Source organism: Corvus moneduloides, chromosome 1 (genome assembly GCF_009650955.1).
Source record: "Corvus moneduloides isolate bCorMon1 chromosome 1, bCorMon1.pri, whole genome shotgun sequence".
NCBI classification, from domain to species: Eukaryota; Metazoa; Chordata; class Aves; order Passeriformes; family Corvidae; genus Corvus; species Corvus moneduloides.
The window spans coordinates 102828423-102900511 of NC_045476.1; the positions used below are offsets into that span (position 1 = coordinate 102828423).

A 72089-nucleotide genomic window follows, 5' to 3' on the forward strand; every position below is an offset into this window, starting at 1 on the left:
AGCCTACACTGCAGCAAGGAAGACTGAGACTTGTGTCCACCTTTCTCCTGCTGCCAGATGTTGGCAGAGGTTGCCGCCTGACCCTGTTCTCAAGGACAGTGGAAGATTCCTGCCTTTTTCTTATAGGTGAAACTGGCCCTTGTTAAGTCTCTCTAATAACCTCAGGATTTGTTCATTTCACATTTTGATGAAAAACAAAAGCTTTTTCCTTCATGGGAAATCCATATTAAATTAATATGCATTACAAGACATTTTTTCCAATGCAAAAGACTTAATTCTTCATTGACCTGCACCTTGCAACCAGTCTGCAGCTACAGGGGTTGATGTTTTTATTAGGCACAGAGAAGGTAAGATCTTGGTCCAACAAAATTACTAAGTGGGATCCCTTCCACACCTATCTCTTTCATACAGGAACCTACATGGAAATACTAGGAGACTCCTGATTTGGGTTTTTACAAGTGAAATGACCCCCCAAAAGGGTGATAAAATGTTCCAATACAAAACAGTGACTCCAGCTCTTTAAAAGGAGAATTTTACCCTTTATACTCCAACCAGGTCTTCCTACCACTGTAATGGGGGCTGAAGGTTCCTCTCTTTGTCATGCCGACAGTGTCTCCAAGCATGGTGTTCCAAGCAGAATTGCCTCATCTTAACTCATTCAGGTGTCCTTCCTGTGAGTCAGAAGCATGAACACACTGGCTGATGTCTTCAGTCCTCCTGCCTCTTCCCCAGCCACTAAGCAGGGATACACAGCCTCTGGCAGAGGACAGTGCTGATTGTGCATATGGAGCAGGGAGACCAGAGTGGGAGGGCAAAGCGTGATATGCTTTGTCACCTTGCAACAGTCACTGGGTTCTTTCCCTTCTGCTTTTGCAAGGTCTTGCTCATCTCCCACAGTCTAGACCCAAACAGCATTTTATTTCCTCAACTGGCTATAACCTGCAGGTAACAGGTAAAAATTCAGGGAGCTGCTCACTCGCAGTCATTCACTTGCATTGGGTTTTCAGTGCCTTCTCATGGGAACGCTTTTGAGAAGTCTTTCTCACACTCTCACATCTAAAAGTGCTATGCTTGTCAGAGAGGTTCAGGCAGGGCAGGTCTTAGCAGTAGTATTTTCGTGTGGAGGAAGAACTGCACCACAGCTAACAATAAGCACTTCTTCAAGAGCTAATTGAAGATAGAATGTATAACACCATCTGTAACCAGCCATCTGGTGATTCCCAATAACACTGCCTTCCACACCACAAGGAGGGGAGGAATTTATAGAATAGCAATCTACTTTGAACAATCTGATTTGGATAAAACGTGAGCCCCTCTTTGCCACCTCCTCAGCCATTATCCATATTCAAACTGTGTGAAACCACAGCTCTTGTGAGACTTTAAAAAAAATTGCTGTAGGACTGTGAATAATAATGATGATGATAATCAGAAATGTATTTATTAGTTACCTTTGAACTTTCAGATTCCAGCCGGACAAGATGCAGGAAACCAGGACCTCAGGAGAGTCTTTTTTCACAGAAATGACAGACCAGGTTTGCATTCCCAGGGGATAGTGCTAGCAGAGATAAGTATCTGAAGTTAGGAATGATTATCTGAGTTGAACTTGCAAACCTTCTGCAGTTCACCATCATTCCCTATGCTTTCTCTTACTAATACATGAAGGGACTGTAAATTAATGACCACCAACCTGTCAGCTGTGAATCAACAATATATTTTACTCACAGGAATGCAAAATCAAAACAAACCCCCCTCAAACACCAGTGGTTTCTGATGTACTCTTGGAACACAAAAACATCTGACACTATTTTTGCCACATATCATTAGTGAAATTCGAACCTGTGCTGAATCCTCAAGCGGCCTTTTCTTTAAACTGTGAGAGAATTTTAGCAACTGCATTTGGTACCCTTGAAAACACAGGCAGAGACTGGTAATATGGACAGACCTCCACTTTGTGCAACACAAATGGCACCAACTATAATAAATATGAGGAGTGATTCCCAAATCGAAGACTGGCAAATAGTTACCCAGCTGCTACAGAAATAGCAAGATAGATTTTTTTTTTTTTAAAGAAAAGAAATTAAATGAAATGGATATTAGCTGGAAACATCTGTGTTCACCACAGAGCAAAATGCATATTCAGCAGCCAGTTTATTGGCTCTTTAGAGGATGTGAATGGTGCATTGTAAATAATGACACGCCTGTAATAAATTCCCAGTAAAAAAGAGAGGGGGACTGAGCCTGTTCCTCCCACAATTCACATTTCTGGGTCCCTGCTGTGAGTGATGATTCACAGCAGTCACAAATTCCTGTTTTCAAAATGCTATTGTATACTCCAGGGCTTTCATTAAGTTTTACACTAGCAAGGGAAATTTAAAACTTGAGAGAGAGAGAGAGAGGCTCTGTGGTGACATTCATTTAACACTCACTGTACTGCACTGATAGATGTGATAGGAGGGTGCATGTCAGACATCAGTCTGTGTTGCTTTCTTTAAATGTAAAGAATGGTGCATGAAACCCTGACAATGTGTAAGAAACAATTCAAAAAACCACCAAAATTGTGACTTGACAGCTTTTGTGTTTTGGAGGTGTATAAAACATTGCATAAATGTATTGGGCTTCAGCATTTAATTTGTGCTCCTATGGGACAGGCAGCTGTCTTAATTTCCTTCTTGATGCAAGTATATCAGGTCTGTGAGTGTTATGTATAAAAGATGTACTGTTCCAGCCTCACAGCTCCAGGACTGAGCTAGCTGCAAAGAAAGATCTCGTTGAAGAGAATATACATTTTCCTGTCAAAGCTGGGTATCAAGATGTGCAGACGAATTTTTGCACCCTGACCAGGGAATTCCTAGAACATCATTCTGGTGCATGGAGTTCCAGCATACTCCCTCCACCGGGCCTTTCACCTCCAGGACATGGTTTTATATTCAGTCTACATAATTTCAGCCAAACGGTTGTTCTACAGCTGCAAAGCACACTAATGAGATGAGTTTTTGGCAGACTCACAAAGTTCTCTGTGCCCAGAGTTACACATGTTGTACACTGTCTGCTGGCTACCTCTGTTTGCACTTAAGGAGGCACTGTAAGATTTTTTTTAGCAGAGAATGTATTGCCCAGTAGCTAAAATGTTATACAAGCTTCTTCTCACACTAGTGAATTTACCATACCCCATTCATTTAGAAAGGAGGCATCCTTATTCTTGGCTAAATTAAGGGCAGATTTTCCATGAATGAGGGCCAAATTCTGCTCCTACTTTTTTTTTTACCCAAGTGCAATTTCATCTTTTCATTGGGATTTCTCAAGCAAAGACAAAATGACTGTGTCTCTCATATGGCTGTGGTATATTTCTCTGCTTCTTTTTTGCTCTGAAATTTAAAACCTTCTGTCACAATTTTTAGCTATAATTACTGAGTTCAGAGTTTCACATTGAGAGCTGCACCCAACACAGGTATGAAGACATAGGAGCATGAAATAAAAGCTGTTCAGATTCTGCCTAATAAAAATCTGTAACACTTCATCAACATCACAGGCTTATTAATTTCAGGGTCATTTTAAGAGAGAATTTGTGAAATTTGCACCATTTTCCACTTTGAAACAGAGATCGGCGTAAATCTTGGAAACAGACCCATTACATTTAATTAAAATACAAACAGAACTGAAAATGTTGTTGCTTTTCTCTCCCTCACCCTTTGCACTTTTCATTTTCTCGAAGAGTGGGTAAAAGTTTCATATGCTTTTTGGTTGTGTCTGAGTTTTGCTTTAAAAAAAATATGTGTAAGATGGGAAAATGCTTGAAACATTAAGTAGTCAACTAATGTCACTTCATTAATTTGCTTTGTTCAGGACCTGGAGCAGGGAAAATGTACTGCTCTAAAAGCATCAGGCTGCAAGACTTCAGAGCAGAACCTACACGATCCTATCCCACCTCCACATCTCCTTCCTTTCCCGTGCAAATGTCCCTGAGGCTATCCAGCCCTGCATGACAACACTCCCTCCACACCTCACCCTACCCCGAGCCAACATTTTGGGAGCCAGCACCGCAGGATTTGCAGCTCCATACCAGTTATTTAATTTTCCAGGGAGTACCACCTCATCTTTCTTGGAGGCTGCTGCCTGCCAGCCAGCTGCCATTTTGTGGAGCAGGGTTGATAGAGCGTGTTGTGGAAGAATCAAGCCCTGCACGCTCTCAGAGAAGGTGCTATTTTTGGTTCTTCTCTTCCTTTTTTCTCACCTACGCTGAGGAACTACAGCTATTCAAACTGACTGCCTCTGCCTGCTTGAGGTATGGAAAACAATTTTTTTCTGTCCGGGGTAGGAGGAATGGCACGGTGTCACGGAGCTGCTGCCAGCAGGAAAATAGTCCGTGGGTAACTGCCCAAGCTCTTCGGATGGGATTCAATCTGCAGTGGGGCAGGAGAGATTCTAGATGCTTTCTAGTGCTACAGCCAAAGGAAGCAATAAGGACAGGGAGAAGCAGAAAGGCTTCATTTCTACAAAATAGTGGTTTTCTTGGGATCTTTTAGCTTATTTTGTTTGTGAGGTGGATAACTGGAATTTCCAAAACGAGTTGGTGTTAAATGTCAGGTTCACTGACAGAAGATCCATTCAGCTAGGTAGGGTAGGTGTGCTGATAGTATTTGTTTTCCAAAATAATATTCAAACTGAGACATGTTTTTAAGAAAGAAAGCTTTTTCTTTGCAAGATCCCTGAGGCAGAATAATGGAAACTGCTTGTTGCCCTTTATATCATGGAAAAAATGGATAGGCACATTTTTAGTGGTACTCAGATATTTACACCATGAATCACCAGAATTGACTTTTCCTTAAACTTCATCATTTGTCAAAGATATTTTTTTTATCTCTAAGTTTTGATAGAGGTCCCACCTCTTCTGTATGACACCATAACAATTAGGTATATCTGAAGCTCTCAAAGGCATAGAGCCCTGATTTTAATCTGTGCTGGTCAGTGGGAAAAGACTTTCACTTGGGAGTTTTATTGGTCTGAGAAAGCCAAAGCCTTTTGAATGCCATGGTATAGTCCAAAACATATTTTCTTGATGTCTGTGATAATAGGAGATGATGCGGGTCCAATTGGGAAAGACCGTCACTGGAAATAAAGATGAGAAAACTGGCTTTGACAGAGCAAGTATTGTTCACTAATTTAGCAGATAATTTCCTTGCATAGACAATGCAATGCAAATACATGTGTGCAGTAAGAACCTGAAAAAAATGATGTTCCTTTCTTCAGAACCTAAGCACTGTTTATATGCCCATTTTAAGCTAAATCATTTTAAATCGTCCATTTTTTTAAAAGCTGCTAAATGTAATAAAGATGTTTTCCAATATTACTTTTAATATATTATTGGATTATATTTCATATAAATAATGCACATATTTTCTCCTAATTCTAGGAATCTTTTTTTCCCTGTCTCAAGGTGACTTTGAGCCTCGTCACTTTATTGCAGACTTCAGAGGTTTTCATCACCCTGTTTGCAAGTACCATTTCAGTGGTTAATCACATCAGGGACAGCTGTCTCTGGGGTGCTCTTTTTGATACTGGGATGGAAAAAGCCTTTAAAGACCATTCCTTTGGTGCTCCAAGCACAAAATCAACCACTGACATATGCCCTGCAGACAGGGGAAGCCAGTAAAATGATATCACAGCTATTAAATGGGTTCAACTATTTTTGTCTTTTTTTTTTTTCCCTATTCCAATAAATTTTTTGGAACCTACCCCACCATCATTGATTCTACCCCTAGAGAAGGAAGCAGAAAATCAGTCACTGTGAGAGTCTGAAGCATTTCACAGCAAACTGCTTTCACCTCCCAGGAGAAACTGAAATATGTTCCCAAATAGAGGACTTGGAAACTTTTCTCTAAATTGCAAGAATGTGAATTATTCCTGTTGGAGACAGAGCATGAGAGAGAAGTGAGAAGAGTAGCTGCAGTTTCTCATCACAGCCTTATTCTTCCCTTCACCACTTATCAACATGTAAACTTTGTTTTCTCGGGAGTAATGATTTTACAACCACTAGGGACAATAGGAAATGTCAGATAAGAGACTCATTACACATGAAGTCAGCCCAGTCTGACAAGACTGGAACAAAATTCAGGAAGAATGAGTAGAATTTTCTATGGTTATGTTTTGTTTAAAAGTGGCCACTAAAGAATAATATAATGTGTTGGGTTTTTATTTAAACTCTATGCTCATGGTACTTTTTTTTTAATCTCTTTGTATCACCACAGAAGGCTGACTGAAAAGCAAACTCTGCATTCAGTGCTGCTGTCTCATTTTCAACTTTTCGGGTGAAATGCAGATGCAAAGGAAAGTTCAGATCTAAACTTTGTCTCCTGCTTATGTCTCACTGCATTCCACCACACATTGCATGAGGTAGCTGGCAGCACGTATGTATAGCTTTCAGCTATTGTATAATGGATTTTGACACAGGCCACAGTGGTGATGACCTGTGCAAAGTGGACACCTGTTATGAAATCTCATATGATTTTGCAAAGAGCTTATGATAAATGTTGTCAGTTGAACAGTGAAGCTCTACAGGCCATGAATTTGTAACGGGTTTCTTGGTTGTGACTATCCGTGCTGGCATATATAGATTGTGAAATGAAGTCCAGATGATAGCCAAATTCTTGTTTCTGTTCTGCAGTGTCACAAGTCACAGAAAGAGAATGCAAAAGGTCCTTGAACTTTGAGCTTTAAAGGACTTTACATCAATGGTACCGACTGAGGGCACTTTTTGGAGGTCACCAGTTCATGTAAATCACAACTTGCTTGGGACTGTTAACACTAGCTGGGTTTTCTTACTGATAATTGCCCTGCATATACTAACCAGTATATGCAGCAAGGTACTCATCATCAAAATAAACTTTCTTCCTACCCTGAGATGAAAAGGAGCAACGTGTAGTTTGCACAGAAAAAACCCAGGTGAACAAAATGGAATAAGAACTATCTTTTTCTCTTTGCTTCTGTGCTTTTTCCTTCCTGAATATCTCAGATTCAGCAGACCCACTTTGAACATTCAGCTGGTTGATCACTCGAGAACTCATTTTGTATGTAAGTCAGCTCTACTTTCATGACAATTTTAACTGTGCTGGTGTCAATGAACATGGAAACCACAGGATCTTAAATGACTGCTGGCAAGGCCTAGCAGATTCACCACTTCCCTACTTCACATCTGAGAAAATGAGAAAATCTTATAAAAAAGAGGAGTAGTATAGGGCCCTACTCAACATATGAGCTAAGGAAGTGGGGAAAAAATGGTGCTATGATTCCACAAATTTAAGGACCACAAATGCAAAACTACAAGTAGATCAATATAACAGTAAGAGAACTAAAGTAAATATAGGGAATGTTTACCACCTCAGGTACTGATTAGCTGTGGTTCAGATAACCTATTAATCAGCCTTCTACAGTCAGTTTCACTAGGACTGACACCCACTTTATTTCAGTGATACCCACTGTAAATATTGTGTGTATAAACCAAATTAAATACCCCAAGCCCCGTGTTGTGTGCAGAGGCGCACAAGCCACAGTGATTTCTGTCTCGTATAAGGACGTGGTTGTGTGGAGAGTATTTTCAGAGCTTTGTCTAGTCCCCACATTGCATCTCAACCAGTACTTCTTGTCCTGAGACCAGGACACAAAGATAGACAAGGAACCCGATGCAGAGAAATAAAAGAATGTTTACATTTTGTTACGTAAAATTACATTTTCCTTGTCATATTGTCACAAGCTTAGTTCCAGGGACACCCCATAAGTTCAGAGGAATGGCTTAGCCAGGAAGAGCACCCTGTTGAGGGCTGTTACATACACTGGGCAGCGTGAACACGATCAGAGGTAAGTCCTCTTGGGTGATACAATCTTTTTATAGGCAGCCCTTTTGCAGTCATTTAATCCAACAGGCAAAACAGTGCTCTCTGTGCCATATTCAGGCCTAGAGACAGAAGAAGGGCTCAGTGAGAAAACAGATACATAACAGACAGTGGGCAAATTGTTTACTGTGGCCAAAAAAAGTTCAGAGGGTCAGCTTCCACTCTAGACTTCTAGAGCTTAATGTTTACTTCTTTCAAAGCATAAAGTCAATAATAATAACAAATACAGTAGCTCAAGAGATAACAGTACCTTAGCTAATAATAAATCATACAGCGCCTGTCCATTCTCAACCAAATTGGCTCCAGCCTTTGGTATTTCTTTAATTATTTTCTGAAGTAAGCTTGGGCTCTTGACTGGATGAAAAAGGTTAGAAGGTTTCTTTCAGTTCTAAAGCATCTCCTACTCCAATGAGGTAACTTATTGTCAAGTCAAAGATTATTTGCTTTCAGTTATGAGTAAAATAATAAATCATTCACTGTTTTCTGGACATGTAACTGCAAACTCCTTTGTTAAAGCTATCTGCTTGCCAGTTGCACTATTACAGATTAATTACTCAATAGCAGTTTTGAAGGTGACGCCTGGTTGAAGATTCACACTCTCACACTGCTGAGTAAAGTCAAACACACGTGGTTACTTTCAGTCTGGCATTAGCATATGAGCCACTCTACAAAGGGATCGTAAAACAAAGTACAAAGTGACAACCATGGATACCACTGATGTTCCTTGTGAAAAAGAGACAAGATGAAGGAATGTGTACTGTGGAAAACCAGATGGAGAGGTCCTTATAGATGCTTGGTCTCCTGATTCAGACACATCTGCTCGGGTGGATTTATTACTCTCCAGCAATGACAGGCTGAACCACAGCTCACTGGCATCAACAGGGGTCTTTCTACTAACTTCAGAACATTAGGATTGGATACAAGTCTTTCTACTAACATCACTACATGGTAGAGAATATATTTGAAGAGCTGAGCCTAGTCGATTTCTCAAGATTTAACTTACAAAAAGTATTAACTACTTTTTGATATATTACTTGGTGGGGTGTTTTTACGACCTTTATTAATATAAAATCTGAAACTTATAAGCATGTAAATGCAGTACAATAAAAGATAACATAAAAGATTCATAAGATTGGTAAGATATTTCAAACAAAAGGAGAATTGTGGTTCATGGGTATTATAAACACATAAATTATGATACAAATTACTTTGTTTTGACCATTCAGGAGTGCAAGAACTTTTAGGAAGAGAGTTTAGAAGGTTGTATCGGAAAGCCTGGTCAGAGATAGGTCTCCTTAGAATTTAGCCTGGTAAAATTAATTGATAGGAGGGGGAAGGCTGTATAAACATTAATAAAGCAGAAGTTTACAATTGCTATAAAATTTCTCAGTGGGTAAGGTCATCATATCAGCTCAAATTCCAAAAATCACAGTGTTTTCCTGGTGGTAATAATTGCATATTTGTTTAATATTGTTATGATGTAGGTTGTAGGGGATTGCACTAGGTGGTGTCCAGAGGTCCCCTTCAACCCAAACTATTCTGTGATCCTGTGAACTCCAGTGACAACACTCACACACTCTTGGAAATTATGTAAAAATAGTTATCACTGTCCTTTTGGAAACTGGAAAACTATCAAAATAAGAGCTCTTCAGTGTTAGGTTCATCCCACAATACTAAAACCAATCAGAAGATAAAAAAATTAAGCAGCTATGATGTTCTGCATTTTTAGTTTATTTTATATTGTATGTTAATGATGAATATTATTTACTCACTCCTGTACAGGGAAGGAGAATGAACTGTGTCTTCTGTGTCATTAATCTTTAGAAATACTGCACATGAGCTCTTGAAATATTTAAAAACATATCTTTTCTAAGTGACATTATTTTGGTGACTGGGATGGAGTTGCAGAGATTTCACTGAAAGCATGATGACAATGTCTCTGAAAGATGCTGAAGTGCATCTCAATGTATTTATGAACACTTGGGATGACACTGCTGAGTTCTAGCCTTGTCTTAGTTTCTCCTCATATCACCCATATCCAGTCATTAGGAGCAAGCAAGTTCAAGCTATCTGCTTTTTCCTAGAATTAATCTGTACAAGCTGAAGGAGAACTGTCTGAGATTTCATTTTCAAGAGCGCTCCAGTCATTTGGACAACACCCACTCCAGCATGCTCCTGCGTGCAGCAGCAGCCGCAGCTCTAAAGAGAAACCTGTCCACTCTCTAGTGCATGTAACATTTCTGAGCTTGCTGAACTTGCCTCCACACCATACAGTTTATGCATTAAGTCCATTTTATACAAGAGATGCTTTTCTACTGCTATTGACAGTTTGGCAATACAGTATACTAAAATAACTTTGCAGAGGTTTATGCTAAACCTCACCAATCCCTGTTGTCTCTGCTAAGGAATAAGAATAAAGTCTCCATAGCTATCATTCTCTGGCAGCTTTTTCTAACCCTTTCAAGCAACTAGACCTTCTCTGATGAAAGGGGCACAGCCTTCATTCCCCACTTAGCCATGTACACACACTCTTCACTATGTGTTAGTCTGATGGTTGCTGGCCCATACAGATACCATAGAGCACCTGATGCTTTCAGCATATGGACAGCAAACTTCCCACCTTCCACATCACCCTCAGAGAATTGCAAGAACAGTGAATCACTATTTGTCATCAGAGACCTTGTGGGTGCATTTTGTAAAGAAAGGCTTTAGAAGCAGGTAGTCTTTTCACTTCCAGATTCAGATCCAAATAACTGGCAGAGGAGGAAACAGCTGTCAGCAGCTATGAAATGAGGAGAAAAGAGACTGAGAAACATCAGGACAATTTTGCCTGAATTCCAAGAAGTGGGATGTATAAGCCCTACGTGAGGCTGGACAAGGTAAAGGGGTTTTGCTACACACTGTCTGAAAGCTGGTTTTCAAGTCTGATGTTCACAGGAACATAGAATGATTAAAAAGCATTTGTGCTTATGATTGAAGTCCTAGCTGCTTTTTGCATTCAGCAGTGCAGAATGGCAGGACTCTGACTGTTGGTAACATCCCAGTATTTCTAACAGGAACAGACGTTTTAAGTAGTCTGGAGAAGACCATCTATGAATGCAAGACAGAGTAAATCATATATTCTGTTTCCAGAAACATACATCAGGTAGATAATAATCAACTTTGGCCAAAGTTCACACCTAAACTTTACTATTGTACATGTGTTGGTTTGTCCTAACACATTAAAAATATAATACACATATGAAAAAAACCCCACAAAATAGGCACTTCTTGCTGTTGGGTTTTAGCTCCAGTATTCAGCTAGTGCATATCTTATATTGCAAAATTCAGTGTTCCTTGTTTTGGAAAGAAGGTCTTAATATGTCTTGCTCTCTTCACAGGTCTCAGCTCTCACCTTGTAAATATATGCGCTACACCTACCTTTATGTTCCCATGTATATCCACAGAGTGCAGAAAAGCTGCAGTAAAGCACATTTGCAAGAGAAGGTAGAGTTAGATTCCAGGGGCACTCTCTATGACAAAGAACAAATGCAACAAACAGATTATGCAGGACAACTTCCCAGGACATCGTATTCCTCAAATCTGATGGTTTTAGAGAAAGTTACAAGCCCAAGATTTCCCTCAAATTTCCAGGCATTTGAACATTCCTGCAAAGTTCAATGAATCTCAGTGCAAGCAAGGAAGACCTCTACACCCTACATTTTTCCTTAGTAACTCAGGTCTTGCCCTTTAATTATTATGAATAGAGTTATTTACTAGAAAGCAAACATACCTGGGCTTTGCGTTACAAATGCAAAGGTATGGCTGCTGCTCCCTGTGTTTTCCAGTCTGAGACCAAATCCTGACCACTTCACATATAGTCATGGCTGTACCTATGCAGATGGTCTCTGAGTCAAACGGGGTCCCATGACAGATTAGGATGGCACACATATATTGTGGTTGATAAGGTAGTGACCAAATCCTTGATGTGACAGGGTGAGGAAGAGCAAAGACAGTAATGTGGGACCATGTCTTTGAAAGCATTTTTCTATTGCAGAAGAGCCCAATACAAAGGCTTATTCTTTCTACCCCTACAATTCCCAGTCAGGTACCTGGGTCCTTCTTAGCACCCCAGATTTTTGTGCGTTGTGTACAACTGCCTTGCTGTGACACCATGGCAGGCTGTCTCTCATCAGCCCCTGCTGTGATACTCCTAACGCTTTCACTCCAGGGAGCGCTTCCCTGCTTGATGCTGCTAGCAGATTAAAGCTGTTCTAATTTTCCATCCTAAGCCAAATAGATGCATAAGCAAGCTGTTGGATTGTTTCGCTACGAGTGCTGTACACCATAAGCCTGCTTCCCGCTCCCCCTGCCTCAGCACTCATAATGGTGGACATTTGCAAGTAAAATGTGGGGTGGAGGGCAGAGGTGAGGTTAAGACACACCATAGACAATGAAGAGTTCCAGGAATATTTTTCTGCCAAACCCTATTTTTCAAGCTACTCTCCTAACTTCTATCTCTGTGTTAGTGTCAGGAGATGACTTGAAAATTAGGGAGTCTTTTTCTAGGATCAGAAAAGTCATCAAGATTCATTGGATCAGAAGAGTCTTTAAGATCCAATGTTTTTCAGAAATAGGCTGAATGAGCTCAGTAAAGATTAGATGCCAGTCCAAAAATACAGTGCAATACAATTTATTTTTATATGCCATCCTTCACACAAAGTACCACAAAACACTTTAGAGAGATGGAGAGATAATGCTTTACAGAGTTAGGTACAGCAACTCCCAGACAGGCAGAAAAGGAAAATGACATATGGAAATAGAGCAGAGTAAAAGGGAAAGCTGAAATTTAAAAGCAGTAAAGATGCAAGTAAGTATCCTCATGGATGAGTCCCCGTGAAAGGACTGCAGAAGAATTCAGTGACAGGGCAGGAGAATGATAAGTGGAAATCAGCATCGAAAAGTAGGCTAGAAAACATGGAACAAAACTAGGAATGCTTTCAGTCTGCAACACCTGGTAAGAGAAAGCAATATAGAGAGATACCTAGAGTCATTATAGCAGCTAAAATTTTTTTTAATAATCCAGTATTACCGATAAACCTACTCGTTTTGGCTGCCCATATGAATTAGGCCCAGAAAGAGTTTCACACACCCAAAGATCACCTCTTGCCTCTGAAATCAGTCCATCTGTGGTATGAGGATTTTATGATGCCTGAGCACTTCAGGGGCATTACAGCCATTTCAGGGAAGCTGCTAACCAAATTGCATGGAGATAGCTTTGTCTGGGACAGCAAGCAGAAATACTTGCAGGTACACAAACATGCATGTACACACATGCACAAACTTTACATAAGAATCCCTTTAAAAATACATTACCAGGTTAAATTTTAAACTGTGTTTGATGACTCTGAAGTAAATTGAAGGGCTTGGGGGTATTTATTTGTTGCAGGGGAGAGAGAAGCAGGAGCTGTGTTTATAGTACTGTTCCCTTCCCCAGAGGATCTCTGTAGTAGGCTGGAAGATGAAAAGACTCAGGCTGTAGATGAGTCAGAAATGGGGAAAGGAAAATTTTCAAAAATAGGATAAAAGATATGCTTAATTTATTTTGCGTTGCTGTAATTTTGTAACTGCTGGCCTTGGCTGGCTTTTCTGGCTGTGAGAGACTTGATTATTGTTTGTGAGAGCTCAGGGATGGCATTGCAGCATGCATGCAGCACAGCCTGCATTGCCTGGATAGCACGGGCAGTGGGCAGGGGGTTATCACATCCCTTGCATCACTCAAGCCTTGCTGCAGTCATATGTCATTATGTATCCTTAGTCCAAAGACGTGAAGGCAGAGAAGTCGCCAATGCTGCTGCTGCTATAGAACAACATGCCAGCAGCCAGTCCCTGGTGAAAGGTAGGTGAGATAGTTCTGTTACAAACCTCAGCTTTTTTCAAGGCCTTTTTTGTTTTCATACTTCAGCTAGCAATGAGCTGCAGCATACAGAGTGTCAGTGTGAGAATTTGGGCCCTGACTGTGCCCTCATGTACCTGAATAAAGCCACTGATTCCAATTCCCATGTCTCTGGACAAATTAGGCCACTTTGGCTTATGTCTTTTAATACTTTAGGCTTATGCCTGGAATTGTTCTGAGAGAAATATATCTATCCCACTGTTTTCTCTTGGTGATTTTTCTCTTCTTCCCAAACCTGCTGTCTGATGAGATACCTGTCTCAGTCTTATCACTGTACATCACAGTTCCCCCAATTTACCAAAGAAACTTCAACTACTACCACAGCACCACAGCTCCTCTCTCTCTTTTTTTTGTATCATAATGTCATGGGTTAGCAAGCATACTCCCAGAAGTGATGTTCTTGCAAAGGGGTGCTTACAGCTTCCTCTGGGACCTAACAGAACCTATCAGTGGCCAGTTTGAATATGGACAATTCTTTAAGCCACTTAAAGTTGTGACCGCCTCTGGGATCCACACTTAAGAATAAAAAGCCCTGAGGCAGAGCCTCTCTGTCTCGTTTCCGGTGCTGGGACAGGTGGCTGCGGGCCCCATGTTGGGCCAGGCCGGGCCGGGCCACAGCCATCCCGGAGCCGATGGGCCCTGTTCCACCCGCAGAACCACCCCCACCCCAACCCCCAGCCCTGCTCTGTGCAGATGGAGCAGCCCGGCTCCCCCTCTCTCCAGTTCGGCCGAGATTCAGCTGAAGCTGCCCCGATGTCCAGCAGAGGTCATGTGACCAACAGCGATAAGCAAAATTCCAGCTGCAAGGCCGAGGTGAGATTAACCCTTTTAGTGCTTTGAAGAGCTGAAAACCTGAGGGAGAAGAAAGAGGAGATGCTTAAAGCTGAAATTCTGTTGGAAAGCTATGATATATCAGAGTACCCATTGTAATTTCGTGAATGCATGGGGGGTGGAGCGTTCAACTTGTACTTGTGAGCAAAAGCACCTGCGCCGAGATAGGCAGCTGTAGGCAGCTGTAATTTGATGAGAAGTTTGAACAGGGAGAGATGGACCAGATGAGGACTTTTGCTCCAAATGGAAATGGAGAAAACCTCAGTTCCTAGAGATGTTCCCAGACATAGTCCTAGAGATGAAGATGAGGAGGACCCTTTGCTCCCAGGGAAGGAGAAGGGCCTCTGTTCTTAGAGATAAAATGCTCACAGAGATGGGTGAAGAGAACTTTTGTTTCTGAACAGCTCAACCTTAAAATTGTACCCCACAAACTTCAAGAGTGGATCCTTGAAAGCAGTTGTGGGAAAAGCTGCAAGTTGGGGGGGAAGGGACTCACATACGAGCAGAGAACCAACCTGGGCGGCTGTCTCATTGTGATAATGCTTTCATAGCATGGACAAGAGAGATTCCTCTTCTTAAATGGACTGAACGAAGTTATTTGGAAGTGGTAAACAAACTGAACATCTCAAGGGTTGTCTTTTTACATTGTCACTGGGTGAAGGGAGAAAGGTGGGGGGAGGAGGAGAGTTCTGAAGGTGTGGTATGATTTTTTTTCTTCTTTTAGGTCTGTTAATAAACTTCTTTATATTCTTTCAAGTTTGGTGTCTGCTTTGCCTTTCTCCTAATTCTTATCTCACAGAAGATAAACAGTAATGACTATTTTGGACCAAACCACTACACTAAAATTGGTCTTTCTGCCTGGTTACAAACCAAACCCGCTACACATAACTTGTAGCCAAGATGATTAAGTTGAAAACATGTGAAAAGGAGAGATGATTTTTTGCTGCAAGAGGATGCTGTTTTTAGGCTCTAGCCCAGTTAAGACTACATAGGATACTACACACAGTATATCCAGGGTATATGGGATGTTTACCAGTGCAAGTTCATGGGATAGTCACTAACAGATATACACTGTTACGGCAAGGTCACGTATTAAAAAGGCAACTTTAGGCTGATGAGTGAGAACCTGTCTGGGAACTGTTCATGTGCCTTTTAACAAAGTTATGATTTGTTTTATTAGCTCTATATTCAATTTGTTTGTCACAGTCTCCTGAGGGATCAGATGTTGTCCTGCTTTCAAAGATGAAGGAATGTGGTCCTCCTACAGATGCCTCTCTTGGGAAACTCATGCCAAGAGAGAAGTGTGGCCATGCTTCTTCCCTGTCTCCTTGCCCAGGACTTGCAAAAGTAGTGGCAGAAGACTTGACTGGTCTTAGTGATACAAACTGATCTCGTGTGATGTGCTCTAGGATGACCCTGCTTGTACAGAGTGTTTGGACCACTTGGCACTGTGGTACCTTCCAACCTTACCCATTCTGTGATTCTCTGTCCTGAACTTAGCCTCAGCAAGCTGGCTGCCAGGCAAGGAAAGAGAATTTTTGGACTTGACATATCTCTCCAGGGCATCACACTCCCTTTTGTTCCTATGTGGCACACTGCTTCTGTGAAAAGACTTTAGACAGGAAACTTTCTAAGTGCAACTGCATCTCTTATATGCAATGTTTAGAATGTCACAATTCCTGTTTGACCATGTCAGAATCCTGCAGGGTTCTCCAATGCCTAGCATGAATCATGGCTAGTGACCCTCATCCCAAGTCACATCCAGGCCTGTGGTTACAACGCATAGAGCAAGAACAAGAGGGCAGAATTTGTCAAAGCATTACATGAGTGTTCACTCAAATGGGATGAAAATCCAAATTTCACTGCCAGGGAAGATCATACTGTGAAGTACAGAGAACCAGATAACTATTGGCCTCTCACAACACCTCTGTGTGGCCCACCAGATGTTCAACACAAGCTCCAAAAGCACAGCATGAAGAAACAGCAGTGTTTGCCTGAGAGATGAAAAGTAGAGGTGCACAAACCTTCAGATAATGAGGGAAAACCCTTTTTGCATCTCCCCTCCTGCACAAGTAGGCTAAGGGCTCAGGATGTTGACCTCCTCTTCCAGTAAAGAGGGCTTCAAACTCTAGAAAGGGTCATCTATGAGTTTCAAGACTGAGTACTCTAATCATGAGAAATGTCCCTTTAATTGTCTGTTGAAGCTTAAGAAGATCCTGACTCATCTGCTGCCTTTGTTGTCCTATTTCAAGGGGTTTATGAACTCCCTGCTGGCAATTTCCCATGTCAGGGGGACTCTGCTAAGGCCAGGGTGCATACTAGAATAGGGTTACAACAATACTGACCCTTCCGTGTCATCTAAGACTTGAGTCACGTTGAGACAATGTCAGAATCTGACCATACAAAAATAACCAAAATACAAAGTTGCTACGATAAGGATATTAAAAAAAAATTATAGGAAGAAATACTGAGATATAGGGTGGCAGAGGGGTAGAGGGAGACAAAGAGCTTTAGGGTGCTGTGAAGCCCAGTATGGATTTGCTACATTAATTCAGAGGAGTTTTCTGCAGGAAGATGACAACCGGACTAAAGGGTAGTCCTAACATTGCTGGTTACACCAACAATGGCTTTGGCTCTGTGAATCCCACAGGATTGGACCCTTTGATAATTCTCTTCTTACTCTGTGGGACTCCAGATTGGTGTGCTAAGCGAAATAAGGTGCAGCATTCTTTTAAAGATAAAAGGACTTGTTCAAATTTTACATAATCATAGAATTATTCTTTACAGTGGATTTACATAGACATTGTCAGTGGGGAATTCTCTCAGCAGCTTCAATTACTGTATTTTCATGTGCATTGTCTGATAGGACATGTGCTGGATCTCAAATACCTGCTTACCTGATTAATGTGGATTATTCATCCCATTGTAATTACCTGTGAATTTTAGGGTAGCAAACATGTGAGAAGAATTTGTATAAAAGCCACAGGATTGTTGAAAGGCACATATTTCCCAAGAATCCCTGTGTGCAGGCTGACACATTTCATTCCTTACGGTGATATTCTCTGCGTTACAGCATTTGACTTGATGTAAATGTGATAGTGCTAAGTAATACTGACGTGCAGCAGTGAAATGCACTGAAGAACCACTAGAAAACACCTGGCTATTGAACGGTTTCAAAAAGTGAAAGCTTTTCATCATCAATTTAGCTTTCAACAAAACTGCCCTCAGATGTCTGTTGTCTTGTTATTTTTTTCTCCTAATTAAAAACATACCATTTTAGCTGGTCATGCTTGTGAAGCAGGTATCCTGAATTCCTCGGTAGCACAAATGTGAGGTAACAAACACAGCCTTAGTATGAGACACCATTTTGACAACTAGGTCAGGCTGGCAACCAATTCTACACAGCCTGTGAAAGAGTTTTATGGCAGTTGAGCTGATTGGGTGGGAATTTGTCTTAACGGGATATATGCTCCTAAATGACTCAGGACTCCTGTCTGCAGGCACGGGCAGGCAGATTTGAACTCCTCTGCTCACATAAGAGATCAGACACAAATGGGCTTTGTTGTTTCGGAATTCATGCAGGTATGGAACTCCCTGTGTATATGTGCATGGTGAGCACTTCCTTGAAATGCCCAGCCTTCATTTTTATGGGCTAGGCCAGTAAGGCTGCCAGAGGAAAGAGCGGTATGTTAGCATTACCTTTTTGCACTCTACCTGACTTGTCTACAGACACAAGGCTTTCTGAAAACAGTTCTTTGCCTTTTATTTTTAATAGCCAAAATACTTCCGCAGTTAGGATTGCTACTAAAAATAGGGAAGATGACACAAACATGACCACACTATGGATAGAGCTCACAAAGACAGACTCTGATATTGGCTAAATTTGGCTGAGGGGGTTGGAAATATTCTCCTGAGTGACCTTGCAAATTTTCACCAATGTCATTCCACAGCTTCAGGTCAAAACTGACTGAAGTGAGAGGAAAGAGGAGCCTGAATTATCTGAGCTACATTTAAAGTTAAACAGGGTTGCTGATAAGAGTTTTATGATCTTGAGCTCATTATAGCCTGTGCAAGCAGAACTATATTGATACATCAAATTGAACATTAACACGAAAAACCCTGTGAGCTGCCTTTTCGTTGCTCTGGGAACATGTACAGCCCAGGCCAAGCACAGAAAGCAAACACAAAGAGCTTAAGGAGGTATCTGTTTGCGTGATGTCCCCATTTGCTTAGAAGTTCTCTGGCCACCCTTTTTTTTTCCACTACATAATAGACATGGTGTCCATCATCTCCCTCTGAAAGCCTTTTTTATCATCAGTGACCATAATCCAGGGTCACCGCTTCCTGACAGTGATGTATTGTATCTCTGCATTTAACAACAAAATCTCATATAACCCTTGAAGGACTCAAAGGATTTCCTCTCCTCCTTTGGGCATTGCTTCCATTTACTGTTAAAGAGATGGTGAGGATAGACTTAGATCTGTACTGATAGGACCCACATCCCTAGACCTGTTTATCGTGTCATCATCGGGTCAGTGTTTTACCTATTTATTCGGTGGCAAATAGGATGCTTGTGCTGTTACCACAGGAAATCTCAGCCTTTTACATATGTATGTGTGAACTGAGTCTGGAGGCTACAAAGTTAGAAAGCTGTAATAGTTCCCAGAGTTCCCGTGTACTGATCCAGGAAGCAGTCTCAACTTTGAGCCAATAGACTCTATTTCTGTTGTCCCTCAAGGGGACAAGCCAACGTCTGCCTCTTTGAGAAATCCAGCTCAAGTCGTTCTTGAAACACAGTGCCAGACATGCTGACATGCATTGAGTGAAGTGTTATAATTGAATGGTTTGGACAATTTGAGACTTGAGATGTGATGAATACTTCAGCAGAAATCCTCCTGATACTTTCCCTTCATCTACAAAGAGAGTGGGTGGTTTGATATCTGCATCACTAGTTACCCACCAAACCTTACTGGGAATAATTAACACCTGATCCAAAGACATAGCAGTTATTACTTTCAAAAAAAATTGCATGCAGAAATGAAGAGATGCCATTTTATTATTAACCTGCTGTGCTGTACGGAAAAAATGTCATCAGATTAAGGACTAGACCCCGCTCTCATTTATGCACATGAAACTTCACTAAATCCAACAGGAATCATGCACACATGTATGGGCAGGATTTTGCCCATAATCACTGATAGCACCTTTCCTCACAGTTCACATGCAATGTGGTATAAATCTGTCTAAAGCTTTCTGAGATATACAAAAGTGGTAACATGTTGAATTTGGAGGATGGTAAACAAAAATACAGGTGTTTTGAAAAATGTGCTAAAGGAGAGCTTTTTCAGTATGACTTCACTTTGTCTAATTCACTTGTTAATAAGGCCATCCTGAAAGTTTTGTCTGTCAATTTGTGTTTAACTGTACTATTGATAGATCTGAAAAGGTTGCCTACAGCAAAATTTGCATAATACTTCTCATTATAAAACTCCAGCTTTACTGCTTAGAATTTTGCCCTGGTTTTACTATGCTGGAATGAGCTGTATTGACTGCCTTTCTAGGGGAGAATTTTGTTGGGGGTCAGTTGTCTCTCTAATATGTCACCTAATTTTTTTCACTGTTTTCTAAGAACCTGTTAAAGGAAAAAATACAGTATACTAAATTAGAAATAAATTTACAACTGCTTTATGGAGATCTAGATATTTGACCTTGGACAAGGGATTTGCAATTTGACAGAGAAGCTGACTTTAGACAGAGATGGAGCTTTTGAAACTGGTCACTGGGAAAATCTGCCTTAATTCTGCTGAGTTGTGAGCCCTGAAAAATGTTAGGTTCATCAATACAAAGAATTTCTGAAACTGTTCAAAGAGGGCTTTCCAGATGCTGATTTGAAACTTTGGATACTAAAACCACAACAAATTTCCACAGATAGTTGACCCTACCAAGCCACTATCCGAACATTGTTACATATCCCTTGCCAGGATCCATGACACCCATATGAAGCTGGACAGGCAGTGCGTTTCCTTGGCCTTCACTCCACTGCATTACCTTGTCTGCAGCACCACATGCTGCTCCACACATCTGCCTTTTTCATCAAAAAAAAAATCACAGATACTGTTTCTAAAGGGATCTGGGGGAAGCTGGGACGGGGTGGGCTTTCAGATTCTGTCTTGAGTTTCTAACCATGCTTGTGAGTTTGTATCATTTATATTTAAGTAGCCTCACAGCTGCTGTGAACACAACTTTCAGTGCAAGGTAGCCCTCAGAAGTTTTAGTTTAGCCCTCAGAAGTTTTAGTTATCCCTAGACATTGTGTAGGATTATTGTTGCTGTTGTTGTTATTACTGTTGTAGCTGTCATTGTTATCATTGTTGTTGTCATTAAATAATTGTTATTATTCTGTGTGAGTAGAAAATTCTTAAAAAGCAGTACTTTACCTATCTCTATGCAACGTGGCAAGTTTAATTTGCACTGCCCAATTACTTAGGTCAGGATGTCTATTCCTCCTTTCCTTAGGGGAGAAGAGGAGGATTGATTTACAGCTGCAATGCAAGCAACAGTGAATTCAGAGCTGGGGATACTCCCATGTCCTTCACCCAGAAGCCCCTGCCAGCCAGAGCACTCCCCTGCTGTGGGAGACATGGGGACTTGCCTCCTCCCTCAGCTGCCAAAAGGATACCCCACAGGTGTCAGGATGGAAAAAATCACAGATGCTTTCAGACACACAAGTCCCTCTTCAGGTCTTGAAGAAAGAGCTTGCGTGCCAAAAAATTGTTTCTTTTTAAAATGAGACTCACAGGTCTATTTATTCATATGAAGTGGGACAGTGTCAACGGAACAGTGTGGGAGCACACATACCCAAGTGGAGGTTGGAGCTGAGGGATTGCTCTCAGGCAGAGGAGGGAATTTATCTTGGATCTGCTGGTTCTTAGATTTTTCATATAGCTTTCAACTTTCAAGACCTTTTGAAAAAAAGAAATCACCCAAATTTCTTTTCCAGTTTAGACTAGATTAGGCCTTTCACATCTGAAATAATGCCTGTAGCTGTGGGTCAAGTCAGTGAATGAATACAGTAAATTTTTTTCCTGGTTTTAATTTTAAGAGAAAACTTTCACATCCTGTTCAGTCCAAAGTGGAAACTTAATTTGTAACTTTTTGGCTTTATTTCTGAACAGACCCCAAAATTTCTCACTGTAGTCTTGTTTCAGACAATGTCCTACATCACTACTGCTTGGTGGCAACTAACAAAGAGTTGGGAGGATAATTTAGGCAACAGCAATTCTACCCAGCATACTTTCTATTAATTGCAGCAAGATGGGAGTATTGGTTTTCCTCTAGCTGGTAAAAATTAGGTATGAAAAGAACACATAGCACTGCAGGTCAAATCTCCGTCTTGTCCTGCAAGCTGCAGTATGTCATGTCTGTGGAGTTGCACCCACCTACAGAAGGTCTGAATTTGGTCTTGCTTTTTTCTGATGATGTTTCCCTTTAGTAGCTCACTTTATGGTCATTTAACAGGAACCTAGCACACATGCAGGAAAGGTGTCACATCAGTTACCTGAGATTATTGTAAATGATGTGCCAGCACCTGAAGGAGATGTTAGGATGTATGTCAGATCATAATAATAGATACAGTGTTGTAGCAGGCAGCACAAAGCCAGATGCATTTATAATTCCTGCAGCTGCAGTCCTGCTATTAGTTAAGTCTAAGAATGGAGCCACTGATAGATTTGTCAGAGATGAGTTGTCTTTCTAATAGAAAGAAAGTGATGAAAGAAAATAGATGGTGACTCCAGTTATTGACAACAGAGAATCTTCAACTGTAAATCTTCAATTCAGAGACGGACATATGCATGTGCCTGGCATTTATTCCTCCCCAAACCACTCAGTGCCATCTGTGATAGAATCTGATGTGGTCTCACCCCAGTTTCCTGTGAGAAGGGACAGATACCTCTGTCAGAAGTCATGCAATTACTGATAGTCTCCCCAAAAAGAGAGATGTGTAGGCAGCGAGACTGACTTATGACTTAGGGTTGTAGATCTGGGGTAAAACATGCTGGCCAGGATGGGAAGGGTCCTTCTCATTGTGTCCATCTCTGCTGAAACTTTCTGGAAACGGATGAAAGATTTAGGCTCTTCACATTACACTCAGAGTTGGTCAGAGACCATGACCTAAATTCAGCAGTGAACTAAGGTCCTAGAAACCTCGTAGCCATCTGAGCATCACCCTCTACTGTAACCATTGTAATGCTGTCAGCTCTAAATGTGGAGCTTTCTGTATCATATTTCATTACTTTTCCCCTATAATTGAGTAACTTCAATAACTGAATTCATTTTCCACCTTTAAAACAAACAGTGGTACATGTCTACGAGTTTGGGAGGTAACCATTGGGGATCAGCTGCCGAGTCAGGCTCCTAGGATGAAAGCTGATTACTCAGACCTCATCATGAATATTCAGAGATGGAAATCAGAATGCAGACAGTGGATTGAGGTGATCAGGTAACACTGGCATCAGAAAAGCAAGCTGGGGAGGGAGAAAAACGAAACATTGTTTCTTCTTCTTCTTCTTCTTCTTCTTCTTCTTCTTCTTCTTCTTCTTCTTCTTCTTTCTTCTTCTTCTTCTTTCTTCTTCTTCTTGTGATGATGATGATGATGATGAAGAAAAATGACACCAAAGTGTGCTGTGTCACTTAGATGTTCAGAAATAAACTAGACCTGGGATGAATGCAAGAGCCCTGTTGTGCTAAATTGGGGTGTTTGAACACAGAAGTTATCTTGTAATAGAAAGTTTTCTGGGAGTCTTCAAGGAAAGGAATACATAAAAACTACATATGACCTCCACACCTTTACAGACATTTCAAAATGGATGTGCTTTTGACTAAAACATATTTTTGATGCACTTACCTTGACCTATTAATAACAAAAATTGCTATAATTAAGAATCAAAATCCTACAGCAAACCATGTTGAAAATAATATTTAGAGGGAATAAAATTCCTGCTTTTAGATTGAAATCTTAGTGTAACACTAGAATCTGTTGATAATATCATAGGAGCACATGTGAAAGAAATCAATGTGTGTTTTTTGTTAAAAGGTCTTAGAAAAGTGAAAAATACCCCAGCTGTGTAAGTCTAGAAAAAAACTGGGCATTTTTAAGCCTGCCTTTTTGTGATTTTTAATGTCTATGTGCATAATTCCAAATCAAACATATTCACATTATTAACTTTTATAAGTTTATTAGTCTCAGTGCTAATGAAACCATTCATCCTTTGCAAATGCACATGGCTCCCTAATGAAACTTCAATAGATGGATCAGCAGTTAAGTGAGTACATTCAAATGTTTATGCCAAATTCTGTTTGCTGCAGTGAACAGGGAGACCAAATCTTTTCCAAGCAGATTCTATACAAACCAGCCAGCAGATGCAATGATACTACCTATGTAATAAAGATTCCCTTTACCAATAAAGAAAACTATATATTATAAAGCATACTGATATTTAAGATACTTATTTTTTTCTTTTGGTTTGCTCTGATGTCAGTCAGAGTAATTCCACTCGAAACAACAAAAGTAAAAACTAGTTAAAGATATGGTAAAATGAGAGGATAATTCAAACAAAAAATCATAAATATAGTAGAAAAATACTTTTGAAGAGGAACTCAATAATAATTGTGATGGACATTTATGTGCCTATTAGCTGGGTTTTGAAATCTAAAGCTTATGCTGCTTTTTAATACTGTTTTCACCCTTTCATCTTTTTCTTTGTTGACCTGTCTGCATTTTCCCAGTTCAGTTCTCTTGGTGGGTCTATGTTTGGATGTTATAACGGGAAGTAACTGATATTCCATACTACAGAAATTCTTTTCCTTGAAGACTTGGTGGGTTTTCTCAACTCTCAATTCAGAAAGCTATACCAAAAGGGCACTTCTGAATTTGAGAGTTTCAGCATTACTATTGTTAAGTCCCTAAAGCAAACATTTGTGTCTTGACATTGCAATATTTTTGAGTTTTTTCCTTAGCATGATTTTTTTTTTTTCTAAATGTATATAATTCGGGACTTCAGGATTCGTTTTCAGGAATTCAGAGAAAAACAGTTTTTATTATTAAGCCAAGCAAGACAGAAAAATGCATTTGCTTCTGGACTATACATATTATCTTCTTTTTTTCATTATTTTCTACATTGAAGAATAAATACTGTGCCTGTAGCGAAATATGTATCTGCACAAAACAAACAAAAAGCATTCTTAAACCAATGAAGTATTTACTTTTTTTAAGACATTTTAATCCTATTAACGGTAAATTATATTACCTATTGTGAAAGCAGACATGAAAGAAATATCTGAAGCATGCAGTTAATTATGATACCAAGTGAAACATAATATTTATGCTCTCCTTGTGTAGCTGGAACAATTTTTCTTTCACTAAATTTGAGTCATCCACTGACTGAAGTCTTGAAACTGATGATGAGAGAGTTGGCTGGCATATCTTCCATAGAGGTTTCCTTCTACAGATAATTAATACAAAAAAAAAAACCAACTAGGTTTTATTTTTTTATATTTTTAGTTCTCTATTTTTTAAATAAAATCTCCTCCTCCTGCTTCTTTGACATATCTCTCTGTTTAGAGGTTATATGCTTAAGAATAATAAAAGATATCAAAGTCTCTGATAAAGCTAGGGAATGAAGATTTCACTGAACAAGGACCTGAACCACAGTTTCGTATCAAGGTTGCATTTCTGTCAGAATATCAGAAATATTTGAATCACAATTTTTAAATGGTCCATTTTAATGACTGCACTCAGGACATAGTTTTTTTTAACTACCTCAGTTTGGAACCTCCCCTTTTCTCCAGGAAGATGAAAGTGTTCAGATAGCCAATTCCTGTTACAATACCCTTCTATTTTAAGAGGCTGTTTTCCTCCCATTGTCTTGCTTAGCTTTTGCACTGATTCACATTAGGTGTTTGCAGTGGCTGTTTAATTAGCAAACTAATGCAGTTGTGTTTGATTCTTATCGCCTTGACTCTGTATTCCAAGCCAGCACTAAAGTCCTGTATGGCAGAGAATCTCCTGTACCACATCCTTTTTATCTGGCACTTTTCTCCTTTATTTATTTTTCCTTTTTTTTTTTTTAAATCAGATTTTTCTATGTTATTTTCTTATTAATTCATTTGGCTTCTATTTTTTCACTCCTCCTTCCAAAAGGATGCTCTCATTTTACCACTTGCTTCTGAAAAGATTTGCTTTGAAAATTTGTTCATATACACAGATCTAAAAAGTTGCAAGAAATAAACCAGAAAGGTGTTCTGTGAGGAGTGCAGCTGTTCTCCTCCCCCAGGAAAACTAATTCATCAGTTCTTTGAAACAGACTGTCTTAATTGTTTAGAAACTACGAGCTATGGATTTTCTTTGTTAACGTAAGTGCCCTGCATAGAAAAATTATCTAGTGTTACAAGTAGGAGGCAACCCCTTGGCACTCATGATTTCAGTTAAGTTTTTCATTCCAGCCTTAATAATTTTATGGGTTTCAGGTGTTTAAGATCCTATTTTCAGGTCTTAGAGAAAACAGTCTCTTCTTTTCCCTTTGTAGCAAGGGAAAACTCCTTTACGCTGTGACAGATCCACTTATATACTGGAGTTTTGTCTGTTGAATCATTTTGAAAAGTTAGTTTCTATGGCCCTCACTTCAGTTCAGGGGAGCTTCCCTTTCTATATTGATGGTACCCACCCCAACCCTGCTAACAAGTAGTAATCTAGAGAGGTATTTCAATCACATGAAGCCCCTGGCGGGATGGAGATGGGTACAGTGTTTCCATTGTCTTTGGACTGCCTGGGCTGCAGCACCGAACGCAACCTGCATCAGAGGCTGGCCCCAGCACTTCTTCATTCCTTGGCATATCAATAGCCAGACAGCTGTTATCTGACTACATCTGATATGTGGTTACATATCTAATCACCCAACCCCCATGGAGAAAAGAGCCAGTTGCTAAAATGGTATAAATTTCAAGATACTATAAGAAAATCTGAATGTCTAATATCTCCAACACAGTTCCAATTTTCCTAATGTATGACTCCACTCACCTTACCTAAATATTCACTGATAATTTTCCTCCATCATTCTCAACTCTGTAAGCTTTTAGGGCCAGTTGTCGTAAATCAGCATTTCATTGTTTCTGGCTATAACCTCCTTACAATAAAAAAGATGTTATCAGTTAAAAAGTAAGAAATGCGGTATGGTCCGAAGGGCACCATTGTAGAGAATACTATCAAACTACAATATAAGGCCCATGCAAATCCACTGCTGTTATCTATTTCATAGATGGCAAAAAGCTAGCAGTAGTAAATGTACAGCCGCATAAAAAGGCAATGATAATACAGGAAATAAAAGCCTCTCTAATCCCTAGTAGCAATTTGCACTAAACAATAGGAATAAACTCCCTGTTAAAATTTTGTTCTAGAAATTTACAATTGCCTCCTCTTCTCTTTCTGCTAGAGTGACTTCTGGTATCACAGTTCGTTTTGCTAGCAGACATGACAAACAAGTGTCAGCAGGTACATACAGGTAACTAAATGCATATGACACACGTGAAGGACACCCGTATCCTGCAAAACCCATTCAACTTTTACAGATTTCATGATTTAATTTGAATAAAACCTGTTAAATCAGCTTTTATCTAAATAGCATGCACAATAAGTCATTTCTTTTATACTTCTCAAATTTTCATTTGAGAACTTTGTTACTTTGCAAAGTATCGAGGAATTCAGTCAATATTCAGCTGTAGCAAATAGCATGACTTGAGTGATTAAACTGACATCTCATGACCTTGCAAACACTGGCAGAGGAATGACATTCCAGTCAAAGGTCTTCTCTGAAAATGCACATTTTGCAAATAGGAGCCAAAATAGTCTCCTTACTTTATTGTCTCATAGCAGCCTTCCACATAGTTGTGGTTATCATATTCTGATAAGTTTGTGCTCCATTTCTGCTCTAGTGAGTCCCACTCTGTGGCCAGGCAGCTTGCATCCCAGGCAGTCCAAGATTCACCTGCAGAAGGGTACTTTTGCCAAAGCCTGTGTGAAAGGATGACATGAAAGCAAAGCTAGAAGCAGAGACAGACTGGCCCACACAGCCTGACCTGTCTCCTCCTGAACATCTATTGAAACTGATTGATTTAATGCCTTGCATCTGCCAAACTGTCATTCAAGCCAGAGGGGATTTGGGTGAAGACAGGGGAAGCATTGTAAAAATGAGTTTGCGCATTAGTTTACTGAGCAAGCTTTTAACTCCTAGGTACAGCAAAATTGGCTTGTTGGAAAAACTATGCCTGCAATAGAACAGCTTCACTAAATGGGGAACAAGAAGGGAAGGAGGAAGTGCTGTTTGAGGAGTTAGTAGATTTCTTCCCTTGATTTGTGCCTGAAAGAAAAAATATCCCAGCTGTCTGCTGCATTGTGTGAATATATACATGCATTTAAATTACTTATATCATTACTTACAGATGTAATTGTGAAATATGTTCTTTTGCATTCAAAATTAGGGGCAGAACAGATGGTGAAAATTCAGTTTAAGGCAATATGTCCATTAAAATAACCCATACTGTTTATGTATTATAACAATAGCAGTCTTCAGCATAGCTCAGATTTCTAGCAGTGCTAGATTATGATAGAAATACAAATAGGCTGTAGGACAAAATTCAGTATGACTGAAAATTCACCCTGAAAAAATTTTGCTGATTTCTCTTTGGTGATCGTCAACAGCTCAACCCAGATCTGCTTCCTCCTGCCTTTGCAGTATTGACCTCTTTGTAGCAAAAAGTGAATGATAAACTTTCTGGGGTTCATGGCCTGCGAAAGCTTTCTCCATATTCAATTCACAGGGACTCTTAAAATTTTGCAAATTCCTCTGCTGGGGTAATTTATATATGAAAGAGTGCACATATTATAAACATATTTTTTTAATATAAATATAAATAAATATGTATCCAGATATATATATTTTCTTGCTATAGAAAGGAGCCACACTAGGAGTAAACAAATCTCAGCTTTTGCCTCTGGAGTGTAAGTTTCACACCCTCCTGAACATGAAGAAAAGCTTGCAAATGTGAGCCAGGTGCTCCCCAAAGGCTCAAAAAGCAGCAAGCTGTTAAGCCTACTACAATGTTTTCAAAAAAATGTTACATAGCTAGAAGCTCTGCTCACTTTTTGCTATTAACACTGAGTATTGCCACCACTTTTTGGACTTTAACAATAATTTTTCTAGAGCCAGTCCAATGACTATTAAAAAAAAAAAAAAAGGTGGATTGTATTTTGGACTGAATCACCTACAAGTAAAGCACCAACAAAATATTCCATGTCCTTCATTTGCTTGGCATCTAGCACAATAAAAATAGAATAACATTATAAAAGCCATGAATCTTACGTCTAGCCATAAAATCTGGCACACTCTACATCACTTTGGATAAGTAATTTCCATTCTACTTTGTTCACTTGAACATGGTAAAGTAGTTAACAAGAACATTCATCCTTTTCCCTTATTCCATCAGTCCTGACATTTCAAACTATAATTCCCCCTGCATTGAATATACATGTTTTCTCTGCATTCAAGCAAAAAAAAAAAATATGCTTAAATTTTAAAGAAATTATGAGGGTTTGTGAGAAGTTTAAAGAAAGACAAGATTTGTCTTTGGCATTTGTACAGCACTGAGCACAACAAGAATCACACCTCAAACACATTGTATTAAGCAAGGATTAGAATGGTATGTCTTCATGTCTCATACACGTAAAGGAGAATTTACTCCAAGCAAGACAGATGTAGGAACTCTTAAGCAATAAGCTCAGTATCATACCTACTGGAATTTGATAAAATGCATTTATCTGTGGGGCACTGTGCCTTTAAATCCTACTCATAAATACACAGCTCTTTTCAGAGTGTTTCTCCCACAGGCTGCTAGAACAGCTGAGAGTTAGAAGATTATAAGAGAGCACTGAAAATACTTAATTTTTTCTATTCCTTTAAACATTCAAGACATTTTAAAGAGTCTAAGGTCATCATCAGTAGTGTTAATCTGCAAGCAAAAATAAGGATTAACCATGAAAGTAACAACATTTTAAACCAGTAGTCCAAATGTGCACGTGAGATTATGGGAGAAATTACCAAATTCAAAGGTGGAGCTTGATGAACTGTGTGAGAGGACAGAAGTGCTTCCAGGATGCATGAAGTACTTGTATCACACTTACATTTAATTACACAACATACATCTTCCACTGGAGCATTTTTAGGGGCTGAGAACTAGCTTTTTCTAGGTATTGATTCAAAGCTTCACTTCCTCACTTTATGTTTACTCAGTTTTGCATTCCTCTAAAAGTACCCAGGAGAGGTTCAAATCTTAATATTATCTATAGTACAAACAGTCAATGTACCATCATCTTCTCTCTCTTTCTCTTCTTCTCTTCCACTAGCACATAGTACGCTCTGTACAAAATGTCTCAAGTTGTTATGGAAGTAGGGGAAGGATAATTTATAACTTCTGGATTTACTGTCCATGATAGCACCGGATTTGACCACTTTCATGGTCTTTTCAGTCCTCTGTTCAACTGCTTTATTTCCAAGGTCTCACAGACTTTGTAGTGAAGTTGATCTAGAGGGTTGATGGAAGACTACTTTAGCCCAGGTCTCAAGTTTCCCTCTCCTTCAAAAGCACTAAAAGACTCCTGCTTTATGATCTATGCTTTTCAGGTTGTGTCTACATTTTCTTAACCTTCTAGATCCAGATGACATCCAGAGGAAAGTATTTGACTTGTCTGAATTCTTTAGTTCTCCTAATTACTTTTTAAGAAACAGCATTATTAATCATCTATCTTAAACAGCCAGTAACCCTTCCAAAATAGATTTAATTACTAAGAGGTCCAAACAGAGCAGAGCACTCTCCACCTTTTAAGTTGGACAAGTGAAATCAAGTGTTTTATAGCAGCAGCTGAATCCTCCATTGATCTTAGAACAGCTGTTAATAAAGCTAGGATCAGCAGCAGAGTCATTAATTCAAAGAAGAGTTAACATGGTGTAAATGGGAAATGTCACTAGTAGCAATGAAATGGTCATCATTTGGTTTAAAAATACCAGTTTTTCAGATACAAAGATGTCCAACACCCTCTTTCTAATTGTTAAAAATGTAATCTTGTTTATGTTAAAATACATCAATGAAAAATGGAAAAAGAAAAACCATCAGAGAACTTGTGCAAGCTGTGGATACACTTGCTTATTAGGTGACTCCTGATAATCAGAAGAGTGTGTGCATCCATATGCTACTGTTATACTGTGGTTAACTTTCAGTAACATTTTTTGTTAAATGGGAATAGCAACCTTTAATTAGGATTTGGGGTTTGGTTCTGAAATTGCCATACACCTGCTTATTCAAAACAGATGTTTTATCTGCAGTGCAGTTTTACTCATAATATGTTATGACGGCAATAGCAGGTTGCTAACAAAATACAAAGGAAAGGCAATATCTACTTGCTGTGTTCTCTTCTATGAGGTTAATAAAGTTGACTGATTAGGAATATCAGTTTGCTTTTACCAACACCTGACTATGTTATCATGCCACATTGTAATCTATGTGAGTGTATCATTCAATGCTCTGATACTGAGAATCTAATTCACTTTTAGTCACAAAACAATTATAAAAGGACTTGGCCTTTATGCTGCACTTCATTTTTGTAGTGCTTCATGCATCATCAGCTTTCCACATATTACACATCTCCATCCCCGTTTTACAGACAAAAGAAGCTGAAGCATGGTCCAGCACTGAGGCAATGCAGGGGCCTGGCCAGCCTTGGGCCAGCAGCACCACAAACAACAGATACAGTGAGGTTTCCAAAGCCCCACCCTCAGGTAAGGCAATTCCTTTCCTGGGTACACTCAGTAAATCCTAAAGTTAGAAGAAGCAAGACAGAAAAGCCATGAAATGTCAAAGGGAAGTGTTCTGGGCTAAAATCTGTTGTGTGGGAGGGAATGTTTCCAGAATCACTTGTTCTGCTTTTGTAACTGTCTTTCTTAAAAGGTAGAAAGCACTTCTGATGCTCAAAGAATGAATCAGTGCACTTTGGATTTCATCCAGAATTTGCCTATGATGTGCAATCAATATTCTAGGTAAGATGAGGGTCCCAGCTAATCACTGAGTGCTCGGAAGCCTGGAGCTGTCCCGATGTCATGAGTCAATTTTGCCTCTCATGCACTGAGAGGGTTGTCCTGCCACCATGGCCAAGCCACCTGAGCAATTTGTGTCCCTTCCCTGTGGAAGAAGGAGGGCTGTCAGCAGAAGGTAGAATAACAGTGCTGAGGTTTACCCAGCCCAAGTGGCAAAGGTGATGCAATACCAAGGACTGAAGCTTCACAAAGCAGAGAGCATGCCTCTCTTTGCTTCAGCTTTGCAGTATTTAAGTAGGCCGTTGTCATGCCTTCTGTGTCAAGAATGTAAAATTGTCGTATTGAGGGCTAATGCAATGTGTCGATTTATTTTATAAAGATACCGTATAGGCTTCTAATGTGATATAGATATTAAGTAATACAAAAAAAAAAAAAAAAAAAAAAAGAATTACTATTGCTAAGAAACAATTTTTCTGCCATATTAACACTTTCTAAGTAACAATAAAAAATCGTATTTTGGTTGAGAAATATGTATCTAACCTGAAAACCTTGAGCTTTGGTTTCATCCAGTTTGGAAAATTTGTTTCAATCTGACCTTCTTCTGTATTATATTTGTTGCCATCCAGAACAATAGTTTGGTGGTCTCTATCTGGTCTCTTGCCTTTGATGCAGTAGCTGTACCATTTCCAAGAATCCTGTAATGAGTAAATTAGCTTTGTTACCACGAACCTGTTCCCAGCCTAAAAAGCTAAAGCAACCGTAGTCAAATGAGTACAATGCTCTGGTTTACTTGCCTTCTTTTTTGTTCACTTTTTATCAATTTCTTTTTTACAAAATGTTTTTTGTAATGTCAGACTGTGAGAAGATACAGGTTGTAAAAGAATTATATATTGAATTCTTCTCTGGATAGTAGTTTCTCTGTGGAGGAAGGTTTTTGTGATCTGACATTCAGCAAAGCCATCTTCTAGGCTCCATTTCATTGACATGCCACAAATACATGTGGATCCACTTTGACTTTTGCACTTAGAGATGTAGACAGCAAAGCACCTGTTTAAGTAATTTGCTGAATCAGGGCTACAGTGAAATGAAACATCAAAAATTATGTAAATACAGGTTTATAGCTTAGCAGAATGAACATGCTCAATGTACAACTGAACAAAGAATTTATTGAGTGAATCTCATCTCTCTTTGTGTCTGCTTTTGGAATAGCTGTGACCACATCCTGCTTTTTTTTATTTGTTATTTGAATGTAGTCAGCAACTACTTTTAACAGATTTCTTTTTATTTTCTGGTTTGATTATTTAACATTTGAGATTTATTGCTTGATGGGATACCTATTGAAAGGACTGGAAAGATTCCCATTGGCTTCAAAGGACGATGAATTGTGCCTGGAGCTCTGGTACAGCAAAGAGTTTAGACACGTGTTTAAACATTGATGCTTTCAATGGGACTTGAGCACATGTTTAAGATAAAGCATGTGCTATGGGCTTTGTTGCATAGGGAAGCACTTCAGCACATTCTTAAATGCTTTGCAGAACTGGCACTACAACAACCTCTGCTGCTAGCTACATTTTTTACTTTTATGGAGAAAAACTAAAAGAAGTAGAAGAAGTCACTGTTACTTTGCGATAAAAATACATCCAGCCTTGAAAGGGTGGATTTGCCTCCTGTTTGTTCATAAGAAAGTTTACGTACACTATGATCTGTTTTTGAAGAGCAGAATTTAACACTAACTTAATAGGAGATGAATGAATATTTTTCTATCCCTTTTCAGCAGTTTTAGTTTGGCACTTGTTTAAGGTGTTATTAATGTGCACATTCAAGAGAGTCTTAGATCCCTCAGTAGTTCTCCATCACGAAATGCCTTTTTTAGTATATAGCAACTTCTGACTACTGCTCACCATCCACTTTTAGTGTTCTCCCTGTTATCACTTCAAATGCTTTCCAGAGAGTGAAGAAGTAACAAGAATGCTCAAATAAATGTCGTCTTCTCAAACTGTGCGTTTTCATTAAGATTTTCTTAGCTCCCCACTCCCACATACCTTTCCCCATGAAAGTGAGAGGAGTATGCCTCTGCCAACTTTTTATCCTTCATTAGAACTAAATATCAGCTTAAACAGACAATCAGGAAATGCAAGATGCTGAGTCTTAAAAATTTGCTTTTTTTTTTTTCCTTTGGAGAACTGAGCCTTTACCAGATGAGATGAACGCCATTGTACTTCAGCAAACACATGGGCAGCCAGGAGCTACAGAAAATGCCAGAGAGTCCAAGGCTCAAAAAGCTCATGTTTTTTCACAAATGAAGCATGCAAAGAGAAAGCTTGCCCAGAAAATGGGGGTGGTCATATTCCCCTGCTCACAAAATCTCTGACAGAAACCCTGTGGAGTTTCAGTAGAGTAAACCTATACCACTCATAGATTAGTTTGTCTTTGAGCTTCAGTGAAATGAACAGTGAATATATTTAACCAGTTCCAAATTGTCTTGGGCACTTTTAATAGTTTTGACTAAGGTTATGATGCAAATAGTGTAAGAATTATATTAAACAACCTTAAAGTGCATTTGCTCTGTAACTGGAACATGTGGTTGCAATTCCTACTGACATATCCAGCCTAACTGTAATAATTGTGCAGCCTGATGCAGTTAGAGCCCCAGCTTGACCTAGTGAAACCTGCTGACATGGTCCAAGGTGAGCAGCCACTCTGCTCCTGCCAGTAGCTCATCTAATTAATTTAAAATCTGGCTTTGATATAATTACCCCAAATAGAGCTACAGATTAAGATTGCAGAAAGGGGCAAATCTGAAACATGTCCTCACAAAGTCATGCTACTTTAATGATATTGATAAAAAACCACTTAGAGTTGTCTCAAACTTAAAATTAAAAAAAAAACTAAAAATAAAAAAAAATTAGAGGGATACTGATAGTCCAAGGCTAAATATATGAAGATTGAATTCAAAAGAACAGGAGACTTGGAAAGACAGGACAGCAGGCAGGCTACCTTATGTTTTCAGGTACTTTTAGCTTTGAGTTTTTAAAATGTTTCTTCAAAGCATTATCTTTTGTAAGAAAACACTTTCTTATTTGGTTACTCTTCTTTCCTGAGACTTCAGGGCTTGTTGCTGTTTCATCAATAAAATAGAAAGAGACCAAGGAAACACAGATTTTACCAAACTAAAATGAATATGCAAATTATTTTTTCTCATAGATACATACTGTTATGGAAACATGATGTTATTAAAATCATTTTCTATTTTCCCACCTCTTATTTTTAATCTGTCTCATATGGTCTTAAAATTTTTTTGCCTAGAAAACTAAACAACATCTCCTTGAGAAACCTTACCTGATCAAAATTAAAGCTTTCCCAGCCAGCAAGAAGCCCTGTTCTGTTCTGACCGCATTTGTGTTCATTTTTACAGCACATGGGTTTTACCTGCTGCATGCTGTAGTGCAGTGAACATGAGTCCATGCCAACTCCTGAAGCTCTGGCTACTTTCTGCAGAGCATGAATGGCCTTTGAAACCACCACTGGTAAGGCTTCCTGGGATGATTTTGCTGGTTCTGTGTTGAAGGTGTTACTGGTTTAGAGTTGATGCAGAAGACACCTTTAGTGGAAATACTTTGAAGACAAAATAAATAAAAAAGAAAAAGTAGAAAGGAGTCAAACAGGTAATTATTTGTAAAGGAAAAAACTATTGATTTTCCTTTTGATACATAGTCTAAATTATCCCTCAAGAAAAGTAGTAATGCATCTTTAAACAGATTTATTGCTTCTAACTGTAAAAAAGTGGTTTATTTAACTTCCATGCCATTACTGTTTTCGTTTGATACAGAGATAGAATGCAAATGCAGACACAGGAGAGGAAGTTTAATTTGGGAATCAAAAAGATTCAAGGAGATTTGAGGTCCCAGAAGACTCTAGGACTCTTCCACAGTTTTCATTTTTTCTCCCACTTTCCAATTTTCAGGTTCCCAGCTCTCCATCCCTCCTGCCTGTGTGTCCAAGGAGAAGACTGCTTTATCCCACACCTACAGGGTCAAGCCTTCCTTGGAAGGCAATGTTTTTGCTGCACAGGTGTCCATCACAAGATGTATACACTGTTCTCTACTCAAAGTTGTCTCATTATACACTCAGATCTGAGGGCAAAGGAAGTCCATCAAAGCAAGTCCAAGATTACACTATAACCATAAAATAACGATTTATTGTTGGGACTTCATACTGATACATTTCTACCAACCTGCTGCTTTTGCAGGTTTGTTTTTTTCCCTGGCATTCCTAATAGTTCATCTGTAAAGGTAGTCCATAAACCAATCTTATGCAAAAGGAAAGTTAAAGGCAAAATTACAGTGTGTTACAATACAAAAAGCCCTGCAAATGGCTGTGATTTTCCAAAGTATAACCAGGTGTCTGGCTGGCTAGCTGGCTGGCTGGATGGATGTATGACAAAAGAAAAACTCTGCACAGTGTCATTGCCAGTGAAGTTTAGACAGACTCTGTTTCTGTCAGGGTCAGATTTACCTGTATTTGCTGAAGGGCAAGATAAAGCAGAATTTTACCCAGAGAAGACACTTCATCATGATTCTGCATTCCCAGCACTGTCTCCTGCCACTTTTTCCTGAGTCTGTTCTCTGGAGTCTAATGACATAGATGCATTCACTCTTCAAGCAGTCTTTGGTGGGAGTACAAACTTGTGTCTCTTTCTTCTATCCAGGACATATGTGCAGAAACTCTGTGGGACTCTGAGCCCCCAAAATCTCAATCTTAGTTTGAGAAGGTAGGCACTACACTCAGGAGTTTTTAGGGGAAATCTGACAGATGCTCAACTCACACAGAATAAATCTGGTCTCCTCTTCTTAGGAACACCAGGAAAATGGCAAGAGTGCTTCACTGGAAATGCTGTCTCTTGTGGTGATATGGAAAGGCTTAAGAGAACTGCTATGACTTTTACCAGTCTCTTGCAAGAAGAACAGCAAATACACATGTAGATAATTCTCTTTGAAATAATGTCTTTGTGCTTGAATGGCAATTGGGCAGGAGGAGAGTGATGCACACAGATTAGGTCACAAATACTTGTTCTGGGAGATTAAATGCACATCACAAAGCGATATTACTGGTATCCTGGTGATATCCCCATGGGATGTAATGCAATGTACAAAACACAATGGCAGTAAGGGACTTAAAGTGTTTGAAGTTTATATAACCAAAATCTGGCTCCAGCCAGTCAGTGTGATGATAATGTGTAAATACATATACATGCATACATGCATGGACGAGCAGCAGTGATGTGCTATTCTATGTCAGCTATTGCACTGGGACCTTTGGACAAGATGGAAGATACAAGCACCAGTACTGCAGCAGAGAAGACAGGAGGAAGATTATTTATTTGCTATTGTAAGGGGCCATGACAACATCACTGTGTAAAACACAGGATGAAATAACAATTCTATGCTCTTATTCTCTCTCATACTCAAGGACCTTCATGCACACTTGCATTCTCTTGACATCTGCAGAGAGCAAAGGGAAAGGCAGAAAAACAATGTGCAGACAGCTATAGAAAATACGGACTTCTTGTTCAAAAAAACTGAAAAAGTTGAATATTCTGTCCCACTGTTTTATTCCCACTAAGTGAGAGAAATATCAGGTGGAGCTTATGATATGGTTTATAATGATTTAGAGTTTTTCTCTTGCACCAACAAAAAAAAAAAAGGTTCTTCTTTCAAAACAATACTAATCAAAATTGCACACCACTTCACCTTCAAGAAGAAGCAAGAGAAAGGTTAGGCAAAAACCATCTGTGGTTTCCTTTTGGCCTCGTGATTGCAATGCTTGTGTCCTAGCCATGCCAGTGATTCAGAAAAGGTCAGAATTCACCCTGTTTCACTTTTCCAAACCATATCAAGCAGTCCTCAGTCACCAAGGAGGGTCTGACCCAGATTTTGTCTCTTTCTTCTTAGCTCTTTGCCTGTACCTTCTGAGCATCTACTTCCCCAGGCCAACTTTCTAAGCCTCATCATCTCCCTCTCCTGTGCCAAAACAATCTTATTGCTTTCAGGTCTTTTACTCCCTTTGATCTCTCCTCTATGGACATATTGCCCTTCTCTTTCTTTTCTCCCAGATCCCCACTTCTCCTTTCCTGTAGATCCTCCAGGTTGATTTCTTCCTTATCCTTCTATTCCCTCAGGTTTTCCCCATATTATAGACTTGAGACCCAACTCTTTACTACAAATTTTTCCCTTAGTAAGAGTGGGGGAGGGAACAGGGAGAAGGTCTGCAGCTTTTCCAAATGTTGTGTTGTTGGGAATACTTCCCTTATTGTGCCTGTCTAAAATTTAGTTTATACAGGTGGCAGAATGAAATGTGCCATCTCATAATTAGTCCCACATGCACTGCAGGCAATTTATCATCAAAACAATTAGTACTCACCATTTGATTCAGTGAATACCAGAGATTATCAGAAAATTGAGCTGAGAGAAAGGAGGAAAATAGGATAGAGCACTTTGACTTTTGTAAATTTTTTTCCTCATTTTTTTTTCTTCTACAAAAATATCATTTTCCCTCTAAAGTAGTGACCAACTCAAATGACTCCATAATGAAAAGATTCACAGAAGAGCTGTTGTCTTGGCCTTTAAAACTTTTCTTTCCTTCTGAATTTGTTGTATTGGACTTTCTTGTTTTGGACTTAATAAACTGCTTCAATAACAGCAATCAGCACAAATGTGCTACTGGTGAGGAGTGTGTTCTTTCTCTTAGATGAGCACTGCTGCTGCTCTTTGTAGTGATGGCGAGACAGATCATTATGTCTCTTTTGTGCAAGAAAATGTGCACAGCAAACTCTGGACACTCATTCCTACACACACACGTATTCAAGTACGTGCACTCTCACACATGGGCATAGCCAGAGGTGTTAAATGCCCCAGGCAAAAAGAGGTGTGGAGACAATTCCCCACAAGATAACTAAGGATTATTACAGTATCATTTACTGCCAGTCCTTTCAATGTAGAAATCCTGTATTTAATGGAAAAACAGGATGCCACCAAGCTCCAAGGAACTGCTGAAATCCACGCATCAGAGTAATCAGGGTACAGAGGAGAAATGTCTGCAGGGAGAGACAGCAGTAGCCCCATGGCCCTGAGTGAGGGCATGTCTGCCTCTACCCTGCACCTGGGAAGTGTGGAAATATATTACCCTTTAGAAGGGCTATGCAGGAATGTTCAGTGATATGAGGCTTGCTTGCCCCATGTCATTAAACCATGCACTGGAGGGCTTAGCCCCCAGGGTGGTCACCAGCAGACAGAAGCACACAAGTATTCCCAATGTTTTTGAGGGCTTTTTGCTACACACTAGCTTCAGAAACAAAATAGTGGGAAAACCAAGAAACTTTTTCCTCACAGTCTCTCCCAAGAACTGCTCAGTGTTTCCCCTTCTGTACTTCAATAGCTGCAACTCTTCCCTATCCCAGTCTCTTGCAACCCCTCCTTGTACCAGATACTGCTAAAAAAACTCACAAGCCAGCCTTTAAAAATTTTTCCACCATATGTTACAAACTGATCATTACAGTCTATGAGTCAAACCGAGTTTACTTTTTAAACAAAGGATGTGTCAATAAGACGAATGTTCCAGTGTTAACTTCAATTACCATAGACATGCCTGCTGATGAAGAGTGTTTGATCTATTGCTACTTCTTCAGGGCAACTTCCTTTCACAAGAAAGGCTTGTATTGCTGTGTTCTCTCTATCCTCTGCTTCCATTCTATCAATGTTGCTTTTGTTTTAGAGGCTCTTCAGTTAAATTAATATACTGATCAAAAGCAGAGAACTGAGTTCAGGCTGGGCTTAGTAAATCTAGAGTTGCATGGAAGATAAATTGCACAGCTAGAATGCATCCTTTGAGGTGAAGTTTTACAACAGGTAGACAGGTGAAGGTCATGTTATTTTAGCCACAATATAGCATGACCTAAGTGATTGTTTTAAAATAGTGCAGTGGTTTTTTACTGCATTGTCGAACATCAGTCGTGTTATACACTTACCAGAAGCCAATATGTCCTGCATGTTCTGCTATTTAACATAAAATACCAAATGCAAACAAAACACTTCCTTAGCTTTCTTTGGACAGTGTCATCTGTGATGGTCCCAGATTGAACTTGCTCTATGAAGATCTTGCACCTAAGCACAGGACAGAGCAAACACAAAATCGCACAAAAAGGGAGTGCAAAGAAACTTGACTTACTTCCCTTTCATTAAAACACTTCCTTCAGAGTCGACACAAAGAAATAGCAGTCCTTCCTTAGCTCTTAGATGAAACATTCATTGGCTGTATTGTGTGCAGCACACAGCAAAGTGCTATCATCTGCAACTGAGAGTTTACCCCACATCGACAAGACAAATAAACAGTGATCCTTCACAGCTGCTTTAAGACCAGTATTTTTCTCTGTACCCTTGAGCACTGACAAAGGAAACAAACAAGGCACCCAGGAACACACAAGCCTGCGCTGCCATTGGGTGTTGGGGGGAGGAAGGCAGTCAGGAAGAGCAGTCAGTCATTACCCCTCCTTGTCCTCACCCCTCTCTCCTTAGCCAAGTAGTCCTGCTACTGCAGACAGCAGAGAGGTCTTAAGCAACATCCATACTCTTCCCAGTCTGAGCAGAGGCTGGACAATCTTCCTTGTGGACACATGTCAGCTCTTGCTTATAAGGCACAGAAATTTTTGGCTCACATGGAAGTTACTCTACCATGTGGCACATGGACAGGCATTTGCAGCTCCTAGGTCAGGGTGGGTCCAAAGGAAGGTCTCTAATTCATGTAATGCACCCTATTTTAGCCAAACAGTAATAAATTGGAAGACATTTGAGAAGAGCCTCATTTTTAACACCTTTGTAACCTCCTTATATCTAGCTGTATAGGCAGCTATATCTAGTTTATTGGCATATATAAGCCAAAAAAGGCATAAGAAAAGGAACGAGTGGAGGTCTCCAGCTCTCAGCTGTATCTAACAGACCATGGATGGACCGCTGTGGAGGTGGGTGGCTCCCCTGCTGTTTACAAACCAGCACTGGTGGGCTGTTAACACTGGAAGCAACAGTACTTCACCAATGTCATCACTTAACAATATAATATGACAGCATGTATAGAAACGATTAGCATAAATCAACATAATACCCACTTTGCAGCATTAGCATCAAAAACTTTCATCCTCAAGTAGTGGGGGGGACACAATATATGGTGAATTGTAATGATTTTTCTGAAGTGCTCTTACATGGCATAGTATGTCTGCATAGTACAGGCATGGGAGAGTGCACACACACGTATTTTAAGAATATGCATAATACTGTAAGCTATGACATTTGTTTCTAACAATAACATTCCAATATTTCTGTGATCTTTTCTTAGACTTAAAAAAAGAGACAAATTTGCAGGAGCTGCCACATGGGGGAGGGTGGAATGAAAGGGGTGTGTGGGAGTGGATGTGTTTGTGTGTGTGTGTGTGTGTGTATTCATATTGATTTCAAAGCACAACAACATGTCTTTCTGTGTCCAAAGGGTCATCATGCATAGAGTCATGTAAATAGACACTGCTTAAAAAACTAACTTGAGGTCACTCAGACTCCTAGGTTTGAATTACAGGTAAACATATTTCAAAGTGTAAACTTTGGACATAAGGTACAAGGGAGAACAACCTTACATGCCACTTCCATCAATCTTGATAGCGTACTTTCAATTTTCAGTGTAATAATTCAAAAGTCTTGTGGCTTTCTGACAACACTGAGCACTGCCTCTTCCTCATTCTCCGTCCTTCCCTCCAGTGCTTTGTGCACACTCTGATCACTACCCATTTCAAACCCGAATGCTTAATCACATCCAAGTGTATTTTTGAGAGCTCTTCCAAAGTCTTCACTTCAGGCAGCATTTTCCTGAACAAAAGATCTCTTTTTGGGTTAAGATGGCACACACATTTAGAGATGGCAGGCAAAGTACAAATAAAGGAAAAGTACAGGCTACAACAGAAATGCTTCTCCTGTCCTAAGGGAAAAGTCTATAAATTCTCTAGACTCTACAGCAGGTCAGGATAGTTAAATTTTCCATTCCTTCACTAGCAATGATGATAAGAAAAACCTGAGGAAGGTCTTCATGAGTGGTGCTCTAGTCACTCTCCGCTCCACTTCCCTAAGGTGACACCCTGTTTCCCAGCAGAAAGCTTACCACAGGCCTTGCTCACCACCATATGGCATCATATCTCTGCACTCACCCTTTCAATCATATTAATGCCAATAATGCAACAATCTTTTTATTTTATAAAGGTCTTAACCTGGCTTGTGCATTAATTTAGTCTGCCAAGTTATTTATGCAGCTATAAAAATGCAGACTAGGCATCCTTACAAGCACAGGCACATCCTATTAATGCTGATCTGAAAGAGCTGTGAGCTCACCGTTACAGGTCCTCGATAGTGCTGGCCCATTACTGAATGTTTTCTAGGGGCCAGAGGTGAACAAGCTGATTCTAAGGGGAATCTATCTGTGTCTTCCAGCTTAACCTAAGGTCCATTCTTTCCCATTGGACAGATTCACTCTTCTTTTGCTGTGTCCAGACAATCTTGTAGTATTTCCAGACTGATGAAAACAAACAACGCTGATGTATGTCCAAACACTTCTGTTGTGATATTTCCAACCTATTTCAGCAACCATTTCAGTGAGTGTTGGGAATGTGTAGTATTGCTCTGAAATGACACCATATTCACAAGCTTTCCTTGGACATTTTGGCGAAACCTGCTCTGAAAACACTGACAGTTTTGTCCACGTGAAGCCCAGAAGATTAGGCCATATGTGGTACTCTAATAATAGCACCAAAGTAAGGAGTATTATTAAGAAGTAGTTTAATTTTTGAACATATCATGTAACACACTGTGAAAGTAGCACAAGGTCAAGGAAAACATTTATTATTTAATTTGACTTGGAGCCAAACTGGTGGTGCTGTTGAAGACCATACTTCCCACTCTGAATGGAACTTCCTTTATTCAGTTCTTCCAACTTCATCAAAACTTTCCACTCACTCTACCTCTGTCTGTCTCTTTCTTAGCAAATACGTCAGAATCTCTGAGGCTCCTCCCCTCTCATTCTTTATTTCTCTGCCAGATAAACGAGGAACATTCTTTATTCCTCTATAAGCCACATTTTTTTTCCATTTCTTCTCTCAGCTGAATCTTAACAGCTCCAAGAAAGTGAAAGCAGCAGAGATAACAGCAGAACCTCATCTTAGAAATCAATGTCATTGTCATCTGAACTCTTCTTTCCAGAAAACATTTCCCTTCCTTTCTTGAACAATAAGATGGTGATTTCACATCAAAGGTAACCATGACAGCATCATGGCAGACATATTTGCTTGGTAGGTGGGTTAAAGCAGTTTTTCAGTACTGTATGCCTATTAACGTTATTATCCACGGACTCAAAAAAATCACTATTTCAGTCATTAAAAAGGTACATGTGAATGCAAGATTTACTAAGTCTGAGTGGATGTGATCAATAATTTAAATATTACTGGACAACAAGTAAAGAAAACGAAAATAACAGCTTGGTTTTAGGATATATATAGCTGTCCTATGAACGTAAATATATTAAAACATTTCTGCTATATTTTATGGCTCTATATAAATATCAAAATAGGTTTATAAGTTGAAAGGAGAACATGCCAATTCTAAAATCATCACTCACAGCGCTTCAGTTTATGCAGTTAAATTTCCCAGCTAACAGCATTCTGCAGGCAGTTGCTCTCCCACCCAGGAGGCAAACCACACATCTGTCTTTCCAATACTCATGGTAAAAAAATCAGTCAGGAAATGCAGGCCTAACAGAGCACATTCAAGGACAGTAGGGGTAGGGAGACTCATCACAGCAAGAGTTGCGACACAACCTCTCTTGGGTGGGGTAGGGAGTACTCAGACAAGACAAATCTCTACATAAGGATGTCATTGCATTGGCATCTTTTTCTGCTTCCCTTGGCACTCTGGTCTTCCCTTTCCATGCTTTTACCTGACCAACACCCTCAGGAAAAGAGGCTGTCTCTCTCTCCCCTTTTCTGGATGAAAAGGTCGATATGGAGAAAGGTCACTTTCCATCCTGTACTGAACAGACCATCTATCTCTGGCACCAGAAGTTAGGTTGAGTCCAGTAAGGGCCACATCATAAACCATTATAAAAGCAATGCCTTCATTGGATGTGAAGTGTGCTTAAAATGGAACCTCTTGCGGGAAATTTTATGGGTACCACAACTACTTGGCAATGGGATCCATTTATTGGCCTCCTCTCAACTTCAGCAAACTGGAGCTTCTGTAGCCCCAATGACTGTGTAGGACTCCTAGGTGGTTGGATTAAAGATTTCTGTGGAATGCAGTACAAATTTTTGCAGGTTTCCCCTCAAGGCCAAGAGGAAGCTGCATCCCATTTTTTTTTCCATAAAATCCAGTTATCATAAAGGCATCAGTGGAAAGGGAAAGGAAAAATTTGATGAGCTTCTTTTCTTTCCTGCCTTTCACTTTGGTTGTATTTTTCTCAGGATTATGGCTCTTGGACAATATGCAAGGCAAGTTTGGCTTAAACTGTAAAGCTTTATTTTTACATTATCCAGAATCATTCATTTGGCATCAAGAGGTCTCACTCAGATGACATAGATAAAGTCACAGCAGAATTATATTGGCATAAGTGAACTCAAATTTTATTCAAAAAAATATACACCTCCATCCCAAAAGCTTCTCTAAATCCTAAAGAACAAGACCAGAACAAATTATAAGGAATCAAATTTCCTAGAGCCTTTCTTTGACAGCACCTTAGTACTCCATCAGAAAACTTGATGCACCTATTGATCATCTGATGGAACAGGTCATCATCGAGTTTTCCCAACCACATTCCAAGCGACCTGTTTCAGCTGTGGTGTGGCAAAAAGTCACTGTCTCCTATTAGAGTCTGTTCTTGGGTGGGTCCTTGCATCTTCTTGGGTGGAACCTTTTCACCCAACAGGACAAAATATCTCTAGCTCCAGTGGGTACGTTCTGGCACAGTGGTGAATTAAGGTATTAGAACTCTGTTAGGAGGGTGGTGCAGGTGAGCTGATCTGAGTGGGAATCAGGTCGTCTCCTAGGGGCTACTGTGTAGCTGATGAAGGCAACCTCAACTCATTTTGCACTAGATCATATGGCCAAATACTGTAGCCATGACAGGGAAAACTCCTGAGCAGCTCTTCCCCAAACCAAGTCTAAGAGAAAGAGCAACAAACAAAAGACAGGCAGCAGTTTCCCTCAGACTCTGTAAGACAAATATTTCTACTGATAGTTCCTTTGCAGCCTACTTTGTCATGTCTTTTCTCTTTTAAATTTATTTATTTATTAGCATTTTCAGTACTCCTTCTGCACCAGAACTTTATTTAAGGCTGTTGGCTGGGAGCCCCTGGGAGGGTTCCCAGTCCCCTGGGTGGATTCCCGGTCCCGGTACACCACAGTATTGCGAGTGTGACCTCCTGCCTTGCCAGGACTTTAAAGGGCCCATCTGCCCTGTTACCATCAATCATATTGGATATTTGTAATTCAGCCCCTCCAAGTTACCCAGGTTGTAATTCCCAGTCCTAAACAGTGTCCAAAGCTATTCTGTGCTATTCTTTTTGCATAGAAAGAAAAATATCTAATTTAAAGCTGAAGTTTCCCCCTCGTAACATTTATGCATAGACTGTGTTACTGCTATTATATTCTGAAAAACAGTTATTTCACAAAAAAAAAAAATCCTTTTCATAAGTGCTTTGCTCCCTACATATCTTTCTTTTCCTTTTATGTTGCATATACCAACAGGGGCCAACTTTATTTCAGTATTGACTTGGATTTTGATGAATATGCTTCTATTTCATTTATTCTTTATTTGTGCAAAAGCTAGGCAGTATTTTTACATTGTTTTCCACTTCCTTTTTGATTAAACTGTTATATTTGATTTTCCAGAAATAAAGAAGCAAAGAGATAGAGAGAGTGAGAAAAATACATCATCCTTGATTCTCTCCTGACTCATAGCTCTCTAAGCTCTGACCCAAAAGCCCACCTTAACTCACTGGAAATAAGTGCCCAAAGGGAACCATCAAGAGAGGAAGTTCTTCAGGAAGTGACTACCCAAAGTACTAACCACAGGAGAATAAGGCCTTTTCCACCTAAAATTAACTGAGCTGCTCAAACAAAAACACTAAACCGACTATAAACTTACTATAATAATAATAATAGATGGCCCAAGTCAGGCCTTTTAAACTAAATTGCTATAATCAGTATCAAAGATCAAAGATCAAAGGCCTCTAAAACTTCAGTGCCATTAGTTAGCATGTCAGAGAAAACCCAGTCTGTACAAATTCAGTGGATAGGCTGTATATCTCTTTTTCCTCTGCATGTAACTTTCCAAAGCTCTCTTTCTTGGGGTTGGGGGTATCCCCATTCTTTGTTCCAGCTTAGGCAAAGAGTTTTCTGAGCAAAAAATATTGCCATCTACAATACATAGAGTATATATATATAAAACTTCCCTTTTTGCTGCGTGCCCACAACAGGATTTGGCAGTAAACTAAGACCAAGACAACAGTTTCTTCACTAAATCAGCCAGCAATGGGAGCACAGTTTCACCAGTGCCACTTGTTAAGAGAAGGAAATTTACTGTTGCTTCTTTGAGCACTCCCATGGGACATGACTAAAACACCCTGGGGAGAAGGAAGCAGAAAACATCACAATAAAAAAGACCATCCAATGTAACCCTGAATAGTGAACCTGATGCTACAACCCTCATCCACTTCCATTCATTCTTCCCTGTTCCCTTTCCCTCATTCTTCCATTCCCTTTCAAAGCCTGTCCAATCTATAGCCAGGGTGGGTAGCCCTTACCTTGCAGTGTGTGGTGACTGCTTTGGCAGATCACCAGTTCCCAAGCTGCTGACTGTCTGTTAAGAACCCCAACAACAACAGCAAGAGGAACATTAATCCTCACAGAATGACCAGAGGAACAGAAAAAGCAGACAGTGAACCTTTTTTTCTTTCTAAACCAGAAAGTTTCAGGCCAGATGAACTGCACCACAGGCCATCCTTGTGGTCTTTGGGCAAAGGAATGACAAGCACTAGAGAAGCAGATCCTGCCTGCTGTTAACTACTGCCGCTCACTGCTCCATTTGCCTTCATCTGTCCAAGAAGGCACCTCATTACCATTTTAGCTGCTGAAGAGGCAGGGGAGCAGTTACTTATTTGTGCAGTGGCTGCTCCCAACTGCAGCCCCCAATATGAGACAAAACACGCAGCTTACTTCACATGCAGTGGCAGCTGAGGTCTGGCTGTGGGCTCCTCACAGCTGCACAGGAGCTTCCCTGCTCCCCTCCAGGGAGAGGAGCAGGCAGGCTGGGGTGTCAGGAGCTAGGCTGAGCACAGTCCAAGGAGCCCTGCTGAGAAGATGAGCAGGCAGCACGAGCCTTGCCCCGAGGAGCATAGTCTAGCTCTGCGAGTTACAGCAAAGAGCAGAAATCATGGCTAAGCACAAGGTAGCGCGTTCCTGAAAGCCCCTGAGCAGATCAGTGACCAGGAAGAGAGCCCAGTCTACCCCAACAACACTCCTTGCAATGTCATCCTTCATCCTTTTTAAGCTCACTCTGCCCTTCTCAAGACCCAGAAGTGGCATTTGTGCTTTGGATGAGCCTGTGAAAGACCTCTAGGCTGTCAACTATCAGCTGCCATCAGTTGTGCTTCCTTTCCTTCAGGTCTCTTGCATCCCGCTGTATGCCAGGGCCACCAGCCCACTCACCTGGCAAACAAACAGCCTAGCTGCCTGCTGGTGGGACAACCAGCCACTCAGCTGGAAAAGGTACCATGACCTTATCTTGGAAACCAGTGACCAAAGTATTTATTTGCTCAGTAAAGGAGTGGTAGACAAAAGTCGCCAGTGAAGAAGTTAGTGGAGAAGGCTAAGCATTCCCTGTGCTCTGGTGTGTTCTGTACCAAATTTTCACTTCCCAGCCCCTGATAGATAGTTCACATGTAAATAGTTGCTTACAGACATACATGCACCACTCAGATGCTCCTTCTATGGAATCAGCAAGCAGAGCAACTGTGGGCATTAACAGTGCTGCTGCTGCAGTACCTGAACAGGCTCGATCAGGGCTCACCTCCTTGTCACAGGAAGTGATTTTGGTTCAAGAATGTGGAAATAACTGAAATATGTATTTCCAAGGCTACTATAGCCACAGAGAAGGTTTCTTTGAGACTGTGACTGATCGCCCAGGCAGTCAAAGCTAACATATACTTGAATAGTGATTTGTAGAAATCTGATTTCACCCTTAGGTTAATAGCAAGATCTAAGACTTACCACGAGGAACACAAAGCATTTGCAACCTGTCTGCTAAGCTGTGTTGGGTTGACCCTGAGTTGATGGACAGTCTTTAAGACCAATTACGCTTCTCACAATTTACATATTTAAACCGCACAGAAAGGCGGGACTTCCCCTTTTTTTTTTGGGTCGGAGCTCGCCTGCTGGAAGGTGGGGGGGCTCCGAGCCTCACGGCCCCGCTGGGCCGGGCCGGGGCCACTGCCCCTTTCCCCCTTTCTCAGCGCCACGGCACGGACCCTGGGTCGCTGGGGGGGACTGTCCCAGAGCCGCAGGCAGCTCAAACCAGCCATGGACTGCCACAGCTAAACCCATCCAACGCGGCTTCTGGGGACAGGCGGGTCCCTCTCCTCTCCATGCGGAGCCGGCGGAGCCAGCGGGAGCCGGCGGAGCCTCCTGTCTGCAGCCAGCACACTTCATGCTGAACTGAAGAGGACACCGTGCAGCCAGCAGCACAAAGGGAGCGAGGCTTTCCCCACCGTAAAGCCCGAACAAGAACACCCTTCAACATGGCGGTTTCAGAGTCAGAGAGAAAGAGAAGTGAGTCACATGGGACGGAGCTGGAAATGGCGACAGGAGAAAAGAGGGCGGTGCCGCGATTCTGGCGCGCAGCTTAAAAGAAACCTTCTTGCATGCCGTGGTAAGAAACTGTAATACCACAAACTGTTTGTCTCTTTAATCCATTTGAAGAACATGGGGGGATGGAGTATCCTCGTGTGCCTATGAAGTTTGTGAAGAGTGCCTATGCCAGGCTATATAGAAGTAGTGAGAGGCTGTTAGAGACTTGTGGCGAAGAAAAGCCTCTGTGTGCAGGCCAAAATAACTTATCCTTAAAAAGATGAATAACCCCATGTGATGGCCCATGTTTTGCAGTGTGAAGGAACTGTGAGATTTTTCATGGAAGAGATGTTCTACACACAGCAGACTGTTTGTTTCCGGGCGGGTGTGCTGTTGGTGGCAGTTTGGGAACCACGTGCAACTGAAGGAAAACCTTTTCTTCCTTAAGCATAAGAGAAAGACTTTTCAAGAACTGCAGCACTGACTAACATCCCATGTTCTGTTATCCCTTGTGTGAGCTGGATAAAAGGAGAGAAGTGCTGGAAAGGGGGGGGGGGGGAATTTACTTTAATTTTGTTTCGTTGTTTTCTCTTTACTTTTAATTCTGTTAGTAATAAAGCTCTTTCATTGTACTGCAACTGTTTAAGGTTTGTGCCTGCTTTGCTTTTCTCCTAATTCTTATCTCACAGAAGAAAAATAAGTAAATAATGGATATTTTGAATCAAAACCACTACATAAGCCTACAAGAAAACTGAAGTCAGCTATCCAGCCACTATGCAAAGCTTCCTAAAAGGCAGTGACATACATTTAGCAACCATCCAAAAATCAGAACATCAAAAGAAAACATTTTTGCACTAGTTTTCCTTGCTATTGCCAGCCTATGTCCCTGTGAAGGGAGTAGTGTTTACGGGACCAGTGTTTGGAAAAGTAAGCTTGAATAGCAGTGTCAAAGGGTAATTGGCACAAAAGAGATCCCTACATTTGGAACAAGAGGAAATAAGTTTTCCTAAGCACATTGGGACCACAGAGGGCTTGTTGTTGATAGACCCACAAGTAGTAATATTACCAGGTTCATGCCAAGGGTCATAGCATGCAGTGAGACAACAGTTCCTTAGAGCAATGAGAGCAGGGTCATGACTCCTGTGTGCAACTGATTGATCCTCAGAGCTCAGATCTGTGAGACGCATGGGGGAAAAAATGTGCAATTTACAGCATTCATTTACACTTGGCTTTGAAACGTTTTTATTGAGGCAATGATCACCTTGAATTTTTGCTTTTCACTTACTGCCTGCAGGTCAGTGGAAGGATTTGAAACAATACATAACCATGGGATTTTATCAGCAGAATACATTAGTGCACTACTTATATGCCAGGTAAAGTTTTGCAGCTGTTAGCTTTTCTTCTCAAGGGCTCATATCTGGAGACTGGCCTCTAATTTCCATTTAGCAGAACAGAAGCTTGAAGCCTTGAGAAATGACAGTGAAACTGTGCAACCACCCCAAGGACTCAATTCTTAGTTTATGTTCATTAAGACCACAAGTACAAAAGTGCATTGAAGTCACATTTCCTCTTTATTGATCTTGAACCTCAACTTTTGGAATGGACCTGAGGAATATTTAGGACAACCTGAGAGCAAATGAGGTTTAAGGTGTTCTAAATTATGCGTCTGGTATAGAATACTGGAGTGCCCTGCACTGCTCTTGTAACCCCGACCCTCAGCACAAACTGCCTCCTTTCCTTGGTAGCCTCCTGCCTGTTTGCCACCTGAGGGAACCTTTTTATGGGAGGCATACTCAGTTGCTTCTTTAACGGGTCATTTATATTTCTGATGACAGCGGAAAATTTAAGACTCAAGCTTTAAGAAGGAGCCCATGGCTCCAACACATTAAATAAGCCTGCTGTGCTTGCTGCAAACATCTGGGAAGCTCAGCAGAAGTCATTCTGGATCTTGTGAGAGTTTTCAGTCACTTCAAGCTGTTCTGTGTAATGTCCCAGGTACACTCCCTTGGGCTCCTGACCAGGACTTTACAACAAGAAGAAACTTAGTAAATTTTGAATAAGCCCAGAGATACGGCCTTGGGAGTTTGGCCAGTGCTAAATGAATACAGAAATCAATAAAGCCTATAGCTACATTTCCTACCAGTACTTGGATTCAAGGAACTCCCTGTAGAACTGCACACAGACTGGATTGCTATGATCAGTACTGGAAGGGGATATAATGCAACACTATTAATGCAACTGGTCCCATTGAACTCAACAGAAATTCTGCCATTTTCTTCATTCAACCTAGGATTTCACCTAATGTGTCTTTTCCAACTCTAATATCTGTGATCCTGAGCACATTACTAAATTGCCAATGGGATCTGCCAACCATTACAGTCTGTGATTTGTCAAGTACTCTATTTGTATTCACTACATCTCTGTCATGTAAAGGATTCCAGTAATAACCCATTAAAGACATTTAACGTTACCAATTTAAAACTGAAAAACACAAACTACTGAGGTGGTGAAGTTGCCAGAAGAGACATCAGGGCCTGTGTTAGAATATCTGATTCAACAACTCCAATATGTGCAAAGCCTGCAGATTGGATAATTATAGCTCCATCAGTGAGTAGTGTATTTATTAGACCCAAATTTGGTTATCAGAAGTGTTTACAGAGAGATTGCCATGGTATAAAGGGCTGGCAAATGTGGACAAATAAGGGTGGCTTATTAAAGCTCACTTTTTGTGAGAGGTGCACTCATTTTCAATGCAGCTACCTGATAGTTACTGTCCTGAGCAATTTGGCCCAGTAACATACACAGCAATTAAGGAGGACTCTGTTATACCTGTTATTTGGCAAAGCTCAAAATCCCAGCTCAACACTTAATCAGATAGAAATATTGTTTTCTTATAGTATCACAGAAGCAAGCCTTGACAAAAAAAGGAGGGTATCAAATGCCTCTTATCCTTGCTTAGTCATTAATGGTGAAAAAAATACAGATAGCTACATGCTTAGTCTAGTTTGGGATCAATTTGTATACACACAGAGAAACAAGTTACAGATGTTTAAAAAGTTATGACAAATGAGAAAACAGCCACACACACTAGAAGTGGCTGCAACAAATTGCCTTTCAGTTACAGGTCTGTGGTGCAACAGTTGACATATATGGAGTGAAAGTTAAGGAAAGGGTGGTAGTCCCACGAGGGTATGGGTTGAGTGGGACGATGAGGGACCATGCAGCAAATAATTGTTAAACAAAGGTGTTGCGAGAATCCTCGATAGACAAGTATTCAAAAGCCAAGGAACGATCAGCCCTGTAAGTCAAAATGCAGAAGTAGTCAAAGCAATGACAATTTTCTGAAAAGTTGAAATTACTGAAGTTTACTATCTTTTACAGTTCTTGCAGATTCGTGCTCTCTCAGCTGCTCCTTAAAAGAGTCTGTACCCTTCACTAGCTTTATTGCCGTTCTGGTGAAGGGTCTAGAGAGTTAGTCCTATGAGGAGCAGCTGAAGGAGCTGGAGTTGTTTAACCTGCAGAAAAGGAGGGACTTATTACTCTCTACGACTACTTGAAAGGAGGATATGGCGAGATGGGGGTCAGTCTCTTCTGCCAGGCAACCAGTGACAGGATGAGAGATAGGCTCAAGCTGCCCCAGGGAAGATTCAGGCTGGACATCAGGAAGAAGCTCTTCGTGAAAAGGGCTGTTAAGCATTGGAACAGACTGCTCAGGGAGGTGGTGGAGTCACCAGCCCTGGAAGTGTTCAAGAAATGACTGGACATGGCACAGAGTGCTGTCAATGTGGTGATCAATCAAAGGTTGAACTTGATAATCTTGGAGGTCTTTTCCAACCTAAATGATTCTGTGATTCTGTAATATGCAGGAAGCTCCACTGGGTGTTTTGGCTCAGACTATCTGGTTGGTGCAATCCCAGCAAAAGGTTTCTTCTATTTGGTTCTCAGTGTCTTTCATTCTCAGTTGAGATCAAGCAGCCCTGCATATGCAACATGATTGTTCATGAACAGTTCTGACAATAAATTTTTCTTTTATTTTTTTGGTTAGATATTTTTAATTCTTAGTAAGTTGTAAGGCGAAGTCAAGCATTGCTTTGTGTCACATTTAGCATCTGGTGTGACTCAAAATGTTCATTTACTTTGGGAGCTTTTCCTGTATATATTTTCCTTTTTTTTTTTATTTTTTAACTAAAGTACATTTTTAGAGAAAAGCATCCACTTAAGCAATATTGAGACACTTAAATTTGGGCAGGGATCAGAAGACTCCAGGGGTATCTTCCGTCTATTATTTTGCAATTCAAAATGTCACAAAAATCTTTCAAAAGTCATTCAAACCAATTTTTTGAACTGATAGAAATACATCATTTTTTCCTGTTTAAATCTATACTTTTCAGGATGAAAATTGACTACAAATTTTCATCCAGATCTAACTTTTTCTTCAAATATATTCATAGAACAACACTTTTGATTTTACCCCTTCAGAAAATAACCTGTTTGCAAGTCAATTTATCAAAATTACCTTTCTAATGCATAAAATAATAATGTATTTCAGACAGTGCTCCTGCACCATTTTAAAAGTAGAAGAATTAGGAAGAAGAGAAAAGAAAGAAAAGACAAAAATATATTTTAGAGCTCTTTAAAATCTTTAGAACAATATTCTTCTGCATGAATCTGTTTTCATCACTAAAGTAATCTGGTTTTTCTTTCTATGGGACTTAGAAGTTCAGATAAGCTTCAAGAGTAGCTTATGTCATTTGTGTAACTATATAAACCTTGTTTAATAAAGTGCAAAAGACATAAAAAAACTTGTAACACAATAATATATAACTGCTAAACATTTAAAAATTATTTATTCCCTTCAAGAAGAGAAAAAAGCCTAGCTATATTTACTGTATCTTACCTCTCAATAGAGCTTTCTCTGATTTTACTGATACAGTTTTGGAATTCAGAAAATATTCTCTTACCTAAAATGTTGACATGTTTCATTCAATAAAAACAGATCTATTTGGAATATTTTATGAGTCGGAAAAGCCAACACAGATTCTTTTGTTTATTTAATTATTTAATGTTTGGATGGTGCTTTGCAAGCATAATACACACTTATTTTTAGCACTACTTGTGCATACAGCATTATCAGCAAGATATGAATAAAAAGCTCTCAGCTTTGCAAGCAATTTTCTTGATTAATTTCTTTGTATAAAGCAGCAGAGGGAGCTCATACATTATTTTTGGTGTGTCACACACAAAAAAATGATAAATTACACGTGCACACACATGTGCACACGCACGCGTGCGGGTGACACGGCCCCGCGCATGTATGTGCACATGCACTCAGCTCTGGGACGAGCTGCACAGCTACAGCGGCTGTGCCTGCACTTGTCACACAGACCAATAGGAGCAGATGTGTTCAGCAAAAGAGCTGGGAGTGAGCACTGCTCAGCCATGGCACACGTCCTTCAGGGCACTCTTTCTGGACTAGTGAACCCTGGTCCCATCAGATGAGACACCCATGTGTGCCTTGGGCGTGTTCAGGGAGCTCCCAGAGTGCTTTTTCCACATGGGTTTTACCCAAGAGGAAGCCAGCTCCTGTGTTCTGACCTTGCTCCTGGATGCAAACCAAAGCTCAGCTGGTAGGGGTAATCTGGAGGTATCATCAACAGCACACACTTGATCCAGAGCAAGTCACCAGCACCAGAGCTGGGTTAGAAACTTCTATGTACCCACCTGAGCCAATCTTCAGGTGTGTAGGAATTTAGATGGATGACATCAATTTAGGCAATTGCATTCTGCTGGAGTGACATGTTAGGTGCCTACATGCTTTTCTGAATTTTCTCCTCAATCCGTATAATTTTTGCAGGAAATGTTTTACGATGGAGGTACACTGAGAAAGAAGTGCTGAAGCCACATAAAGGAGTGGACAAACTTCCTGAACTTCTTGGTTTTGTCTGATTGAATGAGTTCTTGGGAACATATGCCCTCAACTGGCCCCCCGAAATCTATAAATCTGAGGTGTAAGGAAGGCTTACCATAGTTACTGAGAAGACCCTAGCACTCCCTGAACAGCAGAAGTATAATTGTTATTTCCTTTAAGGATATATAGACTATATCCTCTTCTACATGCTGGGCCAGCTAGCACCTTGGGAGCATAATTTGGCTTCCCTAGGCACTCCTGTGAAAGTCTAGGAGGAAGCAATGGGCAGTGGATAACACAGGGACTGCGCTTTGGTGGAGGGCAAAGCTGGAAGAAAACAGTTGGTGCAATGGACTGTCTCATATCCCACCATATAGACATCAGCACCGTTGAGGCCAAAGACTGGAAACAATGGGAAAACTGGGCTGCCAATACCTTTTATTTCCAGGATGGGCAGAAGTCCTGGGAACTTTGGACTACAGCTTGCTGGTTTTGCCTCCAGATTTGGACTGAGTAGATGTGAAGATGACAACAGTGGGACTGAAAAAAACAGGAAAAAACAGATTAGAAAATGAGACAAATGTGAAGACAGGTGAAAATTGGGGACTAGTCTCTGTTTCTAGGAGGTCTCTCAAGGCATCAGGGGGATGGGGCACAAGATTGGGAGAGCAGACAAAAATGGCACAAATGCTTTGTGATTTAAAAAAAACTTATCCTTTCAGGGTGGGGCTTAGGGTTAAAGGAATAGATTTGGGGAGAATTACTTGTCATACCTAAACCAGCTGACCAAACTGGTAATAAAAACCCATAAACCATCACTGTGAGAGAGGAAAAGCCACATTGTTTTTATTTGTCTGTAGAGCAATATGTGTCACTGTATAAATAGTAACTAATAATAATAACATGTGCTGCAGCACTTCTGTGATATTTTTCAATAATTACTGTTGTTGTAAAGGAGTTTAGTATGAAGTAAAACATCTCTATGAGGGAAAAAATTGCTACCTCTTTCCCCCTGATATTTGTGTAACTGAATTAAAAATACACAGATACATCGAGTCAAAAAAAAATTATTCCTAGTTCAAGGAACTCAAGCTGAACACCTTGAAAAATCTCTTAGCTACATTGTTCTCTCATATGTTATGAGGATTTTTATTTCCTTTTAACAGCAGTAAATCGTCAAATGAAAGAGGCTTATATTGCACATACCATAGCGAGACGTGCTCATGATGTAATGTCAGAATGAACTATTTTTTAACCTAATATACAACAATTTAGCAGCATTAGAAGAACATAAAACAGATAAAAGTATAGCTTTTACAGCCATTCATCAATGGCCTTTTTTTTTGAAGAGTGCAGATACCTCCTCAGGCTAAGCATACATCTCTCTATTTCACATAAATACACAAAGTGACAGGGCTTCCAGTCAAAATAAACATTTGCTCAGTGTATACCTGATTTCCACCCATTTCATTCAACAGGAAAGATATTGAGGTTAACAAACACACTAATCTCTCATCTGCTCTAGGGATGAGGATGTGCTGTATCCAACAACTTGTGATTGAGTGTGTTCACAGTTTGCTGCTCCCATGGATGTCCACGCCTTTGCATTGGTATTATTTAAAAGGCAAACAAAAGAACAAGCCTTGAGGTGGATCCAATCAAAATTACTTTCAGATTTTAGAAAATAAGAATGGTTCAAGGGAGAGAGGACAATGTCTCAGGTTTGGTAACGGTGCAAGTAGTGAGGAAGACTGCTGAAGAAAGCATCATTTGGATGAAAATGCAACACAAGTAAGTGAGGTAACAATATCATTGCTCACTGAAAAAAACAAGCAACCAACAAAAAACCAAAAAAAACCAAAAAAAACCAACCAAAAAACCAAAACAAAACCCTCATATAATACAGAACAACTCAAAACACCTATAATTCAGGACTAAAAACTTCCAAAAGTCTGAGGCACCCAAATCTCATGAAATCTGAGGAAATCTGAGGAAAACTGTGTTACCTACACCAGAAAGTAATTTTTTGCATTTGTGGCTCTGGCTGTATTGCCTTGAACCCTCTATGGATGGAAAGAGGATCCTGCTGCCATCGTCTGTCTCTCCAGCAGTTTGGTAGCTGAAGGAGAACAGGAGCTGGGCACAGGCCTCTTACCTCCTAGAGCAGGGCTACACTGAGCATCACTGCACCATCACCATCAGGGCTGGCTCCCTTGCCAAGCAGAGAATGAAAGGATGTAGTAGGACCCCTCTGAGTCCCATACATGGCTTGCTAAACCTGTATTGTGATGCTTTGTCAGGTAAAATACAGCATTTGGACATATTGTTTGATGATCTCAAACTAGGATTTCACATCACTCTATCGAAGAAAATGTTGATTGAGTTATTTTAACAGTCATGGTATTAGTTAAACCTGATTAACAGATTATTTTCCACTGACATCACTTCTTTATTCTATTTACAAGCTAAATAGCCCAGACACTCAATTGATAAATGCTCATTTCCCTCCATCTTAATTAACTAAATATTCTTTTACTTAAACGATTCCTCATTTTTCCATAGACACAGTAATAGATCCATTAGCAGGGTCTATCTGATACCAGGGATCTTTTATTTATGAGGACAAGTCCAAATGGTTACTATTTTTTAATGTTTTTATTTTCCTTGATACTGTACACCGTGTAATGGCTTTGGTCCAAACAGTAATCACACAATGGGTGCCGTTTCTTCTTTCTTGACCTATCACACTCCACATGATTTAATCCATTGTTTTGGATGTTGCCAATGATTTATTGTATGAAAAATGTAAATGATCTGGATGGCAGATGTTTTATATTTTCTGACCATTCATTTTCAGTGGGAATGTAATTAAAATTTATGAAGTGTATCTGCTGAATTGCATTGGCAATTGATGATCTCCTCCAGTGCTGTCTGTCTGGAGATGATGAGTGATTGTGGACAGTGAGATGTGTTGACAAGGGCAGAAACAGACGTGATGTTACTGTCATGAGTGAGGCTACCTGCAAAAAGGCTGCTGGTTTTTTTCTCCCTTTTTTTCCCACAGGAAGAAGGTGGCAACCAGAGCTGTCTTTCTTCTTGCAAGACAGAGTACAAAGCCTCTGCACACTCCTGAAAGCTGTCACTCTTCACGAGTGCAATCTCTGTCTCTCTCAGCAATCGGCATCTGGAATCCACAATATCAGTTATAACAACCCATGTCAAGGATATTAATTAAATTCCTGATGGCCACCCAGAGAAGCTAATTTTGTGTAAATTTCACAACATCCTAACTCATAAGGCAGCCCACTTAACCTCTTCAGCGTTGATATCCTTCCTGCAGGAGAGAAGTGAAGAAGTGAGCTGTTTACTGAGGGAGCATGGAAAGGAAGAAGAGGGAAAGGAGGAGGTACTTGGTCTGGCACAGTTCAAAATACAAACGGGTCAGAACTGGATCTGCTGGATTCAGATATCCCTCAACAGAATGGGAAGCAGTTTTTTGAGAACTGAGATCCCAGATAGCACTTTGCATAGAGCCCTTATTATGAATCTGAGTGGATCTCCTCACCTCAGCCCCCTCAGGCTCCACGAGCAAGAAAGCAGCTCTCTTTTTAACCCCAGTGAAGTATACTTACTGGACTTTGAATTTCCCCTGCTCTTGACATAGCACGCCTCTTACGTTTCTGAGTGCTGTGGAGGACAGAATATGTAATTACTATCATCCTACCATACAGTTACCTCTACAATAAATGTACAGACAGCCTAGATTAACATGTAGTGAATCATGTAAGTGCTATGGGACCAACAATTGGAACTGGGGAATTTCTGACACCCATCTTTATCATCAGGGATTTTGATAATTTGAATATTTAAAGTGTTTTCTTAATTCACAAACCTCATTTAGGATATCTACCATTAGGCACTAATAAAAATGCCTTCACTCTGAAGTCATGTGGCCACCTCATTACCAGAGGCTGGTAGATGAGGATTTTATTCCAAAAGCAAGCCCCAAAGGTAGTTTGTCACAAATGCCCCAGTCCCACTGCTGTTGCTGACACCGCTTCCAATATATTCTGTCATTATGGGTGGGGTTCAAATGAAGGTGATTGTAGCTGTCAGTTCATGAGCTCTGCTTGTGCTGAAGTCAGTAGGCAGTTTGCTATTCATTTCAAAAGTAAGCATTACAAGCTCAAGAACTAATCCAAGCTTCAGGCCTGGTAGTGATTGTGGCATTTGACAATGTATGATTCAAAACAGACAAGGGATTGAAATGGCAGGTGCAGCAGATGGTCAAGATCCCATTACACAAACCTTGTTTTTTTTAGATGTGTGCTCCCAGCTCTGCAGCTTCTGTGTGTCTCTGGCCTGTGATGGCAACTGTGGCAGGAGAGGAGAAGGAATGAGGTAGGACTAGGTTCATGAAGTCTGGTTGGGCAGATTTTGGAAAAACTCAAGGAGATACTCTCAGCAGACCTCATACCACAAAATGCTTAGTAAATATTGCAGAACTCTGGAAGCCAACAAGGTTAAATTTGTCTTTTGGCTTCACTGCTGTCTTGTTGGGTGCCTCAGTTTACCTGTCTGCACTTTTAGGTAACAAGCCTTACCTGGCTTTGTATGCCAAAACTTAATTCATTAATACTGATGTCAAAGAGGACATTCAGCACCTCACAGGAGGCCCAGCGCACCTGCATTAGTTAGCCATAAATCATGGGAAACAACACTTTGAAGTGTCAGGGAGATTTAATGTGGGATACAGAACAGAAGGGGAATGTGATGAACTGAGCCCCAAGCCCCAAATAAGGAATTTAAAATGCACCTTACCCTTAAAAGTGTCAGCAAATGAAGAAAAAGAAGAGTGGGGAAGCCCCAAAGGCAGCAATTTTGAATGCTTTAGTTTTCTCTATTGACTTTAATTAAGCTCACCCAGGATTGCAGGCCTGTCACTTGGGGAACCTTTCCGTAAAGAAAAAAGGAGTTTGCTCCCCAGGTGGGTTTTCCCAAGTTTCTCAGGCTCTTACCACAATATATGCCTGGCATCCATGACAGGGTCGTCAAAAATAATAGCTAAGGAATTCACTGTCTGTCATTCCAAAATAATTATGTATGGGGCTTTACTTGCACTTGAGATGGGTTACATCTTTCATTGAGAAAACTCATGTAGACTAAAAAATATATTTATATGTATGCATGTAATATATGAAGGTTGAAGAGATTAACAGTCAAATAAAGAATATGTCTGTATACATGCATGTGAAACGTTGAGAACGAGGGTGGAAAGCACTATCAGTCCAAGATTTGTTAATTACTAAATTCATTAATGTTTTATTAGCCATTTATCAGTAATTAATCACCTACTCTGATGTAAATTTCAAGCTTACAAATGCACCATGGAAATTGTCCCTTTAATATAAACCAAGTTTTAAGGGTCAGCAGAACCACAGCAAAGATAGCAGCATATTCCCCTCAGCTGCCTGGAAGAGTCTTTTAGTGCCTCAGCATCATGCCTGTGTCTAGGCATGCAATAGTTTTTGGGTGCTTTCAAAGTCAAAATAGTGCAGGGAAAAAAAATGAAGAGAGCTTGCAAGCAGAAGGGGAGGAGGTAGTATACTCAGTGGTATTCTTCAGGTGCACAGTTTGAATAAAAATGCAAAACAGGATGCTCCCATTCAGTAAATATTATCATTTTTATTCACTCATTAATTAAGTTGCTTAATTGCTGCTGTCAAAAGACTCTTGAGTTTGTGACTGGGGTTGTTGCACTGTTTTGAGAGTAGCTGAGGAAGGAAAAAGGCAGTATCACTTAGCTTGTTCTTTACTTGATAATAAGGAGGCACTGGTTGTAGGAGATCATAACGAAGATGCAGAGTTACATATGGAAAAAGACAGATATTTACAGGAAAAAAGGAAGGGAGCAGGTAGGTTTTATTTAATACATCAAATGTCATTTCACCAATGTGATTGATGCACCGTAATGTGTGCATTATTGTTCGTTACTCCATGAAAATAATTTTAATACAAAATATTTCCCATGTTTTAGTCTAACTTCCCAAGAGGGTTCAAAAATGGAAAGGGACTCAAGCTGTGTTGGTCAACACAATTATAAATATTTTTTTTCCAGATCTGTCTCCAAAGATTAATGTCAGCTGGTTTAGGTACTGTCTCCTCCAGGACACCAGATTGACAAATGACCAACGCTTACAGTATATTATTCATACATTTCTGAGACAGTACCTATTCATGCCAGGATCATGATCAGTCCCATGTCACTCAAGACATTCTTAGAATTGATGCCCACCTTACTGCAGACATCTCACATCTCAGCATCACACTGATGAAGTGCTGTGGTCATGACACATGAAGGTGTCTTTGCAAGTGAAAATGAGACTGATCCGGCTGACATGGGTCAGGACCACCAATAACCATTTATTGATTCTTATTACTAAATAGACTAAATGGAAGACACCTTTCAAAACAGATTGCTGAGAATGGGCTCTGGTACAACCTGAGTCACATCACTACATGTGTGTCTCTACCTGTAAGGAGGTCTGGAGATGTAGTAGGTTATGCTTGTCTCAGGTTGGCTCACAAGGCACAGAAGGAAAGACTGTTGTACACAGACAACTAAGCAGAAATTGCTGATCAGAGACAGAGAAGTGCTAGGATGATGGGTGTGGTATATAACCACCAATTTTTCTTTATGGCTGAGAAAGAAAGGTGCAGCTTATCCCTCAGTTCTAAAGTCAAGCCTGCAGTCAGGTCTGTATGTCTATTCTCTGTTCCCTCTTTTTAAATCCTCTGTAATGAATCAGGTGATCACCTAAAGGACTTACTTCTGTTCAAGAGGAAGAATTTTGCCTAGTGATGAAACTCCTTTACCTGGGCACAAAGGGGTGTTGCCTGCTCTGTGCACCATGCAGGGACTGTCATGACAGGGTCTTACTTTGAGTTTTCAGGTGTCTCACACTGCCTATGCTGCTGGCTTGGATAAATTTCAGAAATAGGTTATGAAGGTTTTCAAAACTCTTTGATACATTGAATTTTTGGAAAGACTTTCATTATATCTCAATCTGTCAAGATACACTTGTTAAAATCTCCCTCCCTTCTGTTGATAAGACACTACACTTTGCACTGAACTATGCAATGAGTTTAGCAATAGACAAAAAGGTTCTTAAGGAGAGAAGCAAATCCAGTACACTATTTTGAACATCTCATATCCAAATGTGAACATAGGTTTTCTGAGCTGAAAGGCTACTGGTTCACAGTACCACACAGTCTTAGCTGTCTTATAGGTTACTTGGAAAAAAAAATTGGCATTAATTAAATGACTTGTAGGTACTTGCTGCGCTCATTACTTTTAATTCCACCAGAATGAAAGGAAAAAGCAAAACTACTATGAAACATTCCATACTACACACTGGAAGGTGTGAGCAAAGAAAAGTTTTCAAACATTTCAAACCTTTGAGTTATTATTCTGCAAAAAAAAAAATCATAAAATATACCCATTCATCTTACTAGATTTTATAGGTCAATATAGCCTCTTTAAAATATGAAGGCCTAAGAAAAGTAAGGGTGCTGACTGATGAGCTGGGACAGCCTTACCTCGGGATAAACTGAAAAGGTTGGCAGCTCCAGCTGTCTGCTCTGCTCCTGGTGTCCAGATGTCTAAGCTGCTTGTCAATCAGCTCCCAAACCACTGCAGTTTACAGGGCAGACTTTGCACTGCAGCCATCACTGGTGTTGGTTTGCCTTAAAACGCTTCACTGTAATCGCTAGCTGAATTCTATGGATAATGACACAGGATAGAGATACCTCTACCACTGGTCCCTGTAAAGGCAGTCCCCAGTAGAGTCCAAATGTACTTAAACTTACTCTGTATCTGCCACTGTGCTTTTACGAAAATGTCCAAAGCACTAAAACATGCATTTAATTGCAATACAAACTTAAAGCATTCACAAGCTGCTTTTCCATAGAGTTTCTGCCATCAGAGCCTGGAATTGGGCATTCTGTGGTACTAAGAATTGTGTCTCTCACGTCCTCCTTTCCTGACCCTAACCACCTCTGCCAGCCTGAAAACGACAGTGTTGGAGCACCTGACCATCTTGCTAGTCTGGGACACAGGATGCTGTCACTCACGCCACTCTCTATATACCTCCTGTCCCTGTTTGTGAATGCAGCAGTGAACTTAACCAAGGAGTTTAAGTGTAAAGAAATATAAGTTTTGTCTCTTCTTTTCCGATGTGAGCAAACACCTTTGCTTCACCTTTCCCTTGCCATTCCTGGTATCTCTTGTCATGCTATCTTTTCCTTCTCTTCTCCTGTCTGCTACTTCCTTCATCCAACACAGAGGGCAGAAGCTACTAGAGTTACTGTGAAAGGACACTGATTTTCAGAAGAAAAAATTGCTACTTAGCTCTCCCCAGAAGAGTTTCTCAGGTGTATTCTGAAGTTTATTTAGGCTTCTCTTTGTCTCCAGTGACCAGTGGTTAAATTATGCCCCGATAAAAGGAGAAATGAGCCAAGCGAAGGGACCTAAATCTAACTACAAGGGAAAGCAGGTGATGTAAGTTCTTGATATAAGTTCTCAAACAGCCACCTGGACCTGAGTAACTCCTTAAGTAATTCCCTGATATAGCAGTGATAGGCTCTGCCTAGAGACAGTGTAATAAATTGCCGGAGCACATTATTCCCTGAGGACCCAGAAGGCGAGCACACTGAAAGCTTCACTGGAGGAAAAAAAAAAAAAGTTAAGAAAAAAAAAGTGCAAAAAAGCACAAAGGTTCAGCTGCTGTCCTTGAGCTTCTGTTTCCTTATCACTTCCCCCAGAAGAACATAGTCAGACCAGACGATTCAGAAACAGGAACTGACACCTTCTGCACCCTTTGTTACATGTCTCCAGGATGTCAGCACGATCCCCCAGTCTGGCAATGGTTTCCAGAGCCATCAAGCAAAAGCTACCACTCACTCCTCCAAAACAGGAGGGACATTCCCATCTGATACCAAAGTCCCAGAGTGACTCCACAGTTTTCCTTTGGTTTGTGCATCCAGGGGCAACCCGAGAGTGGCTGTGCAGTCTTGCAAGGGAGAGACCCTGGGAGGGTCTGGAGGGTCCAGGCCAGGAGGAGATTAAGACTAAATTGTTGAAAGGTGGCTGCACCCTCCAGCATGGGACAAAATTCCTGTCAAGCCTCAGCAGGCAGCCTCTTCGGCTTGGCGCTGTATGTGCGGGGCGACAGCGATGATGCTGTGGGGCCGAGGACAGGCATCCCCCAGCCCCCGGTGTCCGACGTGAAGCTGGAATGAGGCAGAGGTGGGCTAGGAGGCCTCTGGGCCCCGCGGAGCCCCAGTTCACGCCTTGGTGCATGTGTGGGAGTTGAAGAGGGGGTCAGGGGGTGAGGGAGAGTTCATCCCCGCGCTGAGCGATGGCCCTGCCCGCACGAGAGGGGGACGTCCTCGGCCCCCGAGAAGAGTCACTGGAGGTTCATCCCGCCAGGGAAGAATTCTTCCCAGCAGTAGCCGTCCTGCTGATGAATCGCCCCGCGGACGGGGCTGGCGGCCTGCGCGCCCTCCCCTCCCGCAGCTGTGCTCCGGCCCCCGACAGGCGTGGCTGCCACCCACCATGGCCGTGACGGGCGCCCAAGACGGATGAGCCCTGAGAGGGATCGGCGGGACCGCATGGCGGGAGCCCGGGGCGATGGCGGGAGCCCGCTGCTTCACTCACCCCAGCTCACCCGGTGGGAAGAGGAGGTGCTGGAGCTATGTGGCTTCCTCGGGAAATCCCAGCAAAGCCTGCACGCTCCTCGCTCCACCTGTTGCTGAAGGGAGCGCGGTGAGTGACCGAGGGAGGTTTTCTCTTTGGTCACCTAAAAAGGACAGCTGAAGTTTTATTCAGACCGACCTGGATCACAAAGCGTTGACAATCTGCCACCAGCTCCTGACTTCACAGGGCTGGGACCGTGCTCCAGATGTGGCAAGATTGGTCTGCCCAGCTATGACCATGGGTATCCCAGAAATGATGGCACCTTTCGAGCTTTCCTGTGGAGCAGGCAAAGAACATCACTGCAACTCGAGCGATGGTTTTGCAGCAGATTTTAGCAGCAACAAGAGTGTTCTGTTTAAAGGAGCTTCAGAACAAATACTTTGAAAATTTTTAAATATATATATTTTATTATATGTTTTTATAAAGAAGTAGTGAGAAATGGAAGTGATTATTTTATCTTCCATTTGAACCATGGTGGATCAAAGCAAGAAAGTATGTATCTCAAAACTGACACATCCCTAAAAATTTCATGATTGTTGCTATTTGATGTGACACGTCACAGAATTTTATGTCAAGCTGAAGAAAATGTGACAACTTGCATGTAGTATTTTCAGAAACAGAGTTTAAGTGCAATATTGAGAAGTGTATCTGCAGGCTTTTTAAACTCTCCTTCTTCCCAGACTTAAGAAAAGCAACCCCATATGTTTTAAACTTCTGCACCCCATTAATTAAAGACAGAGCTTAAAAGTAATACTAAAAATAATTGGCTGGATTAGAAAAGGCTGTGGGTGAGCTGAGAAGTTACCATTGCACAAATATTAATAAATCACTTTTCCTGTAATTAGCAGAAAAAAAGAAGAGTGCAATGTGGTAAGCTAGCAGTCGTTTGCAAAAGTATGTTGGCTAGAGCCTGTCATCCCTCTTCCTTTCCCTTTCCACACACGCATCCTTTCAAACCGAGATACAGCTGCTGATGCCATTCAGAAGTAAAGAGACCAGCAAGGGCAAAACAGGATTTTCAAAAGGTCGGTAGAAAATGAGGAAATAAGCCAAATGGCCAAGACTGTTAATAAGTGATTAATATTATGCTATTGTTATAAGAAATTGAACAGTTCAGCCTCACAGTCTCTATACCAGTTCTTGAAAGGTGCAATTTTCTAATGATGTTAGTCAGTGTAGCAGAATGCTAAGCACTCCTTGCTCTTTGCTCAGCACTTTCCTATATGTAGCTCATGTGGAAAGAAAGAATCATAAAGCGCTCTAAGCCTTCCCCTAATATTGGGAGAAATCCAACACTTCAAAGCTTCCAAAATAAAGTCAATAAATAAGAGCAATATTTTGTAAAACAAAAATAATCTCATTTAAGAGCATCAGTAAGAACGCTATCTAATTGTTTTCTTTTGGCAAGCAAGGAAAACAGCTATATAGTTTTCTTGCTTGAGCACACACAAGTAATCCAAGGTGCAAAATAATTACAGCCTCCCTGATTCAACAGATTTCCCAGAGGTAGATTCTGATGTACAGTTCTCCTGGCTGGTTTGTACACCTTCCCTTGGCTTATGATCATTCTGCTCTCTGTGTATCTCCCTTCTATGCTCAAGAGCTCACCTTCCTGTTTCCAGCAACATTTCCCCCTGCCTCTAGACTGCCTCTTGTCTCTTTTGTATATGCTGAAGGTTCTCCTCAGCTCTTCTAAATAACATCTGCTCTTCTGTTTTACTGTCAGGGAAGCTCCCTGAAAGAGCAGTTTTCCTTTAAGTGGATGTTAACTGTTACATTCTAGGTAAAAAAGAAAGTTCCAGGTTGTTTTCCCTAAAAAAAAAAAAACCAAAAAAAAAAAAAAAAAAAAAAAAAAAAAAACCAAACAAAAAACAAAAACACACAACAAAACAAACACCAAAAAAAAAAAAAGAAAGAAAGAAAGAAAGAAAGTGTACTTCAAAGCATTGAAGCATTTAAAAAGTTCATATACTCGTTTTAGATATTCCCTGATGTTTTTGTCTCCTAAGTCACAATATTATGAAATTCTGCCACCCTGTATCTCTGCCCTTTGGCCCACACAAGTTCCATTGACTTCAAAGGGAGCAGTGTATGCACAACAGTGACATGTAAAGTCTCCTCAATCCTTTAATCTTCCAAGAATTTAGTATTTTTTACTACCTCAAAATAAAGGGTTTTTTGTTACGAATAGTCTAAGAATATTGACCATCTCTCCAACAAAGCACTTAGGCAGATGGTAAAGTTTAGGCAAGTGAATAGTTATATTCACATACTATAAGATAAATGCACTTTTAAGTTAGTAGCACTGCTTACATGTTTGAGGCTAGGCATGTGTTAACCACTGACCAAATCAGGACCATAGGAGAGAAATTTCTTCACCAAAGAAACCAGATCACAGGGAGTATAACAACTCCTTCTTCATCCTCACATCCCAAAAACCTATAGGTCTAAACCTTGGGTAATAATTGCCAGCATTTGTAACAATTTTATTCTGCTTCAGAATATGTTGGGTTTATGCATTCCAGTCATCGAAGGCAAACTTGAGTCAGCTCTGCACCCTTCCCATGGAGGAGGAGTGAGGGTAACATGGGTGATCCCACCACAGGCTGGGCCTGCAGCTGCGCAGTGCCATGCTGTTCCGCAGAGGAAACCTGAGGCAGTGCCACAGCTCATCTTCCACTAAATTTGCATGGCCCAAGGCCAACCCACTTCACAATGACATCTATGTCAAAAATTCCATAGACTTCAGCTACATTCTTTGGGTAACAGACTTTTATTTGGAGTAGCCCCTTAATTTCACATTTGTCTTTACAGTGCTCATTACACTCTTGATATTCCATAGGTGCCACAATTATTATTCTTACATATTCTACAGTTTTTATTAGCATTACCAAACAACAAGAAACAGATAAATACTGATATGTACTCATAAGCGATTCAAGAAAAGAGGGTGAGATTTTGGGGCTGGGAAGTTTTTCTATCCACGGAGTATTTTTTGCAGCAGGGAAAGAACAAAGAGAAATGATGCTGTTTATTTTGATGGTTCTGAGAAGCTAACATTCACCCCGCTCATCCCAGGAGCAAACAGCTGGCAAACAGCTGACAACATAGATATCAGTCAACTCCCACGTAACTCACAATATAATACAAAAAAGTATAGGTAATAATGATATGACATGACAGGATGCATCTTTGATTGTGTGTGTTAAAAAAATAAAATCTTACAGTATATGGAAAAGATTCCAAGAAGTCTTCCTTTCTCTTTTTGCCTCCTACTTTCCTGCTTTCATAACATTGTTTCATATTTGTGATTTTTCTGTAAATTATGGTTTCTATTTGAAACATTTTTCTTTAATTTCCATATTCCCAAAAAGTCATTTTACTATTTATGTGGTCAAATCCCCCCAATGTGATTTGATGGCACATAAATAGTAGTACGACTTTTTATGTTGTCTATTGCTTATGTAGAGTTTCCAGAAACCCTATATTATAGCCTTGTATTAAACCCTGATAATTTTCAGGGGTCATCACTATAATATATGGCTGGAAGACTGCTATTGTGATTCTGTTGTCAGCCAAAAACCTTGCCTTCAAATATGTGCCTCAACCATAGTATAACATAAATCAAAATATGTGGCTTCCTACCCATATATCTGTTCTGTGACTTTAAATATTTTTATAATCATGGGTGCAGGACAGAACACTGGGGTCTTTCTATAACCGATGTTGAAAAAAAGTAAATGTTAAAAAAAGAAATAATTACAAACATCTAAAAGTTAAAATCCTATAGCAAAAATGAACATCCTTGTACATTTTTAATAAGGATCTAAGCTTACTTTGCATGGTAAGCCTCATGTTACTGTGTGTAACTGTCTACCTCACCCACTAATTTATTGACCCCTGAACAGAGCACTTGGTAACTCTTTTACCCTTTTACATACACTCACCTGTGCCCCACCCTCCTTCCCCCCCCAAAATACAAGAATTTCTGCATTGTCCTATGATCACCTCTCTGGGATGATTAAGCTAGCTGCTACCAGCTGACAGATGATGCCAAGTGGCACCCGTGTTTGGGCAGAGGTGTTGGTTTTAAGGGTCATCCATAGGGTGCACAGATCTGGTATTTTGGAACAGACTCACATTCTGGCTCAAAGACGAATACCAAACCTATTCACTGGCAATGTGTTCCAATGGGAGATTTTAAGACATTCAGACTTTCCTTCTCCCTTTTGCATTTCCAAGTCTCCCGTCATCTCAGAGTATGAACACCAGACAGCTCTGACCCTTCCTGGAATATGGGTCTCTGTTAATTTTATTTCAGGCGTTCCTGGACATCACGATGTTGCCATTTCACACTTTTGCTAGTGCAGGAATAAGGGGTAAATGTGAACCTAAGGGGACAAATGTGAACCACTCATATGCAACACAGTGCTGTGTATGTGCCTCTCTCACTCACAGGTACCAACCGACCAGGGCTCTGTTCTGTTCTGTGAGTGCTGCCTGACTCCTAAGATGCTTTTGGAAAAAAACCCCCTTCATCCACTGCCATCCCCCTTCTGTAAGGTAATCACAGAATATATGGAAAATTCCAGAGGAGAGCGGCCTCCATCACAGCAGTAATGAAGTTTTTATGAAGCTGTTTATGTCTATAGCCAAATTCCACAAATCTTTATAAAGTGTACATCCTCCTCACACCACTAATTCTATCAAATCTGATTGAGCTAACTGGGGGAGTTAGAAATACAAACACAGGATCAGGACTATAGTGTGTGAAACCCTCAGAGATGAAAGTGCGACATAGTTTGAAAATAGTATTTCTATTAATAATGAATGTTCTCAATTTATACCAGATTTTGTAATGTTTCTGGGTACAGAGTGTTCCTCTGTTGTTGTTGTCCCAGATGCTCTCCTTTCTGACTGATTTGGTTCCCTTTCACAAATGAGCACCCCTAACTCACCCTGGGGAAAGTGCTTGAGGGAAAAGGGCAGTTAAAATTACAAAACCAGGGAATTGACTGTAATAAAGTGCAGGGAAATTCCATGTAAATGTGGCCCTTAATTTCTTAGGCCTCTGCAACTTATCAGTACCTTTCAACAGGGCTAATGTCAGGTACTGTACAGCATTCCTTATTTTCAGAAAGCTGTTTTCTAAGGTCCAGATGATGTTATAAGTGGTATAACATGACTCAAAGTAGTTTTGCCAGATGTGATATCCCCTGTTGCAGCCTCAAATAGACTGAGAATGAGGAATGCATGCTCCATTAATTTCCACTGGAGTGAAGAATGCATTACTCCTTTGCCATTCCCATACTAAGAAATCTTCACATAGTCACAGCTTTATTTTCTTTATTCAGGAAACCATATATTCCAGCATTACCCTGTATTTGCTTTTGGAGGATGTTCACTGACTTTTTCCTTTGTCACTTCTGCAACACATATGCGCAGTCCTGTCTACACACACCGGCACAAATTACATCCTCGAGGGAATATCTACAATGACCTGTTACTTTGAGTATTTCATAGCTGGTTTTCTCCTTCCAGTGATTAAACCCACAAATTTAGTTAATGTACAGAGCAGGTTTTGTGCATAAATCTACCCTCCATAATTGCTTTTAAAATGCTGGAACCACTTTCAGATGCTGTCATCCATTTCTTAGGCAGTGGCCTCCTTCTTTCATGCATTCAGTAAATCAAAATTTACATGACTATTGCCCACCAGACATTTGTGTAAGGTAGATTAGTTCTTCGTGTGGTCTTTTTAAATAGCATTTTTTGTGGATTTTGGAAAAAAAAAGACATATATATAAATAAAAAGAAATTACAAGGAAATCTCCTTAAGGATGGTAACTACTGAAGAGTCTCAGGCATGTTAATAGAGGGAGAAACTCATGACATGTCTCTCTCACGTTGTTAGACTGGTCATTAAAAAATGTTCACCTCGCACCACCATTCTGAAGTGTTGCTTTATTATTAAAAGTGTCAGTAACTTGGCCTTTTCTGAATTAACTCCTCTTCACCTCTAAATGACAAGAAAAAGGGATATGTATCTTTTTAGCCAGTCAGCAGAACTGCGTTGAGTCACACTTTGCTAATCCCCACGCTGCACTATTCGCACACAGAAAATGGTGCTCTTTCACGGTAAAGTTTAAAACTACATTGATGGTATTGTAGATGTATAGACACCATGTTACTACAATTTCACTGCAATTATATACATCTAAATGTTTGTGCACATACTGGAGATGTAGCCTAGGTAAAACCAAATTGCTTATATCAAAAAAGAAGTAGCAAGTACAGTCTGCTTTCTGTTTTCATAATTGCTGAAAGTTTCTTTGCTTGACAGTTCAGAATTAGTGGCTTCCACTGGATTCCCTAATCCTTGCTACAAATGGGGGAAATTTCTACCATATTTATGCCAGACTTCACCAGAGATGTTATTCATTTTCAATACTCAGTGGCTGAATCTTTGTTTAAGTAAATTTGAAACATATCTAGTGTTTCTCACAGGAAGGATATAAAGTGAACCTTGAGAGGTTAACTCTCAGTTCATCTCAGGTACTCGCTTCGTCATAAAAATGTATTAGCAGAAAGCTGGAAATGCAGCCCAGATCTTCAGCTGATGTAAGCTGATATACTTCCGCCTATTTCATAAACTATGATGGGTTATTTCAGAGGAGGACCTGTCACAATTCATCACTGCTTTGAAAATTGTATGGGGTGATAATCACAGAGAATATTGCTACGTGTCTGACATATTGCACAAATATTGCTCAAATATGGTGTGTTGTTTTTTCTTGTGTAGCAAGTCACTTTGCAGTGCATGAGCAATACTAAAATTAGCATGATGCTAGTAATTTCCTGATTGCTAAACTAATCTCATAGTCTGAAACCTGAGAATGGCAGAAACAGGTAAAAAGCTCTCAGGTTCAAAAAAAGAAAAAAAAAAAGCAGAAAACAAGCCCTTAAAATATAATGAAAGTTTTCTAAAGCGCAGATACAGAGCTGAGCTCAACTTCATGAAGATTGCTTGGTGACTTACAACACCACTGAAGTGTTACCAGTGATGCCATGAAGATTTTTGCTTTTTCTTTTTTACCCCTGTTATACCCGTTATACCTTTTTACAGCTTCTGTATTCCTAGTGCTTTTTGCCTACATTCTTGGACTTGTTTGTTAAGCTAAGAGACTAAACATTTTAGAAGCTTCGTAGCTAGGGATCAGTGTGCCCCAGACCCCAAGGTCCTCTCCAGAACATATTCTGTAAACCAAGATAGAACCATCCAGGAGAAGATTCCCTGAGGAGGGGGGGCTCACTTGAACCTCTCATTGGGGAATCTTTGATAGATATGCTAATTAGTAAAGCCTATAATATTATACCCAGTGTTGGGGGGGACACACAGGAGGAGAGAGACACAGAGACAGGGAAAGAGTCGGTGGGGTACATCTCGATGCATATGACCTGGATGTGTACACCTAAGGATCCTTAAGAATAAATACCAAGGTAAAATCCCTTTTCCCCTTCTAACCGTGTATGCCTCTTGATTTTAAGACCAGAAAAAGGCATCATCAGCATAACCAAGGTCCCAAGCTTCATCTGCCAAAATACTTCAGGCAAAAGATGGCTATCCTCCCCACCATGAGGCACCCATGCCCTGAGACCCAAGAGCCAAGGCTGCTCGTCTGACTCCTTTTTCATGAGTGCAACTCGGCAGTT

At 40.4% G+C, this 72089-nt stretch overlaps 1 long non-coding RNA gene across 1 annotated transcript; it reads right to left on the bottom strand.

The window, feature by feature from the left end:
- Positions 1 to 32335: 32335 nt before the first annotated feature.
- Positions 32336 to 58308, bottom strand: LOC116449319. The gene is made up of 4 exons (XR_004242349.1): positions 58252 to 58308; positions 55055 to 55159; positions 35219 to 35404; positions 32336 to 32484 (listed from the first exon to the last, which is right to left on the bottom strand). It is a non-coding gene; the product is annotated as an uncharacterized LOC116449319 (long non-coding RNA).
- Between the last annotated feature and the right edge of the window lie 13781 nt (positions 58309 to 72089).